This window comes from Poecile atricapillus, chromosome Z (genome assembly GCF_030490865.1).
Source record: "Poecile atricapillus isolate bPoeAtr1 chromosome Z, bPoeAtr1.hap1, whole genome shotgun sequence".
NCBI classification, from domain to species: domain Eukaryota; kingdom Metazoa; phylum Chordata; class Aves; order Passeriformes; family Paridae; genus Poecile; species Poecile atricapillus.
Window position 1 is genome coordinate 132,652,984 of NC_081289.1, and position 71,813 is coordinate 132,724,796.

Below are 71,813 nucleotides of genomic sequence, written 5' to 3' on the forward strand. Positions count from 1 at the left end.
TTGTATCAGGTGGACAGCAGAACATACTTACTGGACTTCCGTAGTATTGATGGTATGTGATGAGTACTTAAGTTATTTGAGTTTTATGGTAAATGATTCTACTTGCAAATATGTCTTTATTTATTTATTTAGAGGTGAAGTAACTGTTGCCCTTTTATATTTAAAACCAATCCAACCTGTATTAGTGTTTCCTTATTCCTTCCTGGACTAGTGTTCCTGTGATATGTGCTTAGCTGCTGCATTCCTTAAATAATTGCATTTTGCTGTATTAGCTCCTGAGGAGCTCCATTTTGTGTCTGCATCAAAACTAGTACCAGTCATGCAGAAGGGGACAGGACTGTTGGAGGTGAGATTGGGACCGACTTAAGCTGCCTTTGGAGCTTCAGCCCAAATTTAAATATTAATTTAGATCTGAAGTAAGCATGTGAACAGTGTTTTCTAGTGAAGATAAAGCATGACATCTAGGCATTTAAATTTGACTTGGACTGTACTTCGCTGTACTGGGTCTGACTGAGATGGAGTTAATTTTCTTCCTAGCAGGCTACATGGTGCTGTTTTGGATCTGTAACTAAAGCAGTATTGATAACACATGAGTGTTGCTGAGCAGCACTGGCATAGTATCTGGCCTTTCTTTTTCCACACTGCCATGTTGGGAGTAGAGCAACAGCAGAGCTGGGCCAGGTTGAACAAAGGGATGTTCAGTGCTGTATTATAGTATGCCTAGCAAAGAAGGGGGTTTTGAGGAAGGTAACCTTGAGACCAGTTGGGCATCAGTCTGCTCTGGAGAGAACTAGGTTGCCTTCTCATCACTCCATCATCACCCCCCACCTTACTTAACACTGTTAATTTCTACCCATGAGTTTTCTCACTTTTGCCCTTCCAATTTTCTTCCCCTTTGCACTCAGGTATCAGCTGCAATGTGAAGTTAACCCATTTGTTCTACTAGTAGCTAAAATTTGAGGTAGGAATTTTATGCTGACAGGAACTAAAATCTTGAAAGCATTTAGTTTAACCTGTAGGAAAATATATTTTTTGGAGTGACAGTAATACAACATACAAAGCCTGGTTAGATTAAGTGAACAGAGGAGCTAATAGAGACTGAACACAATGTTTGTTTATGGGCATAGCAGACTAAAGGAACATCACCTACAGCAAGTGGTGTAGATGACACATGTAGGAAGACATTGCATGGAAAAAAGCAATTTATTTTGCTTAAAGCTGTGCAGTTGGGGGAGGGCAGCCTGCTACAATCCTGGTTTCTACTTTTGATGAAATACAACCCAAGGACACAGATTTGTTGTGTATCTTCCAGTAGTTAAACTAATTTGACATTCCTTCTCTCCACCATGGTTAACTGTTCTCTGTTCCTCTTAACAATCCGTAAATTAAAGTAGCTTTGTATAAACAGGAGAGATTGCCTTTTCACTCATTTATACTGAAATAATTTAAGGAGCCAACTTAGAGCCAAGTTAATGTTCACTAGTTAAAATAAGAATAGAGGTGCTTCAGCAGAACAATACTATTAAGATGAAACTATTTTCTCCTCATACTGAAGGTAAACATAAGTTGTTGCAGCCCAAACATACAACATTCTATGGTGGCAAACTTTCAGAAGAGAAGAATAAATGAATGCAAATGCTAACAAGTATAATGTGCTAATGACTTATCATAAAATACAAATAATAACAAATATATAAATACCCAAAAGAGAACAAAAATAGAATAAAAACAAAGTAGATGATAGCAAAAAACCTACAAGCTACTATTGTACTTAACCTTATAATGCTGACCTGTTTTTGTTTTGAGTAACCTAAATTGAACAATTAGCTGCTGAAATCAGTTAATGAAAAATACAATTAGTATTGATCTGAACTAGATGTAAATAGTTCTGGAGCACAGATCAGAGTACAGAAAGAATTAGCATAAGAACATTTGCTGTTGTGCTACTAAGTATACAAGCTTTTATTTTGTATGAAATACAGTTTGCAAAAGCTGTTTATTTATTAATCAAGATTTAAAAGACAAGATTCAAAAGTGTGAGAATGGGAAGATTTTTGCTCTTCCTAGAACTGATTTGATACTGATACCAAATTTTCCTCTTCTCTTCCCTTGTTCCTAGATGAAATTACTGAAGCAAAGTCTGGGACTGCAACTCCACAGAGATCAGGTTCTGTGAGCAACTATAGATCTTGTCAAAAAGATTCAGATGCTGATGCTCAAGGAAAATCTGCAGATACATCCCTTACCTCATCAGTGAACTCTTCGCTTGACTCTTCCACAGCTGATGTAACTACAAGACCAGGGAGTCACACAATAGAGTTTTTTGAGATGTGTGCAAATCTTATTAAAATACTTGCACAGTAATTTTGAAGATGGGCTTATTTCTTTTACAGCAATAAGCATGCCTAAATCTTAGTCAGATGCTTCCAATTATAATCAAGTGAAATTAACTAAGGCGCTGAAAAAGCTAGCCACAGAATGCAAATTGCATGGGGATTAAAATTATTATGGACAGTTAACATATATTATTTTGAAGCTGGAGTGAATTCTGATTGCCTGCTCTCCAATAGCATAACACAGGTACAAGAAATAACATGCCCTTTGGGTAGTTTGTAACATTTTACCATGAATGCAAAATAGGCTGCCTATAACATTTAAGCTAGATGGACCTCCTTGTTTTTTTCTCTGGTTATACAAATATCTGATGCACTGTAAGTTAACATACACATACTAGTTCAGTGATCTCAGTATGACTTTTGTTGGTCACCCTCTACAGTTGTGACTCAGAACTATCAGCATCTCCTAACAGTAATGTATTAAAACTGCTGTGTTTCTTCCCCTTATTTGACAGAGAATAATAAAGAATGCTTTGATGCGTTACAATGTACTACTTTTATCAAAAAGTGTTATTAAATGCATGCAAATCCAGCCAGTTGGAAATGCGTGTAGGTGCTCTGTAATGAACTGAGGGTGAAAATTCTGTGGACAATGAATATAACGATTGAGACCATATCAATGGCAGGAGACAATGCTGAGACACGGCGTGGCATTCCATGGGCTAAACCAAAATGTTGCTTTGTGGAGAAACTGTGAGGAAGCTCCTCATCTGTGCATGTTATCTTAGTGTGGTAGCAGCACAGCAGCTCCCCACTGCTACTGCAGGCCAAGAATCCTTTTCCTTAGGAACATGTCCCTATAGATACGAGCAGAGCCTGAGGGCTGTTTCATGCTATTCCAGAATCTGAAATTTACAAGTTTTTAACATATATGTTAATACTTTGATACAGCTGGTTATCACCTTAACTTAGGATATAGAATATAGTATTCAGTATGAAGTGAAAATTACATACACAGGTTTCTAGTTTTTCCCATGTGACCCTTATAGAAAACTTTGCTATTTAGTGTAGTTGAATTAAGATATCTGACTTTTCAGTTGAGCGTTGAAAACTGATCATGACAACTTGAGTTCTAGAGGTTTTAATTGTAGGTTGCAGTTACCCATAATAAATGTCCTGCATTTATGTAGCATTTCAGGAAAAAAACCTGAACTTCATATGTTAAAATCACAGGTAGTATTTGCATGAAAACCTTTAGTCTCTTTAAATTGGATATAATTAGCCATGGTTCTGTTTTCATCTGGCACATAGTAGACATAAACAGTCATAAAATCCTTAGTTTTGCATTCAAGATTTAATGCTCGCTTCAGACTAAAACTCATGACCTGCATAGTTTCAAAGGTTGCTCTCACAGGCAGAGGCTGGAACTCCAGGCATTACTGTGAACAGTGAAACCTGGACTTTTCACATGGATGGAAATTCTTGCCAATGGCTGAGATTTTATCCGTGGGAAACTGCTAGCTATAGATACATGAACAGTTTAAATCCTGGCCAGCTGGCTGTAGCCCAGAAATTCACATGCACAGAATCTGAAGAAACATAAGGCTGCTTTTAAGCCCCTGAACTGCTGTAACTGTGTTCTGAACTGGGTGATTGCAAGGTCTGTCTAATAGGTGGGTGGGTACAAGTTACAACTTCATTTCTTTATCCTTATGTGTCACAGATGGTCCCTGCTGGGACATTGACTGTATCACTTTACCTTAAAGTGGAAGATTTTCCAAAGTGGAAGTTAGCATTGGAAGTTTAAACCCAAAACTAACATGAGGGCCCAGCTGCAAATCCTACAAAAAAGTCCTTAGTCTTGTAAGAATTGGTTCCGATGTACTGAATAAATCAATGTGTTCATTTTTGTTACCCTTTATTTTGGGATTATTAAGTATTGCACTTGTATAAACACTACAAACGCACAGGTTTTTAAATTGTAGTACTTCCTCACCTAGAATTGGTTTGGGATCACTTGCATATATTAAACTATTTATAAATGCTATCTGCTCCTTGTAATACTGACAATACATGCAAGGTGTAAAGATGCAAAATAGTTCTTAATTTTATATACCTTTTTGGCCCTCTAGTGCTTTAAGACAACCCTGGTTTGTCCTTAGTTTTGGTATCAGGAGATTAAAGCAAGTTTCTGGCAGAAGTGTGTATTATGTAGTTGTAAATAAAAGTACGTTTTTATGGCAGATCAATTTTGATGGCCAAAGGTTTTCTGATTGAATTAAGATTTTTATAGGGAAGGGGAGGGGTAGAAAGGGGCACTAAGAACCAAGTTGAACCCAGTTGCCTGTTGTGTGACTTTCCTATGCTTTGTAGATCTTGCTGTTGAAATTGCTTTCTTCACGTGTTCCTACTGATCTTGCTGACCTTTAGCCTTGCACTAGAAGCTGCCAATAGGCTGAAAAATGAAACTTACACTTAGAGAGCTGCCAGAGTTTTAAGGCAGCTTATGCAGATACACAAACTGGTAGTGTGTTACTCTGTATTCCCAAGCTTACTCCTGTTGGAGTATAATGAGTACTTACTACTTACCTTGTCTTTGTATTGTAATTTTTTCAGTAACATGGATGAACCTGGGCTGTCCATGTGCAAAACTCACTAGGTAATGGATAAAAATTCATCTTGGTAGTGCAATATGAAGAAAAAAAACTTTTCATGTTTGTCTTGATATGAGTGTTTAATACAAAGTTCGAGCTAAATTTTATTTTACCAGTTGATTACCACTGTAAGAAAAGATGTCCTGTACTTTAACAAAGATGTGCCTACTTCCTGTTAATTTCTTTTGACAAAGCTGAATGGCAAAAATGCTTGTTTCTAACTGTATAATTTTTTAAACTTTCAAAACTAAGTAAACATGAAATACTGAACTATCTTGTTTGAGACTGTGTTCTGTTTTCTAGTGTTATATAAGTGGGCAAGAACCGTTACACTCGTTCTAAAAGCAGCAGCTATTTCAGTTATAGAAAAAGCAGCAACATCACAAAAGTTACAGCACATTTCCCAGCTGGACAGGCTGGTGCACCAGCCCGCCGGATCTGACTGACCCTTTCCCCCTCGATCCTGTAAAATCTTTTGCTGCAGAAAAGGAATTTGAAACGGAACAAACTCTGACCACGTGGTGACGCGTCTCGTCTCGCATCTTCACTCAGCCTTTCCCACGCACCACGGATGGGGCTTTTCTCTCGGTATGGGTCCCGGCAAATAGGGAGCAGTTTTAAACCCTGTCTTCTCTTTTTGTTGAGGTTTTTGGTTTGGGTTGGGTTTATGTTTTGTATTTTTTGGGGGAAGTTTGTTTTTCCGTTTTTTTGTTTTTGTTTTTGTTTGTTTTGTGTGTGTGTGTTGTGTGTGTTTTAGTTACGGCAGTATTTTATTCCCGTTTGAGAAAAGAGCCGTCCTTGCAAGCTTGGGTCCCTTCTTACGGGACTTCCCGGCGGGTGTCGCCTCTCGTGGTGGGTGTCTGCTGTCCCAGGGCGCAGTCCGTACGGGCGGGGGCCACTGGGTCCCTGTGAGACACTCCCAGGGCCGTGTTTTGTGCCCTCCGCTCCCGCGCTCCACGGCTCGCTCAGGCCGCACAGGAGCAGGGGCCTGCCGGGCGCCTCACGGCATCCAAGCGGCCCTGCAGCCCCGTGCCCGGCCGAACTACGGCTCCCGGCTGTCCCTGCCGCCGGGCCCACGGGCGCTGCCGCTGCCCTTTCTCCTTCCTGCTCCTGCCCGGTTCCTGCGGTGCCGCCCCGCCTTTCCGCTTCCTGCCGCGGGCCGAGGCGCGGCGCTTCCTGCCGGGAGAGGCGACCGGCTCCAGCGCCAGGTACCGGCGCGGGCAGCCGGGTTGTGCGTACCTCAGCGACCGCTCAGCTGCAGCTGATCGGCTAAATTTAGTGTGGGAGTGCCGCTCTGTATTACTGGTTTTGCCTCGAGATGAGCGAGGCGTGATTTTTCCTGCTGTGTACTTAAAAGCTAAATTACCTAACTACCTAAAATGCATTCTTCCTAGTTCTCCAGATGGCTTCTTTTGGGTGGAAGAGAAAGATTGGTGAGAAGGTGTCAAAAGCTACTTCGCAGCAGTTCGAAGCAGAAGCTGCGGATGACAAGGATGTGGGTGACGATGATGATGGTAACTGGGTGCTTGCAGCTAAGAGAAGAAAGGAAGTTCTCTTAGAAGATTGTGTAAGGAAAAGTAAGGAGCTCAAGGATGAAGGTGCAAATTTGGCTGAAAATAGGAGGTACTAATGTTACCTTTCTCCTTTTTCACTGACTGAAAAGCTGCTGCGTAATATTTTAATCTCTGCTCTAAACACTTGTAGTTTGCCAGTACCTGCATTGATAATTTTCATAATTTAAGAAGTGATAATTTCTTTCATTCTTCCTTTACTGTCTAGTCATAAATAAGTTTTTGCCTTTGGTGGTGTTGTCATCTGTGAAACAAAATCTTTATTCCACCTTACCTTTGCATGTTCTTATGGCAACAACAACAACAAAGATTATAGAAATCGAGAGATGAAAAACTGACTAGATCTGAAAGTTGAGAGGGTAAATAGGATGCAGGGTGATAAGCTGTACTGTAAGTAATGCTTTAGCCACTCTTGAAAAGGTGTCTTTTTTCCCTTACTGAGAGTAAGCCTATTTCCCTATGCAGAGAGCCCAGGTAAATACTGCCAAGCAGCTAATGCGCTGTTGATCTGCCTTTGTTAAGTCAGGTACAGGTTCGAGAGCCTCCTCAATACTGGGAGTTTGGAAGTTCTGGAAGGATATTGCAAAAGTGGTTCCATTGTCTTGTTATACTTCAAACAGGAAGTCCTTTCAGTGTAGAGGAGTGTTAGAAGAGGGAGAGGTGGACTATAAATTGTATATTAACTACATAATTTGGCCAGGTCTTCACTGGAGAGGGAAGAAGCAGTTCTGAGAGTAGTCCCGTTAAAATCATAGACATAAAGATTTTTATCCTTTCTTTACTTTAAAAAGCATCTTTGCTTTATTGTCCCAGATCAGAGATACAATTTTCCTGGTAGGAGTTTTACCAAGATGTCAGTAGGTGCTCCTGTGCTGTTGAACTTTCTCTTAAAAAATGTCACGCTAAAAAAGGGTTCCCTGGGCAATGTGGCAAAGAGAACAACTTGGAAGTTTAAAGCAGGCAAGTTTATATATCATAATAAATATACTGTATCTATGGTTGGGTCTGATTTTAAAAAAAGTAATGAATAAATATGAAATCTCTTTGAGAAAGGCCTATTTTCAAATATTTAAATACAGTTTCTACTTTTAACTGGTCACTCAAGTAGTGACACTGTTCAGTGAGTGACTTCAGTTGATTCTTTTGTGTTCCTGAGGTGTGTAATTTCTGAATAAAACTTTGAAGCCTTTTAAAGTTGAGTTTAAATTAAAACCAAGTTAAACTTACTAGGTTTTAAGCATTCTGCCATTGTATTAATCAATAGATTTAATGGAGGAGTTGCATTAACATTACTAGTTGAAAACACAGAATGTACAAATTAATAGTCAGTTAACATATCTGTTTTTAAGAACAGAAATAAATCACAGATTGGTCTACAGAAAGTTAAATCCATTCTGTCCTTTTAGGAATATAAAGATTACTAAATAGTTTATCTAATCTTGTATCGCTAATACATCCTGCACTTACATATATTAAACAGATTGATTTTTTATTTCTGTTACACATATGCCTTTCTTGTATTTTGTTGTGTATTTTTTCTCTATGGTTTGTTTTTGTTTTGCTCTTTTTAGTGTATTTTTTAATGTGCAGTAAGTCTCTTGAACAGTGGCAAATATTTTTTTGTAGATGTGGTTTAGGGCAGGGACATACTGAACAGCAGGTAATTTTTGATGTTTTTGATATCTTCACTTGGTCTTAGGAACTGAGTTCTCCATTACCTGTCGGTTAGAAAACAATACAAAAACTTCACCCATCCATAGGTAGCAATGTAACCATTTTTTGTGAGTTTAGGGTGAGCTATCTCTCATCAGAAGTGCTTATAAGAACTACTGAGAAACTCTGAATGGCTTACAACAGGTGTGCTAAAGAAGGTAACATTCATATCTGAGGCTCAACAGAGGTTCTCACTTGAACTTAAAATTTTCATCAGTTACTTCAGCACACTCTACAGTTCAGGCAGTGATTATGATATGATGTTGTTGGGGTACATAACTTTCAGACAGATTTTCTCAAAAAAAAAAAAAATTCGCATAGGTTTTACTCTCTCAGGCAGAAAGTGGTTGCTGTGATTTTGCTCAGGCCTGTGTTGTCTATTTCTTAAATATACATTTGAACAGCATAAGCAGACTCATGTAAATAATTACATGCTTAAGGGGGATTGTTTTCTGAAATATCAAAGTGTGGTAACAATTAAAAAAAAAAGATCTGAGTTGGATTGTGTAGCATTCTAGAAGAAAAGCAAAGACCTAGCACTAGAAAGTAACAAAGACTGGTTCTTAATTGGTGTTACATGTAGAGTGAAGAGGATCCTAAAAGAAAAGCTCATGAAGAGGCAGGGGGCTAAATAAAAGAAAAAATGGAAAATAATAAATTCAACTTCATTTCTAAGGATAGAGAGACTCTGAGGTAATGTGCCTGGCAGAAATTAATATGATGGATTTTATAAGCAGGCCCACAATTATTTAGCTAAAATAGTCATTACCACATTTATGCTTTATTAGTCTACTCGGGTTATTTTTCTCATAACAGAAGGCAATGATGGTGTTATAACCCCCACTGTGGTTTTGTTAGTCTGTGTACACTGTAAGTCTGTTTTTGTCTGTTTTGGTGTTTGTATGGTGGGGGTCTCCTGCTTCTCTGGGGGAGGGAATAATGAATGAGCTTCTCAGGCACCAGGATTTATGCAACCTGCGTTATTTGCTTGTCAAAGTTGGGAGTGGCATGGGGGGATTGTTTGGGAGGTAGTGGCCCTCTGTGGGTTTTCAGCTTTCTTGGAACTGTTTGAGGAGAGTTTGTACCTGCTGTAATGTGTAATGAACCTGATAAGCTGAGACACACAGAAGAAAAAGTGATGAAAATGACAGTTTCTGATCCATATTTTGCATTTTTTTGTGGGATGGGAAGAAAGATCAGGAGTTTACCAGAATAAGACGTTAAACTAAGTTGATTGTCATATTGGGTGTGTTCCTGTGAAAAACACTGTTAAGGAGACTGACTTAGAAATTTGCTAACGAGGCAGTGTTGAAGATGGTTTGTAAGTGGGTGATCTTGTCAGAGCAGCAGGAAAAGGCTGATGTGTGGAAGAAGTATCACATTTGTATGCTCTTTTGATGTGTGAGGAGAAGCAGTGAAACAAGTATGTACAAACAGTCTTCTGGGAACAGGCACGTGATGCTATTCTTTAGGCTGTCTTGTGCAGGGCAAGAAGGTGGCCTCTGATGATCCCTATGGATCCCCTTCAACTCAGGGTATTGTGTGATTTCTGTGAACAGAATATTGTCTGTTGGTGGAAAGTATGGAGAATATTTTAGAGGAGAATTTTTTTTTTTTGCTTAGGGGAAGCTTTAAATACTTGTGGATTATCCATCTTATGGATATGATTATACTTGATTATACAACCAAGTATGGATGTGCCCACATACACTGCAGTTAAAATAAAAGACAACTGGAAGCAAAACCAAAACCCAGCAACACCAATCCAGTTTTTTTGTGTTGATAGTCCTACACTGTTTTAAATCCAGCATAAGTTCACATGTTCTGCCTTCGTATTTTGAACACGGCAATTTGCCATTACAGTGTTATTTGACTGGGAGGCAGATAAGCCTCTGGCTCTGGCCACATGGTTAAGAAATGGTGAAGGTGCAGATAAACAGTAAGTATGATGTCCTTAAATACATGGCAAGTGAGAGGTAAAAGCAGGAAGAAAAACTTCTGTCAGATTTACGTCCTCAGTGTAACTGTGCTGCCTCTCCATGCAGTAGCTCTGCAATCATCCCTGTGCTGTTTTCAAACTTCTGTAGCTGCCCAGTAAGTGGCGATAGAGCTCTTCTCAATGTGCCCTGAAGAGGTGCAGGATTTCTGTCGGAAGTAGATGTTGGGTTTAAATTCTCAGTGGTTTGCATTTATTTTTTTTTTTCAGTTTTGCCAAATACAAGTTAATACTGCTTTTGCTTCTGATGATGTTTATTGCACTAAAAAAGAGTTAAAATTTCTGTCCTGATGAGGAAGGTCATATTTTCAGCTGGAACACTCCTACATTAGAGGTTCTCCTATATTAAACAAAAAATAATTCTTTCACTTTGTCACTTGGTGTCTAGATTAGACTGATTAATAATATTTAACACTTATTATAACATGTCTTAGCTTTTGCAATAGCAAATTAAACAAGGACATGTAAAAGTGCAGTGACTAGAACAGGTAACAGGCCAATTTTCATGAAACTGTTTACTTTTGTTGCAGGATTAATTTTTTAGAATTGCTTAATTTTCTGATCTGTTGAACTGAACTTTTCTGATGGTCATTTTTTCCACATTTTAGCAGTTGAGACTTTTTTCTCTGATGTGAATGCCAGAATGACTCCCAGACGTGTAGTTTGTGATTCTTTAGCTGTATACACTGTAACTGAGTTTGTTTTTCTCACTGGACACTGTAGGTTGTCAGATGATAAGGTACACTCCTTTAAAAAGTATTTTTAGTGTAGTGGTAATTCAAGTGTTTACTGAAAAAATATGTCTACCAGGTAGAGCAGACTTTCGCAGTTGTATTTATTCCATTTACTCATATGTTTTAGATTTAGATTATAGTAAGTACTTGATTAAAAATGAGTTTTGAAAGTAATAAAATTGTTTTCAGATTATATTACAAATTAATTTTGATGCAGCTAAGGTGGCAAAGGATAGACATCATTGTGTTGAAATTGCTTTTCAAGTTTCAGTCAATAAAACTGATGTTACTTACATAATACAGAGGTTTCCCATAGGTAACAAGCAGCTGTCTTTGGCAAAAACGTTTCATCAATTTAATCATCTGAGTTACATTGTAGAGAAGCCTAGGAAAAATAGGGTGTGTTAGAGAGAAGAGGAATCCAGGGAGAACAGGTGGCACTTGAAAGTTAAGAGTAGCTCTTCCCGATGAAGAGGATATCATGAAAAGGTGAATAAGACTCCTTTGTGGAGGATATATAGGATGAGTATATAGAAGTATATACATATACACACACACACATATATACATACATACACACACGCGTATGCATATACATATACAAACATACATGTATATATATATATATAAATATATATATAAGAGTACACTGGGGCAGGGATGATGTTAGGAAAGACAAAGCCCATGTGGAGTTGAATTTGGGGGGATGTGAAGGGCAGCAAGAAAAAGGGCTTGTACAGGTGTATCAGCAGCAAAAGGAAAACCAGGAAAACACGGGTCTTTTACTGAATGGGATGGAGAATCTAGTGACAAAGGATGCAGAACTATTTTTCTGTGGTCTGTAATGGTGAGTGTTGTCTTCAGGAACCCCAGGTCCCACCCTCCAGAGGGGAAGTCTGTCTCAAGGAAGACTTATCCTTTATGAGTCAGACTGAAATGTTTAGATAAACCTGATCTATAGAAGTTCATGGTACCTGATGTCCATCCCAGAGTGCTGCAGGAGCTGGCTGATATCAGCATAGAGAATCTTCAACTGCACTTGAAAGGTTTTGACAACAGGGCATGGCTCCTAGGAGCTGACAGGCTGATGGAGAATGGTGTGGATTTCCCATCAGTTGATACTCTGGACGGACAGGAGCCTGAACAATGTCCTTTAGCTGACCCTGCTTTGAGCAGCTGATTGGACTAGATGATCTCTAAAGTTTCATTCCAATCTTGGCCTTTTTTTAAGTATATCCCATTAAAACTTCAGACACATGTAGCATACAGAAGGTAGTTCCTAGGACTTAAAATTTTGATTCACTAGTACAGGTGAAATACTTTGGGTGCAAAATCAAATTTCACAAACTGCTCTGCCTTCTTACTATCACTGCTAGCTGATCTCATTTAAAGCAAAGATGTGTTTTAAAAGTTAAAAAATTAAAAAGATTGATTCAGTAGATAGTCTGTGAGTCTATGAACTTTAACATCTGGCCTCAAGAATAGAGTCTAAAGTTCTTTTAGGCTGCTGGCATTCCTGGCAATGTTGACTTTCATAAGTGTAATCTGAAGGCAGTACACAGTTTGGATTTTTATGATTAAGTGTAGGAGAAATTTCTGGAAAATGCTTATAATGAAACCTAGAGTATGTAGTAAGTACTCTTGTCTACTGTTCCTTGTAGGCTGAAAAGAACTGTTTAGTATCAGTGTGGATGTAATTTGCATAATTATATGGTATAAGGTATAATTAGCTATTATATATAATGCTTACATCCTTCAGCGTGAATTACCAATACCAGTGTACTGCAAAGAAAATGAAAAGTTTTAGTATCAGTAATTATTTGATTAGGTTTGAGAGTTTTTTTGGGTCAGTCATGCAAAAATGCAGAGAACATAAGTAGATTTCACACTGTAAGTAAAATTATACAGTGCAAAGAGGGGCTTGGTTAAAACTGTTGTGAATTCTAGTCAAAGTACTTTTCAAAGTGTCTTTTCAAGTGATCATCTTTTAAAGTTTTTCAGTGTTTAGCATTACTGTCTATTTTGTGTCTATATAAAACTTCCTGTTAGGCTTCCTTGGGATTGCTGTACACATCGTATGCTCACTAAAGAGATAAAGGGTGTGTAAGTTGGAAGTCCCCATGACATGAGCTGAAACAGAAAAGACTGAACAAGTACAGACTTTGTACCTTTGTTTTTTTGGAGATAGCATGTTACAGCTTCTCTCTTATTAGTCAGAACGTATGGAACTTTTCTACAGAATTAAAAAAATGCAGAGAGTGTTTTGCAGTGTTTAAAACCCTCCTGTAATCTGTTGTGTGGAGTAACACTTTTTTTTGTCTAAGTTGATTTTTATTGCTAGCTTTATTTTTTTCATCACTTACTGAGAGAGTTGCTACTTCTTGGTGATGCATCTAGCTGGCCCCTTTTGAGAAGTAAGTTGTTTGCAGACTGCTTAAGTAGTTGTTCTCATTTAAATTGTAATTTATCTTTAGCTATTTTCTTTTTGTTCTGGGAAACATTATTTTCCAACAGCTGGTTATTATTTGGCAAAGCAGGAGTTCAGTTATGAAATTGTTACTAATTTAGTGCAGATTTTTCTGAGAGTGAGTGCAAGAATTGTAGATTATTTAGGATGTACCCAGAGTTTGAAAAGTTTTGAGAGTATCTTTTTGTTAAAATTGTTGTTCTTTGAACAACATGGAAATTCACCATTTCACCATTGAAATGTTACACCATACAAACCATCTGTATTTGAATGTGTGCATATTTCTATGTGCATGTATTTGTAAATAGAAGCAGAAGGAATATTCACATGCAAGCTGTGGACTGTGGAATCATATATATAGATCTTTATGGATATATTTTCCTTCAGAGAAAGCATAATTTAATTGGTGCCTATGTATCATCCTTTATAATTTAGGCAGTTATTGTTGTCAGCCTAGATAAGAATCAGTATTCATTCAAAGTCTCTTGACAGTGTGAGGAGAAAGAGATACAGCTTGTGAGGTAACTGCAGTCCTCCTGTAAATACCTCTGATTAGGTGTCTGAACCTAGGTGAGGGGGTGAGAGGAGTTAGGCCTATTAGTGCTTTTTTGGAGGTGAAGGAAGGGTAATTTGTGTTATCTGCCATTGTATTTATGTCTAGAGGGTCTGTTCCTTCTGTGCATGAAATATAATTTATAAGAATTATATATTTTACAGAATTTTATAAGTGAAAAGCTATTTTTTTCACTAGCTATGTCCTATGCAGTGGGTTTTGTTTTTTTTTTTAAATAAACTCTTTGAAAATGTCTGTTTACTTAGTATCTCCCCTTATATTTAAATATGTAGAGAATGATGCTGGAACCAAAGAAGCATAAAAAAAAACCCCATTTCTCAAGTGTTTCATGAGACTATATTAATTTTTAATGTGTATGTTAATATCCCTGCCTTCATGCCTTACAGTTCCCTTTTTTCTGTCCTTTCTCCATAGATAAAATTACTGGAAACTAATGAATACTTGTCTCAAATTTTTATAGGCAGTAATCAATAGTTTCTCAATTTTTATGTTACTTGCTGCTCCTCTTGTTTTGTCCCATTCCTAGCTTTCCAGACAACTTTTATTTATGACCCAGTAGGACAGTTGCATCTAATCCCAGAATACTTCTGCGGTATTTCTTAACTATATAACACAATGAACTGTAAATAAATAGCATAAAAATATTGATATTGATGCCTCATTACTTTTATTTTCATTACTCAATATGATAATATTTTTGATTTAATTTTTACCACTCACTATCATAGCTGTGCTTGAGAAATTAAAATACATAAAAGCATGTGGGCTGGCATATTTCTAGCCCTCTGTAGTATGGTATATACTATACATACTATATAGTGTGTATATATATATATATGTATCTAGTATAGTAAAGTATACAAAGGTGGAGTAATTAACTCTACCATTTTTTACCTAATTTTTCTGGCAGTCTGATTTTCCTTGAATCTGATGTGTATATGCCACCAGACTTTGAGATATTTTCCCACATGAACGTTGACAACGTTCTGCTGCATATCAGAGACAATGAGTGTATGTAGCAGAGTGCTACTGGTGCATTTTTTTCTCCTCCCAAGTGCTGTGTTGAGGTGAAGTTCTTTAGTGTGTGTTTCAGTTGTCTTGATTTCTGCAGCTGTCTTCATTCCTTTTCTCTCTCTGCATGTTACTGTGACAAACTGTCTGAGACAGGGCTCATCCTTTGAGATGGGTGACATGGTGGCAGTATAGCCGTCCTGCAAAACTAATTTCTGCTAGCGGGTGTGTATTGGTAGGTGACAGCTAGAGGTTCATGTGAGTTCTTGGATGCAGAAGTCTACCTATCAGGTTAAAGAATGTGCTTGAGCTTCGAGATTTGCCTACAAGTTCAATTAGGCATTCTAATGTTGTAGCTTTTAAATGTAGGCAATTCTATTATTTATATGCTTAGAATGGTACAATTTAGCAAAACCCTGTAATTTACATTCATAATCTAAGCAATTTTTATAGAGAAATACACACTAGTGCCTTTTCCACATCCTTCATAGGATCCCCTATATTAATTGTATGTATTACAACATGGATACTGTAAAATGTGATCATATCTTATTTTTTTTTTAAGTCTTGTTTTGTTGCTGACAAAGATAATATCCCTTTCCATTGCCATTGTTTTAACTGTCTCTGCACTCATGGAATGTAATTTTAAAATAGTAATTTAGTATCTCTTGCCCAGTCCTTACTGAGCATGATGTGTACCTGCTGTGCCTATCTTACAAAATTAAAATGTACTCATTTTAAGGGACTGTAATTGCCCATTTGGTGCAGTGCTTTTCTACAGAAATAGGATGTGGCAGCATACTTTGTTATGAGGTCTTGATTCCTATGTATATGTCAGCTTGTCTTCTAGCTCCAAAATGGTGTCCTCCATATCCTGTGCCATATTGTGAAAGTATCCTTAAACTGAAAAGGATGCTTGGCAGTAAAGACCTAGAATAAAAGTTCTCTATGAACATCTTGTTCAGCCAAGTCTTTTGAAGAGTTACCTCCAACAGCAAATGGGGAAAATTGAGAGTGGTGCAGTCTCAGTTTACATTGTAGATATGTTTGATAATGATTAGATGGTTGTTAATCAGTAGGCTTCATAACATTAACTACTACCACAAGAATAACTGCTTGGAAGGGTCCTGTATTTGATGTGATTGTCAAATTTATAGGAACCTAATTTATTGTGTATCTTGAATTTGTCTATTTTTTTTTTTTGTCCCATTGATTTATTTATGTGGCAATTAACAATGGAGTAATTTTGTAAACTGTTATTAAATTGTCAGTTAACCAAAAGCAAGGGCTGGTGTGTACGTTGTCCCTAGCTTTGGTTGTTTGGAAGTACCTGGTCAAAAATTGCAGTTCTATCACTGGGTAAACTGATTTGACTTGGGGGTCAATGTGACCCAGTTCTGCTGCCCTTTTATTTCCACTACTTTACCATGGTCTTATTTTTTTGTTTTTACCCTTCAGTAAGCCAACTCAAAGTACCAGTTAGTCATGGCACTGCAGAAGAAGCCTGGCTGGAAAATAGTCTTTTTCTGGTTGCTGCTTCAGATCTGATTCACAAATGCTTTTAACAAAATAGCCAGAAAAATGGGAGTGAGTGGCCAAACAATAGGGAAAGAGGAGGGAAGTTATTTCATTTATGCTGTATTGTTTTCTAGCTGTTGTCTGTGTTATGTTACTGTATTGCTCATAAAATTGAAATGGTTATCTGTGAATTTGTTTGCACTTGTAGTTGTACTTTTAAAATGCTTGTCTGTTTTCAAATGAGTCTTATTTTCTCACTTTTATCACTAGACTGTGAACAAAATACTTCTAATTACTTCATAGGGACTTTACTAGCAGTTATTTTCTCCAATTTTAGCAGTACAAACTAAAGTGCACTTTTTTATGTGGAATGGGTACAGAGAGAGTCTTAACAAAAGTGTTAAAATACATTGCCAAGTACTTTTGGTAAATCATATAAATCACTGGTAAATCATATAAAATGGGTAATAGACACTGTACACTTTTCTTAGTAGAGTCATTTGGGTAATTTGTTCTGGTCTCAAAGGGAAGACTTAGTACTGACATATATGTATGTATATATAATACATACCATATTCACATATGGTACATACTCATAGTGAAAGAGGTAATGCAATCCTCCTCTCTTTCCTTTTGTGTCTTCTGAAAAACAGTCACAGAAATCTTGTTTTTATGAAGAACTGAAGTTTGCTGTTTTGCAGTCAGTTCAAACTACTTATTAATTTTTACAGGCTGCCATTCTGAGTATGAATTTGATATATTTTCCTGCCACTCTCTGGCTCTAGCATAAATATTATAAAATATTAATAAATACGTTAACATTTTAATATTTCTAAATATCTGCCTCTATGATAAATATTAAAGCAATGTTCTGTCTTTGACTTGTCAACTGGTAATAGAAATCCAATGTAGTAGACCATGCATGGCGTAAGCTTTTTGTCTTCTGCAAAAAATTAGGAAATGACATTTAAACAAAATTAATTTCATAGTTGTGGGTTTTTTTTCAGCTACAGTCTTTGGATAAGAGATATTGGCAGTGAATAATGGATTGTATTCAGCAGGCTCCACAGCCCTATTTTTATTTATTATTTATATTATTTATATATTATTTATTTATATTATTTATTTATTATTTGCTGTAATAAAACCTAAGGAAGTTTTATACAAATTACTGATATTATTATGTTGAGCACTGCATAAGTATGAAAAATCTTTAACCTGGACTTTTTTTTCTGCATAATTTATTGCTTTTTTATTTAGTTTAACTGATTGTGAGGGTGCCCAGGTTACTTCTGGTCTTTGTATTCTGTTAATAAGTTGAGATGGAGAGAGAAAAATCATAAATATTGAGCAGAACTGGGAAAAAACCACCAAGGCGAGGTAGTATATGTCTAAATCTAAAGAGCATTCATTGGTGTAGATGGTAACTTTCCATAAATTCAGGAAAGGAATTGTAGAGATAGACTTTTGTAAGTCAGACTTAATTGTGTTCATCTTATCAATGTAATCAGCCTAATGCGTAAAGAGAGAAGGTAGTAAAGGGCGTAAGTAAAAGGGCATATTTTTATAATTGAGACACAGATCTATTCTCCAGAATGTAGGAAGCTTTGCTTCCTTTTTTTTTCCCCAGAATGGATCTTCCAGTTTATAGATGTTTTCTATGCATTTTTACAACAAACTTAGGTCTGTTGCCCTGTTTTCTTTTTTGAAAGTGTGTTGTGAATCTATTGATGCTACTGTCTTTCAAAACTCAGAATATTCTTTGTAGATGTTTCCTGCTAGGTAGAGCATAGGATTTGAGTCATAAATTAAGATGAAGAGAGAGAATTAATTTTACAAGTTAGAATCCAGAAGCATGGGATAATCAGAACAAATCACTGAAGTATTCCTGTCCAGTAGTTAGTGCAGATAAAACCATCTGATATGTTAATCTTCTGTTGAATCTTCAATGTTTTATTTTGAATTGCATGCTGTACTATGGGAAAAAACATTGAAATACATAGTTCAACAGTTCTTGCTGTTCCTCTCTTTTGACAGGCATTGCTTTATTGTGCAGAATGACAGTGCCAGCCAAAACCATCAGTCTGAATGGTTCCTGTAAGGTTGTGTTTCAGTAGAAACAGCCAGTGTAAGTGATTAACCAGCTCTGTCATGGGTCTTGAAGCACAAACGTAACTCATCTGACCCTTTACAGAATGTTTTTTGCGTGGTGACGCAGAAGGCCACTGCTCCTTGCTTCTGTAGTGCTGGTAGTGAAAAGTTGCTGCTTTTCTTGCCACTTTCATGTGGATGAGTTCTTAGTTGTCCTGAGATTTAGAGCTGTGATAGTTGTCTTAATTCTAGGTAATGACACCCAGTCTTCATATAGTCTATTTATATGTATGTTATGTCCTTGCAGATAGATAGTTCTGCTTATTGCATATCTATATTTAACTTACAACAGGAGACTTCATGGCTTTTGCTGACTAGTGTTTGCATTAGTACTCTATTGTCATTTGAAATCAATGCTTTCTAATAGTTTGAGCTGTATGGGAGGTTTATAGAGTACCTGCCTACTTAACTTACTGGAACATTAATGAAAAAATAAAATTGCCTTTCAAGTATGAAAATACAGTAGAGAAGTATACATTTCCCTTATCTTTGTCTTCCTCTCTGTTTTTGTCTAACTTTTGTCGTTATTATTCGTCAGCAAAATGTGTTATCACAGATAACAAAAGCATGTCATGAGATAGAACTGATCAAAATACAATGTGAGCAGACTGTTGTTTTTCTTGTATCATCTCTCCCAAAATGTTTTGTCATGTTAATACCCTACTGTTGAGCATCATAATTTGGCAGTAAATAATTCTGAGGAAAAATAAAGGAATCCTGGTGTTTGAAGCCCAGCATTTAATGAATTTTTTTGTTGTATTGATTTAAAGCCTTAATTTCCATGTCAGATTTCTGAGGACTGTTAGGATCGTAATGTTAAGTAAGAGAGAGCTGCCTGATATCTGTAGACAAATAGTTAAAAGGAGTAAATGTCTTCACAGCTAAGAGCAAAAGAGATGACATCTGTAATTTTTGCCTCTACTGCTGTGTGTCTGAAGGGTATCTGAACAGGTAATTCTCAAGACCAGAGTATTGCTTCAGATGCAGCATAACAGTTCTTTCCTTCCTGCTGCTTTCAGAGGAACTGCTGTGGAAAAAATTTTGAGGAACTAAAGCTTTCTATTTAAAATTTCATTTCAGCCATAAAAATGTGTTACTTCTCTGTGAATACTTAAATTACTACAGCTATTGCAGTGTCTGATATTTCATTTATATTAATTTGCAGCTTCTGTTTAGAATACTAAAATGGTGAACTGATATTACTGAAACAATAAAAATCTCGTTTGAAGTTTGCAGGGTTAGGATAGTCAGTTCTTACTGCTTAAATAATTAAAATAGCAGGTTGAGATGTAATAAAACTTGATTTCCTTCTTGTATTTCCATGCTGCCACTATTTACTGCAGTTTATTTGGGTTTCCTACAGGGCTCTCACCTGTAAAATAACAATCAATACCCGATATTAATTACTTTAAATTAAAAGTCTGGTATTTAACAAGTGACCCACGTATTTATATATGGCTGGAAAGCAACTTTTAGGCCCTGCCGAGCAATTATTAGGTGTTGTCTTTTTTACCAGTTGTGGTGTAATCTGATACTAATGTTAATTGTAAAAGCATTTGAAGCTGCATTTTAACTATATGAAATAATTTATATTTCTTCTTTTTATTGTTCATACATGAATACTAATTATACACCATACTAAATGTTGTTCTGTATGAGAGTATTTCTCAGTGGTGTGAAAGGTCTTGACAATTGCTGTTCTTCAGCAGTGTAATATGACTTTCAGTATGTGAATATAGCTATTTTTTCCTCTGTATCAACAAGTCTGTTTTTAGCACTGCCTTTTCTAAATAGAAAACAGGTATGTTACCTAACTTGCAGCTATAGATATGTTATAAATGCAAAGGCAAATTTAGGTTAAATAAAAAGAGAAATTTATTATAAAACAATTTCAATAAAGAACGAACAACGAGAAAAACCACAATAAAATGGGCAGCGCAGCGCTGGGTGGACAGGGTCTATACCAAAGGTATAGGTGTTCCCAAATCCACGCTTGAGGGTTCTCTGGCCTGGGTTTTTATAGGGATTTTGTGTCCTGAGGCCAAATTCCAAGCAGGCACCATTCACCAAAGGTCCTTGATTGTTGGATGAATGGATTTCCTGGCATTGGAGAATAGAGTTAGTAGATGTCCGGGCAGAGTCTCCTCATATGTAAAGAGGTTTTTAATGTTCCCCGATTTCAGTTTTGGTTCGGGCCATCAGGATGGAGTGGTGGGATCTGGGTTGGAGCCGATGAATATCTCGGCTGGGCTTTTCCCTTTGTCCAGTCTGATTGCTTTCCCAACAGCGGTCTGCCAGGTGGGGTGTTCAGGTCTGGTGATGAATATCTCCTCCGAGCTCGTTCCTTTGTCAGCCTGATTGCTTCCCCAACAGTGGTCTGCAGGGCGTGTTCAGGTCCGGCCTCTCCTCCGAGCTCGTTCCTTTGTTAGTCTGATGGCTCGTGTCCTGCTTATTCTTTTCGGTTGATGGGCGCAGGCTAGGATTTTTATCTGGGTGCCGGCTAGCATTTTCTCCTGAATGGGAATTCGCAACTAGATCTGGGGAAGGACTTTTTGTTACACTGTTCTATTTTATATTATTACAAATATATTTATTTTGACCTTTACGAATTTTTATTCATAAGTTTATCTATTACAGTCCCCCGCCTAATAATTCATCACATTAAAAATTCGTGTTATTCTATCCAATTTTACGGGGGAAGGATTGTATGTAATTTTTAATCACATTCATTTTCCTCCCAGTCAGTTAGCGAATTCCCACAATCTTCTTGAAACCGGTTATATTTATTTTCAAAATTTTCTAAAGCTTTAATTGCATTTTTATTTTCCTTTTCCTCTTCTAATTTCATTAATATGGAGAGAGAAGTAGGTTTTCCTTGTGCTTTTTCAGGATCTATTGGAAGGGTGGCAATTTGCATTCCTTGCACAACAGACTGAATTAGTCTGATGAAGCAAGGAATTAGGCAGGGAAGAAAAATGATTCCAGCAATCGAACAGACTATGAAGAACACTAGCTTCTTCCACCAAGCCCCTTGCCCGAATATTTGGTCCCACCAGGAGGCTTGTAGGATTGAATTCTATTTTTGGACTGGTACATGTGCTACTTTTTTTATTTCAGCCGCTAATCCTTTTATTGTTTCCCCGTAATCATCTATTTCCATACAGCACTCGGATTCATTGTATCTGCTGCACACTCCCCCTTCCTCGGCTAGCAGGTAATCGAGAGCTAATCTGTTTTGATACACAAAAGCTCTCATTTGTGAATGTTGTTTTGCTAGGAGTTCCAGGGCTTCTGAAATGTGATTTGAGACTACCTCTACCACCTCTTGCAACCTGATAAGTCTGTTGAGGAGATAAATGGGGGTTCTGTAACCCCAGCTGCCGTCATTTGCCCAAGTAGCGGGCCCATAATATTGAATAATCCTTTCGGCAGGCCATTCTTCCTCTTTCCACTTCTGGTTGCCTCCCGCCATTGGTAATTCCTGTTTTAATTCCCTCTTTTGCCTGGCTAAGGTTTCAAAGAGGGGAGCTCCCAAAGACTTACTCTCATCTTTGGGCAAGGTAAAGAAAAAGGGCTGAATTATTCTGAGTGTGCAGGATCCTTTCCACCTTCTAGGTAATTCACTGTATGCCTTCTTTCCACATATCCAATATATGCCATCCGGTGCTTCCCAACCCTTGTTCGATTTTGCTGGATCATCCCAATATTCTCTCAGGCCTATTAACGCATGGAAGGGATTGGCCCCAGAATTTTTATACCAACAAAGTTCAATTATTTCTATCCATTCACAGTTATTATCCCGAGAGTGACTCCAATAACCCTCGGGTGGTTCAGGTTGCCAGACTTTTGTTTTGCTGTTGGAATTCACCGTGAGGGTGTTTATACACGGGGTATAACCTACCAAATCGGTGAATTCCTTTCCTTCTCTGCTAATGCAGAAAGTTCCAATTATTCTCTGATCTATTACTCATCCCTCGGGTCTTCGTGTAGTTTTAGATAATTTTAGGCCTTTCCATTTTAAGAGTTGTTCTGGGGTTAGTCCTTCTCCCTTCCATGGCCATCTCTCGGCCGATTTCAAGCCACCACATATCCAACAATTTGATAGACCTAATTCGGTGGCAGTCTCTTGCATCAGGTCTATGAATAGGTTTTGGTTGGGGCTTGGTAATCCCCAGCTACTATATTGTTTTTCCAATTGCTCGTAATGTTCACTGAGAGAGTTTAGTCTCTCTTGTTACAGCCTCTTTCTTTTATTCTCTATTTCTCGTCTTTTTAATTCTAGGGTTAGTTGTTTTATTTTGCTTTCTGGATCTAACCCTTCCTCATCTCTAGAAAAACAGAATACCTGGTTGAATTGCAAACACACCCGGTCGTCATCATTTTTTAACAAATCTAGAATTATGGGTTCATTGTTGAAGGAAGCTTTTGCTTCATGTTTCAAATTTCTTCCTTCCCAATACATTTTTCCACCCATAGTACACGTTTTCAAGTTTGCTTTATTATAACATAGAGGGTTGATTTGGTAGTATGCGATGAAGGTAGATTGCCTTTTACCTCCGATCCAGACGGTTTTATTACATTGACCGCAAATTGAGATCGGAGGGACTCCCCCCACCTCCCTTTTGTTTCTGAAGTGGGTTGTTTGGGTATTTTGTTCTTCCAGAGTTTGAAACTGCCTGTCCTTAAAACTTGCCCCTGGGCGGGAACATCAAACCTCCCCCTCCAATTTACACAGATTATACTGAGTGCCATTAGCCCAGCATAACCCCGCTCGCAGTTCCAGAGGACAGTTGATCATTCGTTCGGTAACTGTGGCAGTCCGACACTGCTCACACTTCCCCAGAGGACGCTCCCCCGGAGGTGCCTCGGGACTTGTTCCCTTGGCTAAGCACATGGCTAGATTCAGGACTGTCAGGATTCCCCACCATTGCATCTCTCTGCCTCGCCCTTCGCCTGTATAAGAACATACGGCGGGGATTGCCATCTTCTCGGCAGCAAGGACTGTCTTCAGGGGCCCTTGAAGTCCTTATGGCGTACCTTCTCTTAAAGGCAGCCCACCAAGACGCTTTGATCGTATTTGTCCTACACGGTACTTTAATCGTTCTACGACACTCGATTACTAAAGGTTCTGCTTTACAATCTAGTTTGCTTCTCAACCCCTTTTGGAAAAACAGGAACCACTCGGGAGAGTCGAGTTCCAAAATCTCCGCCCGGGTGGCAAGTATTAGGAAAAGGTTAGTTTGCTTTTGTTCTATTTCTAAACACTTGATACACAACCCCTTGGGTTTGTACCCTCCCAAACAGTGAGCCACCCAAATCTGGTTACAATAAGCACACTTGAAATGGACAAATGGAAAACAATAACAATCAGGATTAATACAACTTATCTGCCCTTTACTTGTCATTTGTGGTGACGCCGGAGTTTAATTTTCAACTCTCTCGGAGGGGTGGTGACTTTCCACTCGGAACAATTGTAATCCGTTACTTTCTTCGCCCGAGATGAGTGTGTCCAGCCCCTTTCGGCAGTCCAAACCGCGGTATCTGTTGTCAGGAGGACGAGAAATGGTCCCTCCCAGTGAGGGCTGAGGGGATGCTCCTTCCACGCCTTGATCAGAACTTTATCCCCAGGCTGTATCTGGTGGATTGGAAATCCCAATGTTGCACTTTGGAGAATCAGTCCTCTTTTCCTCAGCTCCTGCAAATTTTTTGTTTATGGAAATAAGATACGGTTGAATCTGCACATCCTCCACCCGAGGATGTGCCACTGGCATTCCATGTTTATATGGCATCCCATATAACATTTCAAAGGGGGACAGACCTGTCTCAGAGTGCGGCATGGTTCTTATATTTAGTAATGCAAGGGGAAGACATTTGATCCATGACATTTTGGTTTCAATCATAAGTTTGGCTAGCTGTGATTTTAATGTTTGATTCATTCTTTCTACTTGTCCCGAACTCTGAGGATGCCAAGGGGTGTGATATTGCCATCTTATGCCTAATGCTTCTGATAGTTGTCTGATAATTTTGGATGTAAAGTGTGTGCCTTGATCCGAATTGATATAATCTGTTATCCCATATCTGGGAATAATTTCCTCCAATAAAATTTTTGACACCGTTTGAGCTGTGGCCCTTGCCCTGGGAAAAGCTTCCACCCAATGTGTCAATTTATCTACTATTACTAATAAGAATTTGTATCTACCGATTTTTGGTAGCTCAGTGAAATCCACCTGGATTCTTTCAAATGGCCTGTATGAGAGAGGGCGACCTCCCCAGGCTGATTGCTTAAATTTGGATCCATTTATTTTCTGGCATATCACACATCCTTGCACCTCTTGTTTGGCGAGTTCGAAGATTCCTTTGCACCCGAAAAATTTAAGAAATTGCTCGAGTTCCCCAATGAGTTTGTTCATGTAGTCTCCGTAGTATTCCCCTTGCCATTCCCTTTGGGACTAATTCCCTCCCGTCTGGTAACCACCATTTTCCCTTTTCGAAGTTACCTCCTACCTTTTTGAATTCTTCTATCTCCCTTTCTGAAGGGAGCATGGAAACCTCTGGTGATTCCTCTGGGATTTCTTTGGGAATACTTACCGTTAACAAAGCCGCTCTTTTCGCCTCTTTGTCTGCCAGGTTGTTTCCCCGCGTGTGGAATTGCCACCCTGTTTGGTGTCCTTTTACATGGACCACCGATATTTCTCGTGGCTCTCTGACTGCTTCTAAAATTTGTCTGATTATCTCCCCATGGATTAATCCTTTTCCTTTAGTATTTATCAAACCCCTCTCTTCCCATATTTTCCCGAAGGTATGCACCACTCCGAATGCATATCTTGAGTCTGTAAAAATGGTCCCCCTTTTTCCTTTCAATCCCCGAAGGGCTTTTAGGAGAGCATATAGCTCTCAAGCTTGGGCAGACGAACTTGCTTTTAGGGGTCCCGACTCTACAACCTCTCCTGACATGCCATTTATTATTGCATATCCTGATTTTCGTTTTCCTTCAACAACTTTCGAAGAACCATCTATAAACCATTTTTCTCCTCCTTCTAATTCTTGATCTTCCAAGTCAGGCCTAACCTTTGTTTGCAATTCCACAGTTTCAATGCAATTGTGGAGTAGTTTTTCTGTTGGTTCCCCAAACAGGAACTGCGCAGGATTCTGTGCAGTAGTTGTTTTTAATTCCAGGCCCGGTGAGCTGATTAAGATGGCATCATATTTCAGAAGCCTTGAATCAGTTAACCATTTTTCTGCTTTTTGTTGTAAGATATTTCTTACGTCATGTGGGGTATAAACTATCAAGGAAGCTCCAAAAGTTATCTTTTTTGCTTCCCCAACCAACAGAGCTACTGCCACGATTGCTTGCAAGCAAGTAGGCCAGCTCCTACTAACCGGATCTAGGATTTTTGATAGAAATCCTATGGGTTTCCTTTTTTCTGCCCATTCCTGGGTCAGAACCCCTTGTGCTGTTTGCGCACTTACGTCCACAAACAGCTGAAATTCTTTATTGGTGTCCGGCAAGGTTAGTACGGGGGCGGTTATGAGGGCATTCTTTAACTCCTGGAATTTAATTCCATCTTGCTCAGTCCATTTCAGTCTGTCAGTGTTTAGTCTTTCATACAGAAACTTTACTTTTTCACTAAAACCTTCAATCCATTGCTTGCAATATCCCAGAAGCCCTAAAAATTGTCTAATTTGTCTTTTTGTTTTTGGGGCAGGGAGTGCAAGGATCCCTGCCACTCTCTCAGGGTCCAATTTCTTTTTCCCTTGAGATATCCAATGACTAAGATATTTAACCTCGGGCTCTGTGAATTGCAGTTTGGATTTGGATACCTTTAACACCTTCTGTCCCAAAAAATTTAACAAAGCAATCGTACTCCTTTTCACCTTTTTTTCAGTTGTCCCGGCAATCAACAGGTCATCTACATATTGTAACAGTTTTGTCCCATCCTCAGGAACGAATTGGGTTAGCAATTGCTCCAAAGCCTGTCCGAACAGATTTGGAGATTCCACAAATCCTTGAGGAAGGACCGTCCACCTTAGCTGTTGTTTTCGGTTTGTGTCAGGGTCCTCCCACTGAAAGGCGAAGTAATTCCTACTCCTCTCATCCGAAGGACAAGTCCAAAAGGCATCCTTTAAGTCAATTACACTGTACCACACATCCTCAGGTGAGAGTCTGTTTAGTAAAGTATGAGGGTTTGCCACCACCGGGAACCTGGTTCGGGTTCTAGCGTTTACCGCTCTAAGATCCTGAACCAGTCAGAAACTCCCATCCATTTTCTTTACGGCCAGGATGGGGGTGTTATGTTGAGACATGCAGGGTTCGAGGGTACCCCCTTTGAGAAGATCATCAATTACCTGCTTCAATCCCCTCCTCCCTTCCATCGGGATGGGATATTGTTTGACCCTTATTGGGTCATTGGGGTCCTCTATTTCAATTTTAATAGGCTTAATATTTAGTTTTCCCACTTCCCCTTTTGAGTGCCACACTTTGGGATTAATTTCCTCTTCATCCTTTGGAGTCAATTTGAATATCTTCACCACCAATTCAGAATTTTTAACAACAATATTGATACCCAATGCAACAATCATGTCTCTTCCTAATAAATTATAATCCGCCTCTTCTACAAGTAACAAATTTCCTAGGCAAATTTTATTTTTCGATTCTATTTCCACATCTTTTATTACAGACACTTTAAAAGGATCTCCCTTGGCTCCAATTACAAAAACCTTTTCCCTGCTTGCCACACACCCCTCTGGTAGTTTTTGCAGAGTACTCCTCTCTGCCCCGGTATCTACCAGGAAGCTTACCTCCTGCCGTTGGGGACCCACTCTCAGTTTTATCAAGGGCTCTTTAGATGCTTTGGTCCCCAAATTAAAGAGCCCAAGACACCGCTAATCCTCTTGAAAGATTTTTTCATCTTTTATCCTTTTCCTACAGTCCCGCTGAATGCGTCCTACCTTTTTACAATAGTAACACTCGGGAAGCTCTCTCCGTGGGGTAGGGGCTGCCTTGTGAGAGCCTTTCTGTTTTCTGGGTGAAGTTTTAAACTTACCATGCGTTGGCTCCTGCTTTTGAACCTCTTTGATTGCGGCTACTAACACCTTAGCCTGTAGCCTTTGTTTTTCATCCTCCCTTCTCATATATATCTTTTGAGCTTCCCTCAGAAGCTCTTGGAGGCTTTTATCCTGCTATCCATCGATTTTCTCCAGTTTCCTCCTAATATCCTCCCAAGACTTTGCTACGAATTGTGTCTTGAGTAGGACCTCTCCCACGGGAGAGTTTGGGTCAGTCCCAGAGTATATCTGAAGACTCCGCCGTAGCTTCTCCACCCATTCTGTGGGCGATTCCTCCTTCCCTTGGCATTCCCCGAACACTTTACTAATGTTTTGACCTCGGGGAACCGCCTCTCTAATTCCCTGCACAATTATATTTCTTAAATCTATCATGCTCCGCCTGCCTTCTTCCGTCTGGGCGTTCCAACTCGGGCTTACACTGGGCAACTTTTGGTCGCCCGGTGTCCCCTGTGGGTTGCGTCGGTCCCAGTCCCTGATACCAGCTTGTTTAATCATCTCTCTCTCCTCCTGATTAAACAGCGATCTCAGGATTGCCATAAGATCATCATACGTATAAATACTGCTTCCTAAGAAGTCATCCAACTTTTCAGCCACACCAAACGGATCATCCAGCAACTGCCCCATCTCTTTTTTAAATGCTAGCACATCCCCTGAATTAAGGGGAACATTCACAAACCCAATTACTCCAGGGGCGGTTGGTACTTCCCTGAGAGGGAACATTCGGTGTCCATTCTCATTCTCCCCCCACTCTTCACCCACCATTTTTGCTTTCAAACGAGTTCTACTCGCAGGAGGGGAACTGGGGTTTGTGGGGTTTTTTTCCTTTATTGTTTGCGGGAACTCCGCCGCCATCCAGTTACCGGGGGGGACCTTTTCAGTTAAGTTTGAGGGTCCCGGCTGTGGCGGCCGGATGGGCAATTGTGGATAGGGTGATCCCCAGCCTTGCACTAACATGGACTCTGGAGAGGTTGTGGCGGCTGGGGTTTCCACAGGCGGGGGCAACGGGAATGTTGCCGGTACGACTGCCAATGCCGACTCCCCTGCTCGAGATGTGAATATCTCAGCAGGTTGCTCTGGGGAGCCCGCGGGTGCTGACGGCACCACCTGATCCACCGCAGAGGGTTCTGCCGGTCTGTGGTATGGAGGGGATAAATGATCAAGGGGTTCCCAGGTTTCGGCCCTTGATCTAGATTTTTGTTTCACCGGGAATAACCCTACTCTGGCAGTTAACCAGAGCTTGGCATATTCCTTCTCCTCGGGGTCCGAGGAAACCTTGCTCTCCACATAAGAGAGCAACTCATTACATGTCCAACTTTCAAATGTGCCCAACACAGGCCAAGTGAGATGGTTTCTCAGTTCTTGCCCTCCCCAGACCTCGGCGCAATACTGGATCATTTTTGCCTTAGATTTCTTTTTTCTCTCGGGACAATTTTCCCAGTATTTTAACATCCATCCCAAGGGACTTTCCGGTGGGATGTCCAGCAATCCCTTCGCTTTCTCGGAGGGACCCTTTTCATTACCCTTCTTCTGCATCTTACTTTTTCTTTGTCCCATATTAATAAAAAATATATCTTACCTTTCCTGCGTTGTGTTCGTTCCGCCTTTGCCAGAGAAATCAAAGTTTGCTAATACTCACCTCTCAGTTAGCTGCACTGGGGTCTTTTGTATTCAGCACTTCGATTCTCCTTTGGACCTTTGCCTAGGTCCGTTGACTGAAAGGGTTTACCAATTCCCGAGCTCGATAGGACGTCCCCTTCCCCTTTCAGCCCCTTGCGATCGGTCCCCCGGGACTCCCTTTCGTCCCAGGTTTTTACAAGTGTGTAGAGAGAGAACTTTCCCACACCGAATTGCTTCCTTCGCGGCCGGCCAATTCCCTCGCGGGAGGATGGAACCGTGGCCTTGAAGTCCGCACTTGCCCCGTGATCAGATCACGCCTCACGCACACTTGCCCAATCACCCGCTCAGCTTCACAGTACTTACAGCTTTTTCCTGCGAGGGCGTCTTCGTGCACTGTCGACTTTTTACGAGCTACCAAGCCGCGGCTTTCTCGAAGGCTCCGTGCCTTCCCGAGCTCTCTGGATCTGTCTCTCTTTTTATTGTGGTTTTTGCCTCAGCCTAAATTTGGTTCGGATGTCGGAACGAACTGCGGAGGCTCTCGACTCCCCAGGCCACCGAAATCAGCGGGGGTACCCGCCCTGGACAGCGAGATTCTCCCGCAGTTTCTCCGATCTGAGTCATGGCACCAATCTGTTATAAATGCAAAGGCAAATTCAGGTTAAAAAAAAGAGAAATTTATTATAAAACAATAAAGAACAAACAACGAGAAAAACCACAATGAAATGGGCAGCGCAGCGCTGGGTGGACAGGGTCTATACCAAAGGTATAGGTGTTCCCAAATCCACACTTGAGGGTTCTCTGGTCTGGGTTTTTATAGGGATTTTGTGTCCTGAGGCCAAATTCCAAGCAGGCACCATTCACCAAAGGTCCTTGATTGTTGGATGAATGGATTTCCTGGCATTGGAGAATAGAGTTAGTAGATGTCCGGGCAGAGTCTCCTCATATGTAAAGAGGTTTTTAATGTTCCCAGATTTCAATTTTGGTTCGGGCCATCAGGATGGAGTGGTGGGATCTGGGTTGGAGCCGATGAATATCTCGGCTGGGCTTTTCCCTTTGTCCAGTCTGATTGCTTTCCCAACAGCGGTTTGCCAGGTGGGGTGTTCAGGTCTGGTGATGAATATCTCCTCCGAGCTCGTTCCTCTGTTAGCCTGATGGCTCGTGTCCTGCTTATTCTTTTCGGTCGATGGACGCAGGCTAGCATTGTTTTCTCCTGAATGGGAATTCACAACTAGATCTGGGGAAGGACTTTTTGCCACACTGTTTTATTTTATATTATTACAACTATATTTATTTTGACCTTTACGAATTTTTATACATAAGTTTATCTATTACAAAATTTTTACATGGTTAAAACCTAATTACTTCTCACTGCAGTCTGTCTGTTATTGTTTCTGTAGTTAATCAAGTATGCAGTCAGTGACAGCAGTCACTTTGATTGAAAACTTGTGGTTTTCATGACAAAACTAAACCAGCAAAGCCACTACTTAACTGAAAGGAGTGTAATTTCTTGGAGTTCCTTTACTCCACCCCAAACACTCAACTGTTTAACTGTTAACAGCTTGTAGCAAGAACTTGAGATACTAGGTATTCTCACTTAAAAAATACAGTACTGAATTCTGAGGACTACTGCAAATGATTAGTAGTGTATTTTTAGCCCTTCTGACAGTCAGCATGGTACAATCTTATTGCAAGTAAGTAAATTCCTCTGTGTTATATACGTTTTCTATTAAATCCATATTTTGAGAGAAAAATACGAAGTAGCAGAGCCAAGTGCAGAGAGGATCTGCAGCAAGGCCAGAAACAAAGCTACAGAATGTCCAGTATCTAGAATTTTTCATGTGATTGGTATCTTAACTAAGATTTTGGTTAGTAATATGCAATTTACTTGTTCTGTTTCCCCTGAGTATAAAGGATTTTTAAAAAGAAAAATATGTGTTTTGAATTTGCTTGTTAACCAGCTGTATAATTCTCTTCAGTCAAAGCTTAAGAACTGATGTCATTTTTGAAGCCTAAACAAGTGTAGGCACATGCATACATGCTTCCCAAAGCCTCCCTTTTCAGGGACAAAGCCCTAAAATTGCACACACTGATGGCCCGGGAATTAAAGTGCTTGTGGAATTTAGCTTCAAGAGATTTGATTAGCACCTCGATGTTTTGCCTTTGTGTTGCAAATTTTCTTGTCTGCTTACAGGTAAGTGCAGTATCTGAGTAGGTGAACCATGAAACAGTGATTGAACAAGTTGTAAAGAATGGGGTAAAGTAAGGCAAAGGTAGCAGAGCCCTCAGCTCTCAATTCAGTGTAAAATGCATTTGTGAAAGACAGGTTTGCTCGTTCCCCATTTTCTCTGTCATTTTTTGCTTTAATTGTTCCATTCCTGTGTCTCAAAAAAGTGATTGTGAAATAGTAGTGAGTAGTTTTTTGAGACTACTTTTTCACATCATATGTGAGGAAATTAAATTTTAAACTAAATCCTGTGTGTGAGAGGGTGTGTGTCAGAGATGGTACCAGAATCCTGATTCTGTGGCTTTTGCTTTAGAGTACTTGATTTTTCATATGAACTTGTTCATCTTTCTCCAGTATTATATTTCATAGTTTTTCTTGGACAAGGGTAGTTTCAAAACTGCATTTGCCTAACAGATACAGTGATAGAAATTAGCCATATTTACATGTATGGCTGGAATAAAAATTAGGAAACCTGTGAGTGGAGCTTACATCAAACCTTTAATCTTGTAGTTCATTGTGATGATAGATGGTAATTACTTTTGGCACATGATGAAATGGTAATTCCCATTCTATTCTTCTGTGGAAGTTGTAGAGAGAGAGAAGTCTCTTTGAAATACTTGTGTAGCTATTTGATTTTATGGTATGTTCAGCTGATTTACATATAACAGAGCTTTGTGTTCACTGTATAAACTAGACTTATTTCTAGACTTTATTTCACTTTGTGCACTACAAGTGTCCAGGTGACAATGTCCTGATCTTGAATGGTCTAATATGTGCAAGAATAGTAACTTTGAATATATAGGATTTGAAATTATATACTTCAGATATGTGCATGTTGTTTTGCCCCACTGTGAATTTAGAAGAGTTTGTCTTCACAAAGGGTAGCTGCACTGAGTTTATCTCTCCTTTACTGTGAAGTAAGACCCACGTATATTGTCTTGTGCCATTGAATACTTGCCATCCACCTCTAGCCACACCTAATTGACACTGTTAAATTAAAACATTTTATTGAAAGTTATGGTGGATAGTAAAGTAGATGTTTCTTTTCATGCATAATCAAAAGTGGCCTTTGACACAAAATAGCCATGCTTTTGTGCTGCAGTGGTCATGATTCACCTATAGTTATCAGAATTGTCTGACAAAAAATTGGGAAGTTGAGAAGAACATTTTAAACACATGAAGCGTGATAGTAAGGTGCACCAATCTTGTGACTGTTATCAGACTAAGTTGATGCTGTGGACATCAGTTTTCTGTGTGTTTGAGCAAACAACTTCTTGTTGCTTATTTAAAAACTGTTCTCCAAATGTTTCTACTAAGTGCTGTTCATCTCTCTCTCCTCACCCCCAGCAGAGGATCTACTTTACTCTGAAAACCTAGCTGTGTTAGAGAAATCTGAAGTTGTTAAACACAAAAAAGACATTACGTTTATTCTCGCTTTCCTTCCTAGTTTCCTCATTCACCTGCTATTTATATCTTTTCTCCAGAATCTAGCCCTGTGTCATGTCTCAGCTTTAAAAGAGAAGTTTATTCCTGTAATCAACTTCTGCTTTAATTTTCATTTCTCTTTTTATGTAGTCTGTATAATTACTGAGTAGTGTTCTTTTCCTCAGGTTTCCACCAAACTCAGAGTTTGACCCAACACTGGGTTAAAAATTGTTGTAGATGGTGTTGCTGGTGGCCACTGACCATTCTTGTTCCTCCTCTGTGGTAGAAATCTTTGACAATGAGGTATATTCTTTTTAAAATTTGTTGTCCCTTTCTCAGCTTTGTCTGTGATTTTCCTCATTATCCTGTAACATTTGATGGTAGGAGTACCCATCCAAATCTAAAAGAAATCCCAGGACTTAGACTTCTTCATGCCTTCTCCTGACACTCTGCTCCTGTACTTCTTCATGCCTCTCTCCTGCAGATGTCTCATTTTGTCTGAATTTCATACCATCTCCTCTCTTTAGTATACTTGCAGATATTGTCACTCTGATTATGTCCTGTCTTACTCTCTTCCTGAAGCATCAGCCTCTAGCAAGCCTGCGAGTAAAAATACAGGACTCTAAATCCTGCATGAGCTGTAGTGCTCATTTTTAGCATTTTATGTATGTGATTCAGAAATCAATATCTGTGTAATAGGAGTATTAGGTTTTTTACCAAGCGTCAAACTTTCATCTTAAATTTTGTTGTAATGATTTTATTTAAGAGTTCAAGAGATCCTGTTTTCCCAGAAGTGGTGTTGAAAAAGTGAAGTGTAAGCACGAGACGTTTGTTTCAAAAGTTTGGCAAGTTGTAGAAAAATGTGCCAAGTTTCTGCAGCTCGCAGATGGTCAGGAGCACGTCTGAAGAGACCAGTTTTAGTCATTTAGGGGAGCTATGGGATTTCATGACTGTTAAATAAGAAATGTCTAAATCCATCAGGTCTTGCATTCTGAAGCCATTCAGAATGTATCCAGTTGTCAGTAATTTATTTCTTTTTACAACTTTGCAATAAAGAACAGAAAATGCAAATTAAATTCTGATTGTAATTGTGTAATTTTTTTTTTGTAGTGAAGTGAACTACTTGGGTGAAATCACTGTGGGTAGATACACTGTATCTGTATCCTCCTATATACTACTACAGATAGAATTCTATCTTTCAAAATATTAGTCTTGTCTTAAAAATGCTGTGTACTACTGTTTAGGTGCTTAGTTGCAACGTACATACACATAAGGGTTTTAATTTTTCTGGAAATAGTGTTTTCATAACCCATTAAAAACAGGATATGTCCATTATTGGTATTCTGTGACTTTACTACTGCAATAGTTAAATTTTTATAGCCATCCCAGAGATCTAAAAAGTAATGGATCTAATTTTTGTCAGCTTATATTTTGCTTAAAATTGGTTTTCATTTAGCCAAGAGATGATAATAATATCTTAAATCATTTATCACTGTTTTTGCTGATATCTTAGTATCATACAATCATAGTGAAATCGAGATTTTTCTACCCTGGGTCCTGCTTGAAGCAAGGTCAACTACAGTGAGTTGCTCAGGATGTTTTCAAGTTGAGTTTTGGTTTTCTCCAGTGATAGAGATCTGCGTAAACAGAATTTTCTGTGCTTTGGTTTGTGCCTGTCACTTCTTGTCCTGTCACTGGGCATGACTGAGAAGACTCTGATTCCATCTTCTGAATTCCCTGCTCCACTTCCAAACTGGGTAATTTTGCACCATGGTAAGATTCCTTTGAGCCTCCCCTTCTCCAGGCTGCATAGTTCTGTGTATCTTAGCCTCCCCTTATATGAGAGATGCTCCAAGCCCTAAACAGATGTCATATTTATATCAAAGCTTTCTTTTACAAACCTACTTCTCCTCACAATGGTAAAGGACAGTGGTAAAGCTGTACAGTTCAGCTAAAAAAAGCATCCTGAGAAACAATAAAATTGTCTATTTTAAAAATTATTTATTTTGCAGCACTACCCCTATGTTAACTCCCTTCTTATTTCAGCTAAGGTTTATGGTTTTCGTAAAGCATTTTTTTGAACACTGACTTTATAATCTTACCTAAGAACCTTTTTCAGTATGGTGTTTGATATTTAATATAATCTTTAATATAACCTTTTCCTGCAGAAGAATGTAATAGAGCATTCTTTGATTAATGGACTACCTTTTTATAAATAATTTTTCCTAAATTTGCATTTCTAGAGCAAGCAACATGGTTCATTTTTGCTTAGTAAGGACAGTATCCTTGTTTTCTCCTGGAGCAGCAATAGAAGCATCTTCTTGTCTGAGTACTTAAAAGAACAGCCATGTTTTATAAGACCTTCCTCTAAAGTAAATAAGCGCACTGAAAAGATGAGTGTTTCACGGGCCTGTGGGTATCTGCAGACTATAAGCTGGTAGTCAGCAGTCAGTCTCCTGACTAAGTGGAACCTTTCCTTCACCAGCTGTATAGTGTTGTGTTCTTAGTCTGGGAAGTTATTCTGGTATTCTGTTGCAGAATTCTAGCATCCTTCTCTTGGGTCATGACAGAGTATTATGTAGACATAATATTATGTAGACAGAATACTCCCGCAGATAGAGTTACATAATTTACTGTTCACACACAGAACACACATAGATAGTGTTTCTGTGAATGTACAACTTTTTCTCCTTTGTCCATCTTTATTCTCTTGGTAGACTGTTGACAAACCATCAGCAAAACCCAGTAGAATTTGGGGGACATTAGCTTGTATTTGATCCTTCCTCCAGAGATAGCTGGTTCTTGCTAGGAGTTTTATCATATTCAGATTGGTGCTTTGAGCAGTGAAGGTTCCTGAAATGCAAGTTATTTTTACTTGTTTTTACTTTTGTTTTTACTTCAACATCTTTTTACTTGCAGAGTGCCAGTGCTTTCCCTTCTTTCTGGTTACTGATGTTATTACTATTATTGCACTGTTCTCCAAAACTTTTTTTTTTACTAAATTTTTTTTGCTGTACTCACACTATTGCACCTTTCTGCATGGCCAGGACACCTAACTGAGCTGAGGATCCTTATTCATGCAAGGTCTGTGCTAGGTCTCAAACTAAACGATAATCTTCTCTAAAAGTAGACCCCACTAAGTAAATAGCAGCATAAAACTTATATTGAGGCGTGTAGCAAATATGATGTTTTCTTAGGGTGAACACCTGCCCATGGGGCGTGAGCTGAGATGAAAAATGTGCAGCTGGTCTCTGAACTTCAAGGAAGTGTAAAAATTTGTTGAAACATACATTGCTTAGCACTCAAATATCACATTCATTAGTGTAATTTGCAAACTGATACCTGAATCATAATGAGAGTCTGACTTCAGTTGCATTGCTTTTCCAGTCCAGTTTTCTGTTCTAAATTATTTTCTGAATTCTTTATGTGAAGTTTCTGATGTCTTTATGTCACTACTCTGGAAAACCTGGGTCTGTGATACAACCTAGAGAACTGAAAATTAGGGAAAGGAAAAGGAGGGAAAACTGGGGAGTAAGGGAGGATAAAAACGGTTTTGTATGAAGGGTCTGTGAAAATTGCAGTAGTTTTACTTATGCTATATTAAAATTGAAGCATGTATATCTCCCAAGAGTAACCGTTTTCATACCTTTGCAGTGTAATTAATATAAATTCAGGTGTTTCCACACAGTTCCATTACAAATGTGGATTTTGAAGTTTCAGAGAATGTGTGATAACCCTACAGACTCCTTAATGTTGATGAGAAGCCACCTTTATTGTTGAAAGACTGCACATCTGTAATTGCATCTCACTCTTCTCTTACAGTTCTTCATTGTGGTTCATTGTGGTTCAAGTTTTACCTCATTTTAAGATTTTACCTCATTGTTCAAGACAAAAAGCTATTCTTTATTTGTTTTGGTCAATTCTTCTATTTTGTTCTTTTGCCTAGGAAAGAGCAACATAGTATATGCTTTCCCAAAGAGTGATTTCATTATAGCTGTTTACTTTCAACTTCCTGCTTATATTTTTATACCGAAATTGGTATATATGTCTTACATTATCTTACATTATCTTACAGTACAAAAATGAAGGCTTTTTAGAATGAAAAGAAATTTTAAATTTTGACTGTATCATGGCATGTTGAGTTGGAATTGTATTTCTTTATGCCTGGCTGAGGATTATTTTGACAGTGAGGGAAATTGGACTCAGTTCAAGATTTCTAGTTTTAAGTCATTAAACTTTGCCTCAGGTTTCCTATGTTGCCTTGTAAATTCACTTGAGGTCAGTTCTATAGTAGTACTTAGCATCCATTTGATCAGAACAAAAAAAATACCCAGTTCCTGAAAACAGTTTCAAAATCTCTTAGGGGGAAGTAATTAGAAAAATAATTAATACTAATCATACGCCATGGCACTTTATTTAGGACAATGTCAGGATATAAAAAGAAATATCCAGTCCCTTTAAATATGTTGACACTGTAATATTGTTTTAACTCCAGGTACAGAGAGGCTCTTGTCAAGTGGGATGAAGCACTTCAGTTAACTCCAGAGGATGCTACACTTTATGAGATGAAATCACAGGTAAAGAGTGACAGTTCTTTGCCAGTTTAGAAATTAGAAAAGAAAATGTTGTGTTTGTGAACAGATACTTGAACAACATTGTTTACTTGTTGTGTGAAGGAACTACAGCACATTTAGGTATTTCATTTTTACCAACCAAAGAGTGTCTTTTAACAGAAATTGAAATAGTGCATTGGGGAGTAAAAAATGGAAATACTTAAAATTATATTGGAGGGATCAAGGAGAGCCTTAGTGTGATTAGTGAATCTGACCATTAAAAATCTGCCTGCTCTTTCTAAAGACTGGGCTTAATACAACCCACAGACAATATTAAACATGGGTACTGTATGCAAATGATTTGCTTCAATCTGTTTTTGTATTTAAGTGTTACATCAGTCAGGTAAAAACTTCATAATATTTAGTCTAAACCTGTCCTCTTTCAGTTTGAAGCTGTTCCCCCTTGTCCTATCACTACATGCCCTTGTAAAAAGTCCCACTCCAACTTTCCTGTGGCTCCCATAAGAACCATTCGGGTTCTAGGACACATCTCAACATTCCCCAAAGAACTGTGCTTATTCAGTCTCAGCAAGCTCTCTAGAAAAAATACATTGTTTGAAGAAGAGAAGAAAAGAAAAAAAAAATTGGTGAATGTATTATGTAACTTTTAGGAAGCCTGCTATACTGTTTAGTTCTAAAATCTTTTGTTGTTACTCTAATTCTTTTATTGTGTAAAAACCCCAGTCAAGACTCTAACAGCCCCACTTCCCCAAAAAAAGAAGCCAAACCAACCCAAACCTCAACAAACCCCAAGAACCAATGCTGGTTCTTTTCCAAGGTGTGGTGGCTGCTTTTTCTAATGGCTGTTAACCACATTTGCTCCTCACAGTCATCTTGTCTGGTGAAATGAAGAAAGTTTGATTCTGCAAAAGATTTACAGAACAATCATCATTTCAGTACAGTAATACTGAAGGATGCTTCTGTTTTATATGGCTGCAGAAGGTTTAGATCATATTGGGTTATGCATTTTGTTTGAGAAGTACTTTATAGCTTAAAGGTTTTTCTTTCAATGGTTTTGGGAGAAGTATGTTGTCTTTCCATAAGTGTTAGTATAAATGCAAGATCTGTCTAGCCTAGTGCAATGACTGGGAAAGAGTTGCACAAATGGCACAAGCATGTAGCATTACTACTCTCCTGATCTTTTTCCCAGGCTCTCCAGCAAGCTTTGGCTCTGGGACATCTCTGTGTTTAGAAGTGCTTGAAAGATTTTTCTTCAACAAATTTGTTTCAATGCTTTCTGCTCCTATCTACATTTCTAACATCTGCAGAGCTATGTATTAAGGAATTTCAAATCCTGATTATACGTTATTGGATGACACAGGATAATGCAATTCTGCTTTAATTAGTAGCACTCCAGATCGCTGTAAAGGGTGTTAACTTACGTAGCAGTTCCTTTATACGTTTAATTTTTGACTTCACTAGTAAAGAAAATCTGCTAAGATGGAAGATGGTATTGATAAATTTTATTACCATAATTTAAAGATTTAACTCTCTTTTGAATAAAACAGAAAGCTGTTAAAAATTTCAGGACAGTTCTGCTCAGTGGGACAAATTAACGAACAGCTCCCTTGTAACTGTTCTTTGTTATGGTCTTATGTGAATGCAAGAATTTAAGATAGGTTCCCAAAAGCATTTTATTTACTTGAAATGATACCAAAATTAAATATTTTCACACTGAAAATAGCAGAACTGTGAAGTGTGGAAGCCTACCTGTATCTGAGCTATGATGCAGTGAATTATTCAAAGAGGTGCCTGCTACAACGTGCTTCAATCTGTGCTCCAGATGCAATACCTAGTACTGAGGGGTTGTTGATTACTTGGCTCCCCAGTCCCTGAATTTCAGCAAAATAGAAAAGGTGAGCTAGAGACACACAGCTTTTCTGCTGACAGAAAGAAACTGTGAAACAGCTGTGTGACTCTCGATTCATTTTATGAATTAGCTGTCCTTGACTAATGCAACAATTCGAGAGCAATGAAAGCTGAGAAAAACAAAGTAGCCCAGGCCGCTGCTTCCACATGTCTTTGCTTTATTTCCAGAAAAAGAGAGCAGTTCATGGCAATTGCACCATTTCTTTTTGATTTCACTTTCTTATATTACATACCACTTGTTACACTGTGAATGAGAACCCAAGAAAGGCTTGTGTACAAGATATTAATTTATAAAACTATTTCTTGAATGTTTTTACTAAAACCTATAACGTTTCAATTGGTAATGTCTCTTTCATACATGCGAATAATTATTGCAGATGTTTTTTTGCAGTATGACTTATGCTTACTGGAAGCTGTTTAGTAGAATGTGTAATTTGATACCTTTGTACTTCTAACAGCACTGATGTGAGCTGTGGAAATCCACTTTTGCTGAAATAGGAATACATAATTCATTCAAAAAAATTTTGTAGCCAATATTTAAAGGATACTATCTTAGAGCTGACTGTATTATTCCAGTCACAAATACTGCAGCTATTAATGTGGAGCTCTGTGAAAATGCTTTGGAAGAGCTGTACACCAACTTCAGCGAGGTCTTGACCAGCAGTGGGTCTATAAAAAAATCCCCCTGTCTTGGTATATGTGTCACATACTAGAGGAGATTGATGTTAGAAATGACTTTGTGCAATAGGCAAAGATTCTTTATGGTATGTATTAATTTTCTATCAGTTTGAAAATGTCTTGATTTGTGAAGTAACTCTGAGAATTAACACTGGAGGATGAAGTGGGTTTTTTTGCACAGGCTTGAGTATCTGTCATATATTCTTACATTTATTAGGATAACCTTATGTTGGGTTACACATCAGCTTCTCAATTCTTTAGTATTTCCGTTCTCAACAGCAAATGTAACATTTTCAATACCGCATTGTTTAATATGCAGCTCGGATAAATATGATAATGGCATTGTATGAATCTGTAAATGTTTATGGTAAGTTCTCAAAGATCTCTATTTTAATAGATGTAGGACCAATGTCTTTCAGTACTTCTGAAGAGCAGAAATAGTGTTTAAAGTTCCTAGTTGTCAAAGATACTTGAAATAAGTGTATTTCCAGAAAATCACATGGCATGGGAGCTGAGGAATTTCTCAATTGCTTCAAAAAACCATAAAATTTGATGATATTTTTCCCATTGCTCTCAGCTACTCTTTAATCCATTTAAAAACAGATTTTTATGGTTTTTGAGAGGTTAGGGGTGCACTTCTCTTTGCATGCAAGATCTGTCAGTATGCATGCTTGATACTTCATAACCAGCCTGAGCTGCTTCCTCATTGCAAGAGCAATGACTGGTAAGTAAATGTTTCTGGAAGTTCATTTCTGCATTTTTGTTGAAAACCAAAAATCTTTTAAAAAGACCCAGCAACAGCAAACTAATGTTGATTCTGATGTTAGGTAAGTATTACTGTTAGTATGTTCAAAGGAATGTAAAAAAACTGCTTCTATTAATGCAGCCACTAAGACTGCTTGAAATTAATTGTGAGCTGAACTTCTTAAATATTGACTGGATTAGTTTGTTAAAGCTTTGAATTACAAAGATGGAGGAACAGACTTTGACATACTCTTTGATTTTTTTATCTTAACATTTGATTACTGGACCATGTGGGACATTGTTGGATGAAGAAGGGTATCAAAGGACTTGATACTTCTGATGTTATATAACAAAACTCTCATGGGAGCCAGACTTGCTGCTGTTCAGTACCACTCCTGAGAAGTCACCTGGTTTGTGTTGCTTGTCTTATGACACTTGCACCTCAGATCTCAGATAACCATGCAGCTATGATGGAATTTTTGAAGTAGACAATACGGGTTTTTTATATATATTTTTAGAAACAAATAAATTCAAATGTAAACCATCAGATCCAGTTCCTTTTAATAATTTTTTTGGATGTTTTGTCATCAGCTGTATGAGAATCTGTTTTCCTACAATGCTGCATTGTAAATTTGCATTCACTGAACAGGACCAGGATTTCAGATATGACTCTTTGTTTTTATGTATGAAACCCATCACTTCAAATCATTCCACTTCCCCTCTTCTAAAGGTTTTCTTATTGTTGAACTTGGTGAAGAAATAATATCAATTTCCACCCATCTGTCTTCCTGCTTAAGAAATTACAAGGTTTCTAAGACATGACCAGACTTAGAATCCCATGTTTAGATAATAGCAAATCACCTAATAAGTGTCAATTATTTTTAATTTGTTTTTCTTAAATTGGGATGTGTAGTGTGTAGAGTAAACTTTCAAAATATTAGTGTGAACTCCAGAAATCTAAATTGCAAAGTAACATTTCTGTGCGGTGCAATGGTAATTGCTTTAGGGCATGGATAAATGTAAACTACTTATGGGTAGGATGAATTTTATTCATCTGTATTTTGAAATTATTTACTGGATGGAAAAAGGAATTGGATTAGTTGTACTGGACATGGCATGTATCTATATATAGTGATTCAGCCTTAATCCACTGAGCTCATTTAAAACCAGCACTTACTTAGATTCATAACATTTCCAAAATACTGTGGGCAGAACAGGATGGGTCACTCTGCTGCCTGGATTTCTAATACTTGGTCAGTCTCCTGATGAGAATTGCTATGTTTAATTAGATGAGAATTGCTATGTTTAATTGTTTTTTTGCCACTGTTTTCTTTTAATTCTTCTAATCTCTCCTGTATGACTTTTTCTAAAATCTAAAGCTAGATCTGTTAAACTAAGTTATTATAGACATGGATGTTTTTTGTTTTGAAGCATGTAATAAGGATAAATCTCTTTGAATAAAGCCCTGAAATAAAATGAAGTCCTGAAAATCCACTTACTGAACATCTCTATAAGACTTTTCCCTCCAGTCACTTTTAACACACACACACACACACACATATATATATATATATATATATGTTGGGAAGGTAGAATTAGAAAGAAATTATAAATATGACTCTTTAGCCAGAAAGGCAAAGGAAGAAATACAAATGAAAGCATGGTTTGAATAATTCAAAGAAACCGGTCTGGTATGCCAGAACACATTCTTTCCCCCAATAAAACTAAGCTGAGACCCCTCTCCCCAGCCTTATAAAGAAAGGTCTGAAGGACCCTGAGATAACTAAAAATATGCAAAAGCAGCGATTTCTATAGGTCACACACAAATGTTACTGTATTAGTATACTTATGAAGATTGGTTAGTAAAGGAATAGAATATTCAAATGTATAGATTATATAAGTAATTGTAAAGGAGAGCTCGCTCTCTTTTTTCCCGGCTCTCTCACTTCTGTTCTGTTACTCTCTTTCTAAGCAATCTTAAGTCTTGAGCTCATGTATTCATATTTTACCCCCTTTTGTATTGTGCCCTCTGAGCCTGCTTTGAGCTCTATCTGCTGGCTCATAGCAGGCTCTCTCTCTCTCCTGCGCCCTGAAATAAACTACTAACATCTAACTCGACTATAGAAGTCTCTGCCATGTCTCGGACTGTCCAGCACCCTGAAAGCGTCTCTTACACATTTATATCACTATCTATACATACATCATTTTATATGTACACTATATATATGTAATGAGTGTGTGTACATGTATATATATGTATATATACTTGACGTAGCTGCACATGGAGCATGTGACAGGCACGCTGTGTGACAAGGGAGGCTACAGCACATGTGGTTCCTGTTTGGCTTTCTCTGGCCCGTGTGGCCCTACCCAAAAAAGACTGAGCACCACTTGTCAAATCTGTGCACAGGAAATCTTCGTGCTAGGAGTGTTTTTTATTCCTTGTTCAGTGTGGTTTTTCAGGTGTAGTCATTGAGAACTGTTGAACACAAAAAAGAGGGAAGATGATATACTACTGTAGATGTTTTTTCTGAAGATTATTATGTACTGCTGAATTCTAAGGTACAGTCCATTGAATGGAATTAAAGTGAAGCCATAAGACTAGACTTTTGAAAAATCTAGTCATACTAGAACAGCAGAAGTATCAATCCAAAGAGCTATTCAGAAACTATATTTGTTTCTTGATTTTTTCGGTCCAGGGTTTCTTTCTACAGTAAATCTTTGCTTTCCCCTTTCCCTCCTCCTCTTTTTTTTAATGTGCTGCTCACCTCTATGCTGTATATGTACTATTTGTTAATTAGAGTAAATACTTAAGATTATCGCATTTGACTCCTTCTCTACTCCATACTCATATTTATCTATTTAATATATCATAGAACAGTAAGGTTAAATAAATCTGTTTCAAACTTCAGCAATAGTCCTAATGTGTTCTAATATTATTCATCATAGTTGCGGTCAGTTAGGATGAAAGTGGTTTCCCACACATGAGTCTAACCCTTGTGGTTGACATTCTCATCATACTGCAGGAATGCAGTTGTCATTTGTTTCTTACACTGGTATCTATCACCATAGCATGTGGGTGTCTGAAATCATGATCTCAGAGTGATGCAGGTCTTCAGGTGATGTGCCAATCTCATGGTGGTATTGGAAACATAAGGCAAGCTTTGAGCCACATTGTGCATTGCTAACTGTGATTTATTGCCTTAGTTGTGGAGTTTCGATACAAGAGGAATAATCCTGTGGTAACTGCTGAGCAACAGAGATTTTCACATTCAGAAACCACTTTTTTCCTTACTTAATGTAGGTGATGTCATGTCTAAGTTAGGCTCTGCAGAATGCTTGTTCTCTAAATACAACAGTCATTGTTAAGGTCTGTTTCCATGCTGTGTTACCGGGATTGTTTCTATAATTGTATCATGTGTACTGCACTGTTTATGGTAGATTCCAGTTCTCTATTAAAAAAAAAAATAAATACAGTCCAGGAGTTTTTCAACACTACTTGTACGTTTACTATGTTCAGTTCTCCTTGTGTTTGTCCTCCTGAGTATTCTGTTATGTTTCTATAGCTGTAGGGTTTGTTGACAAGGAGAGACACCTTCAGAAGCAGTTAATCTACTTCTAATAGGGTTGCTTGAATAGTTTGGGTGAATCATCCTCTAGCATGCCTGTTTCCCTCTGTGGGGATTGGAATGAGTCTGGGTGATTATCTGAGGTCAGACAACTAACTTTTAACTAAATAAAGCTAGGTAAGATGAATCCAGTCCTTAGTTGTTGAAACAGTGGTTGTTGCCTGGGTAATCCCAGAAAACTTGAATTTATTTTCAGTTTTGCTTATTTTTCTTCCTCTTCTTTTTCTATTTCTGATACAGGTCCTGATGTCTTTACATGAAATGTTCCCAGCAGTGCATGCAGCAGAAATGGCTGTCCAGAGAAACCCACGTTCCTGGGATGCCTGGCAGACTTTGGGACGTGCCCAGCTTGGATTAGGAGAGATAGCACTGGTAGGATAACAGAATTAATTGTGTGTAAGAAGGAAAATACAGAAATACCAAGATTGCTGTATATCCTTATGGTAACTTGTACACAGACAAGGAAAAGGATTGTTATTATTTATCTCTGGTGTTCCTTCTGCTTTATTGTGTTTCACAAACACTTCCTGTGTGGTTTTGTTGCTGGACTTGTGGAAGACCTATCTAGCTCCGAGACTTTTGTGTCATATACTATATTTATGTGGTGGCTTTATGTAATAGAACAATTATACTGCCATAATTGCACATACTACATTCTATGTGTTGTACTGCTACAGTACAGCTCACCATAGTTTAAAGATGAAGGTAGCGTGAAGTCCTGATTATAAAACTGATTATTCAGTTTTTATTCATGCCTATTGATAAAATTCTAATGTCTTCTTTTCCTTGCGTCCTGCTTATGCAACAAATAACATATACTCATTCCTGCTTTCCTCTGGCTCCCTGACCTCAAATGGTGGCTGAAGTTGCTTCTTCATTTAATGAGAGAGCGAAGAGCTACTCTGCAGTAGCTGAAGTGCATTTTTTTTCCTGGAGTATAATAGTTTTCTGCTACTTTCTGTGGAAACACAGCAGGTGAACTCTCAAATTCAGAGACATTCACAGAGGTCCATTAGAAAAACAATGCATCATGACCTCTTAGATGAAAAAAAGATATTGGTTGTATTTTGAATAGAAGTGTCTGTGTGCTGTTTTGATACAAATAATTTTATTGGGAGTTCAGAGTGTTTTTGCAAAGTTACAATGTTTGGTATCACATTTTTCAAGAATTAAAAAAAGATAAGGTTTTTTTTATGGAGGTTAACAATTCATGCAAAAGTAATTTTTAACATGTAGTAAGGAGCAATGTTAAAAACCCCAAACCAACCAAAAAAAAACCCACTAACAATGTGAATCACCTAAAGTCATAGAATGGTTTGGATTGGAGGGAACCTTAAAGATATCTAATTCCAGCCCCATTGTGCAATGGGCAGGGACATCTTCTGCTACACCAGGTTGCTCAAAGCCCCATCCTGGTCTTGAACATTCCCAGAGATGGGGTATCCTTCTCTGGGTAACCAATTCTAGAGTCTCAGCACTTTCACAGTAAAGAATATCTTCCTAATACCTAATTTTCCCCCATTTTAGTTTGTACTCATTACTCCTTGTCCTGTCACTACAGTCCCTGACAAAGAGTCCCTCTCCAGCTTCCCTGTAGTTCCCCTTCAGATACTGATAGGTTGCCATGAGGTCTCCACACAACCTTCTCTTCTCCAGGCTGAACAGACCCAATCTTCTCAGCCAATTTTTACAGGGCAGGTGCTCCAGTCCTGTTAGATAAAACCTAAGACAGAAGCTGTGTGTTGCAGATGTGCAGTGTGCTCCCTTTGTTGGTGCAGTACCATATTATGAAATATCTCATATAAATCTATGCATATCTGCATTTCAGCAGTGGTGACATTCCATGGCTTTTGTGGTGTAGAAGGTAAGGGTAGATGGTCTGGTCTGTCTGGATCTTTTCCTTTTAAGTGTATGAAACTGTCACTCTAAATTATGGCTGAGAATTTTAAATGCACTAGTCTCAGGAAAATTAGAGTTTTATTTCCTTCAAGGATCCTAAGTAACTGATGCTGTTTATTCTGTAAAAAATGCTGCAGTTGCTGTAATATCTGTTATAAATAGTAATATACTTGTACTAGTTATACCCAGCAGGTTGATACAACAGATCCTATAAGGTTTTTCTACATAAACAAATGATGAAACACCATAGACAAATCATGGGACTGGGTACCTTGAGTACTGGAGTGTTCATATTATATTATTTATTTATTTTTTATTTTAGAGTAGCACTTCAGGTGCTCTCTTAGAGTGCACCGTGTTGAGCTTAATCAGAAAGGGATCTAATTTATGTATCTGAGACTAGTCGGTGATGCAAAGCATTTTAATTGGGAACAATCAGAGATTTGCATCAAAGCACTTCATTCATCTGAAACACTGCTCTAGGTACTCCTGTAATTGTTAAATTGACCTTACTGCGGTGGAGAGGGAGGGAGGAGGGTTTATCACAGGTAGTTTACCCTGTTAGTGTTTTTGACTGTCTTTGAACAAGGAGCTTGAGGTGTGTAAGCTCCTCATGGTGTCTCCAGTGCTTTGGTATTGTGTGCTCATACTTCACTGCCTTTCAGACTGTAGGTTTAGTGATAAAAACGTTCTCACATACAGAGAACTTGGGGAGTTGTTCTAAAATGCAAATAAACTTCATTGTTTGTTTTTGAACCAAGCGATTTCTAAGGAATCTTAAGAGGTTAAGATTGAAGGAGTTTTAAAATAAGAAATGAGTTCATAGCTATTGAACTTACTGAGTCTTCTTGACCAAGTGGTTTATCCTTTTCCACTAGTCTTTCATTGGCATGATTTTCTGTATTTTTCCCTGTATCATATTTTGTGCAAAGAAAAGTTAATAAAGCATAAATAGCAAGGCTTTTTAGTAATTTTTTTTTTGAGATTTGGTAATTACTACTCTTCTCAAAAACTGCTTCTTCTGTTTCTGTTTCATTTCTCCCCCCATCAACATCTGTCTTCATTACCCACATCCTGCCAAATGGTCTGAGTACTTTTATTACTTCACAATGAACGATACATTTTTTCTTAGGAATGTATTTTAATTTGAAGTTTCCCAAGTCTAAAATGCTGCTTCCAAACAAATCTACTGTATATTATGAGCTGTGTAATAGTAAAAAAGGAAAGATTTGCTTGGATTTAGTTTTTGTCAAGCTTTAGATTTTGTCAATTTTTAGATTTTGTCAAGCTTGGGACAAAAAGAATGAGGTAAATTAGTCTCTTCTAATTTACGTTTTATGAAAGTTGGTTTTTTTCAATTCAACAGTAATACTTAAATGTGAGCAAGGAGGACTTTATCTCTGTCAAAGCAGAAATTCCTTAAATTCTATATATCAATGTGCAGAACACACCTGAATAAACCTGGAATGTGAATGTAGTAACTGTAGAAATATAGTCAGGCTTGCAATATTTCTCTCATTCCATTTCAAATACTTGTTTTTACAAATTACATTTCCTTTACTGCTGATGACATCTTAACTAGTTAACAATTTCACACTAGTAGCTTCATTAGAACAGTTCCTCCCATGAGTCAGGTGAGCCCCATGCTTTGATTAATCAAGGAAAAAAAACCCCAAAACAAACAAAAGCAATATTAAAACAAAAACCCAAAATGAATCACGAGAAGATCAAGGGCTGAATGAAAGCACTGAGTCTCCCACCGTGGAGAAGTTCATCAGCCCTGTGACATGGACATGGTCATGGGCAGTCAGCTCAGGTGGCCCTGCTTGAGCAGGGGCTTGGCCCAGGTGACTTCAGAAGGTCCTGGCCTTCTGAACCGTGGCCATTCTGTGGTTCTGTGACTTCAGCTTTACCCCATTCTGGGTCCCTGTCAAATCTGGAATACTGAGGATCACCAGGTTGAGAGGGTAGATATGTAAGTATGCACCAGTTGTACATGGGTTTTGCTTGATGTTTTGAACTATTTCCACTATTCCTGCTAAGTAGTTAGAGCTTTAGCAGTCCTTAAGTATGACACAACATTTTGTCAAAAGAATCATGCCTTGACAATATGAATCTTCAGATCAGCCCTCTCCTTTCATCTCTCTTGAAAGAAATAGTTTTAGGTCTTTTAGATAATGATGGGAGTTTTTTACTCCCAAAGAGAGAAATGTCTGTGTTTATTGGAAGGCAGCTAATTAACATAACTAATCTGAATTTGAGATAATTTTTAACATTTTAAAAATGTTAGCATTTAGAAGCATATTTTGGTAATAAAAAGGAAATTGGTGGTTGACTGAAAAGTCAAAGTATTTAGGAAATGCTAAGTTAAGAGAGAAAGTATCATGCTTTTTCATTTAAATCAGAGTTCTGTTAAATTATTTTCAGCAGTTTTAATCAGTCCAATGAGTTATTGAGGTAATAGCCAGTAGTATAAGCTTTCCCAGGACGATTCTGTGTTAGTCCTGCCCTGTCCATGTACTACAGAGTTACCCTTTTTTGTTTTTTTGCCCACTGCTGGAAATCATAAATATATTTTTGTGACTTTTAATGCACAAGAAGACAGAGGAGATTTTTATTTTCCATCAAGAAAGCTAAAGGGCAATAAAATCTCCAAAAGTTCAAATACGCTTTTCATATACATTTCTGCCAGGGGTACTCAGGTTTTGCAAGTGCTGGTGGCTGATTTAGCTGACGCCTCCTGTTAGTTACCTTTGTCAGGTGCTTAGGACTTTTGAGAAGTGCTTTTCTCAAAATCGAGACCTTGTAGTTGAAAGCTTTAGCTGAATCAGATGCACAGGATAAGACAAACAGGGATGTTGGAGAAAGTTTATTTGACCATTGTTTTAAAACTCCTGTAATAATTTTAGCAGTATAAGTCGGTAATAAAGAAGTAAATGTTTTGGATTTTCCTGATTCGCAAGGTGAAAGTACTGATAACACTTAAGCTTTATTTTCTTAGGCTAAATATGTCAATTTCTAGGATGGAATTGATTTTTGTGGTTATTGTTTTTTGGTTATCCTGGCTCATATCCTTGCATCTGGTAGAGCAGAGTGTAAGAGGTCTGATAGGCAGCAGCCTTGCAGGGCTGTGCACTGAGGTGTGAGGGCAGAAGATGTGAGGAAGGAGGGCTGTGAAGAAAGGAATTGGTGCAAAATGACATCTGTGAAATCTGTCACTGAAGCAAAAGAAAGTACAAGAGGAGGATAAGGAGGATATGAACTTCTTCAAAAGAGAAGAAGGAAAGTGTGGAAGTGGGGATACCTCACACACATCTACCAGATGTAAACAAAGACCTTTATGCATTTGTAACTTAACCAAATCCCAATAAACATAAGGCAGAAATAGTCTTTCAGATCTGGAAAATTACTATATTTCAAGTACTTTCTCCAGAACATAAGAGCGACAGAACCTTTGAATAGTTTTGTAAATGTAAGAAGTGCAAAATATTGTGTTCACCTCATTTTGTAAGACATCAGAATTACTTTTGATGAAATTTCCAGAGATATTTTTTTTCTTGAAAAGTAGGAAGAATCTGAACAGAAAATTACACAGAAAAGTTCAAGATGACAGCTTAAAGTAAAAAGAAAAAAAAATAAAAATTGCCATTCAGGTTATACCATAGAAACGATTAAACTACAGTGAAAATACTTGAAAGGATGGGATTTTTTTTCCTTGTTTGAAGGAGAGAAATGTCATGAGGAGTCTTTAAACATACTAAAATGTCTTATTTTCCTATTTCATACATTAATGTGATAAATGCTTCTGTAAAAATTACTTATGTTCATGGTGAGTAGTACAAAAATAAGACTCAAATTCCAGTAATATATTGTCATAGAACCATAGAAAGCTTTGGTTTGGAAGGGACCTGTAAAGGTACTCTTTGAACCCTCTGCAGTCAGCCAGGACATCTTCAGTTGGACATTGCTCAGAGCCCTGTCCAACCTGGCCTTAAATGTTTCCAGGGATGGGCATTATCCATCTCTCTGGGCAACCTGTTACAGTGTCTCAGTAATCTCATTGTAGACAATATCTTCCTTACATCAAGCCTGACTCTACCCTTTTTCAGTTTAAAGTCACTACCCCTTGTTCTGTCACTTCATGTCCTTGTAAAAGTCCTTCTCCAGCTCTTATGTGGGTCCCTTACTGGTACTGGGAGGCTGCTGGAAGGGGTTACTGAACCTTTCTCTCTGTGGGCTGGACAGCCCCACTGCTCCCAGACTGTCCTCACAGGAGTTGTACTCCAGCCCCCTGATCCTCTTTGTTGCCTCCTCTGGACTGGCTCCAACGGTTCCATGCCCTTTTTATGCAGAGACCCCAGCTCTGGATGCTCCGGGTGGGTCTCAGCAGAGCAGAGGGGCAGAATCCCCTCCCTCCCCTGCTGCCCACGGGGCTCTGATGCAGCCCAGGACACGTCTGGCTCTCTGGGCTGAGTGCCATGGCTTGTCTGGCTTTTCGTGTATCAGTTCCCCCAAGGGCTGTGCTGAGTGCTGTAAAAAAACACAAGAAAATTTCTGCATTTAACAAAGAAAATTATTAGTTACTTCACTGATGAACATCCTTTGAAAGAGGTCAGAAAGTGTCTGCCAAATGTAACAATATGGCCTAATACGAACTTTGGTAGCAGATACCTCTTAAAACTCTCACCTGGCTTTTTGGGGGGGGGGGTTCTCGTATTTGGTTTTTATGGTTTTATGGTTTTAATTATAGTTTTTGGGGGTATAGTGGCAGTTACTAAGTGCATGTGTCACAGAAATTTGTATAGAAAGTGCAGTCTGATCAGAATTGCCCTTGAAGGCTATGCAAACCAGCAGAGGAGACTCTGCTCATGGGACAAATGGAAGATTGTTTGCTACTTTTTAGCAATAGCTATACTATTTAGTGAGACAAAATGTAAGATGCTTCAAAAATACAGACTTTTCAAATACTGTAATTCCACAAGGAAGAATGTCCTGCAGAAGGTTTTTCATTGCACTTCCCTGCAGAAGCAAAAGCAGATACATAACTGCATGATTTTAAGTCCTGTAGTCTTTACATGCAGGATCTCTAAAATCACAGCTCCTCTTTAAAATGAGGCAAGAAATACTGCTTTTATGTAGTGTCATTGTGTTTTCATATAATGTGACAGGCAATTGGAGAAGGAGATTTACATCTCCATTAGGGGAAGCATTAAAAGTATCACTGTTCTTTTCTTCTGTCTTAGTAGAAATAAGTGGCTTTGGGTGCTGTTCCTCTGGCAACATAAAGTTTTAAATGGATGACAAGTGTGTATTTTTCAGTTTTACATTACTGCTTTCAAATTAATCCCTCCGATCTTTTGCAGCACTTAAAAAATTAATATTTTGTTATTTATTTATAAAAATGTCAAGCACAAAAACTCTTTTCTAATAGATTTACTAAGATGATCTTTTTATGCTGTTTTGTGTGAATCATCAAAGCAGCTTTCATGCTTACCAAATGTTATTTATTGTGTATGAACATAACTATATAGACAGGTTTTAATTAGGGGACTTCTTTCATGAGAAGCTTGAGAGCAGATGGTGGTTGTTTATATTTTGTTTTCAGCTGAAATACAAAAAAGAGCATTTGGTGTTTACTTGTTGTTCACATGCCCCTGAAAATTAAAAGCTAGCAAAGTTGAATAAAGTGACACTGTTTTACAACAACTAAACTTCAGTTCTTCTGTTTAAAGCTGAATGTGCTCCTACACTTCAGAACTGGTTGTGGACCAATAATCAAGCTTTTTTTTTTCCCCATCTGCAATTGAAAGGCTGCCTCCTAAAATGGCAGTAATACTGATAGCATAGGAAGCATTTCTTAAGTCTGATTTTGTATCTCTTTCTTCTGAGTTCCCATCATATGGTGTCCATATGGGTGGACATGCCATCAGAAGGATGTACTATCAGTTTCTGTCAGTGCAGAAGAAAAGTTGTGATTTTCCAAATTATTTGACGTGCTTCAAGTATTTATAAATTACAACAGAATATGTAAACTGTGATTTCCAGTGATGTCTTTTAAGTTTTAATATTCAAGTTGCCAGAACTCTTCCCAAATATCATCCCAATCCATATCATCACAGTTTTCCCATCTTACAGGAGGGCTTCCGTACATGTCATAAAAGAGTTCGGTCACTGAGGTGACCCATTTTCATAACTGCATATAAATGTGAAATACACTTATGCTTCTGTGTACATGTACCTAAATTTGAGGAGGTAGGTTCAGCTGTGACCACTGTTAATATAACTAAAAGACAATACAGTTGTAATTCTTGGTGTAGCTTTTTATCTAGTATTGTGGCGACCTCTTCTTACTTTAGATGGTCACATTTCTTTGTTTTTAACTGCACAACTTCTCTGTTGAGGATTTGTGTTTGTGAGTACTTTCCCAGTTAAACTGAAAGAAAGAAGCATTACTAACTACACTTACTTCTACTAATATTACATTGTTTATAAGATTATGGAAGTTCTTTCTTAGAGCAACACTTGAAGCTTGGAGTTTATTTGGCTTATTCTGAGCATTTACTTATGTGTTTTTGTAAACACATACCTGTTACAGAAACTGTTTGCTATGTGGCTAGTATTAATAGTGTAGTGTTAGGTCTGAATATGAAACCACTGCATTCTAATTTAAAGGCAGCAAAATCAGTTATACTTCAAACTCCAGTCATCCCTTTTCTGTATTTTTTTAAACCATATCTGTCTGCTTTTGCCTTTACCTACATCTGATGATGAGAGAAAAGTAGAATAGGGAACAATCAAAAAAATTGTTTTTCCTTTTACTTTTTTAATTACAATATTGTTTTTCATGGATGAACTCGTTATTTATGCCTTTGTTGCCAGGTACCAAGTTTATTGATGTATTTTTGTCCTTTCAGACACAATTGTTTGGGGGTGAGGCTGCTATTGAACCAAGACAAGGGAGGATTGCTCCAATAAAGACGGGAATTAAATGGCTTTGAGCTTTGCTTAAATGATATATGTAATTTTTTTGTTGTTGTGAATTTTTATGAGAAAGGTGGGCTTTAAAGTCTCCCATCTTTGTTTCTTCCCTGTTCTGCTTATAGGCAATCCGAAGCTTCCAGGTATCCTTACACATCTTTCCAATGAACCCTGAAGTATGGAATGAAGACCTTTCCTGGGCAAGAAAACTACAGGAACAGCAGAAGGCCACAAAGACTGAGTCAGTGCAAGCACTGGCAAAAGGAAAAGAGCTTGTACAAGAGTCGATCCCAGACTATGACTTTGAAAGTGATGAAATTGTGGCAGTCTGTGCTGCCATTGCAGAGAAGGAGAAAGCTCTTTCAGCAGCTAAAACAATGGTAATTGTGTCTGCTTCAGGCACAGTAGAGACTGTTACTGAGCAGGACAATTGTCCTGCAACTCCTGATGAAACCCTTTTCATCAAGGCCCGGTAGGGCAGCCTGACAGGTTGTCATACCCATAGTTAAAAGAACTGCTATTATTTATTGTATTTTTCTTGCTTTGTGTTTGCTCTTTTTTTATTAAATGGTAGGATAGCCTACAAAAGTTGAAGAATTGAGGTTATTTTTCTTTCATTAACTAAAAAAGCAATGACCTGAGTTGTTCTTCCATCCATATTTTTAGAAAAGGAAGCCAAGAGTTGATTCTAGAAATTTTAAATTCTTAAGAACAAATGTAATATTGAAATGCTTGACTTGATTCTAGATAAAGGTGAAATACACAAAGATAAAGGTGAATTCTTGATTCACCTTTATCTTTGTGTATTTCATAACTTTACAAGTTAATTTGTACATTTTCCCAGTAATTAGGAAGGTTTTATTTAAACTGTAAAAGTGCTGTGGTTTATCCCCACCTGTCAGTTCAGCCCAGTGCAGTTGACTGCCTCCTGGTGGAATGGGGGAGAGTATTGAAAAAATGAAAGAACTCCTGGGCTGAGATTGAGACAGCCAGTAGGGAAACCAGAAGCTGCACATGCAAGCAAAGCAAAACAAGGGGTTCACCCATCAGTTCCCATGGGCAGTCAGGTGTTCAACCATCCCCAGGAAAGCAGGGATGGCTTGTGACTTGGGAAGAAACTCTGAATGTCCTCCCTTCCCCTGCCTCCTTCTTTCCCCAGTTCTTTGTGTTGTGCTGTGGGATGGAATATCCCTGTGGTCAGCTGTGCTCAGCTGTTCTGGCTTGTTTCCTCCCAGCTTCTTGTGCACCCCCAGTCTTCTCACTGGTGGGATGGGATGAGGAACAGGAAAAGGTCTTGACCCAGTGCAAGCACTGCTCAGCAATAATGAAAACAATGGTGTGTTACAACTCTTGCCAGCACAGAATTAAAACCTGTCCCCCTCCTTGCAACTCTGAAGAAAATTATCTCCATCCCAGCCAAAACCAGAACAAAAAGAAAACAGGATATTAAAAATTATTTCAATCACTATTAATTAACATTATTTTTCCAGTAAAAGTGTGAACTGTGTTCTGTCATTGACAGTCTTTGTTTTCATGAAGTTTGCTTGTTCTATGGGAAAGTTTCCTGTGCAGTGGGGATGGATTATTATATTGTATGTCTATGTGTGACAGATGTGATTTGTAGCCAAATTGAGTAGAGACCTTTATGTTGCTTTCCTTGGTGAATGGGTTCAACACTTTCTGATGAGATGAAAGGAAGTGCTTTACCAAACAAGGCCCTGAATGCTTAGTTACAACTAAATGTTTCACCAGAAGAAAGATCACTGTTAGTGACTGAAACTGGCCTTTTCTTATCTTTTGTGCTGTGCTATGGACATCACCAAAAGTAGAATGGTGGGAGTAGGAAATAGATATGGCTGAATTGTATTATATTTTGGCCTTTTCTTTCCTCATAAGGCTAATCTGATAAAGGGAGTCAATTTGCTTTTCCAAATTCTTAATGACCTGCCATTAAAAGTATACTCTTAGGGAAAAAAACAGTTTTCCAGGACAGCACTGCTGGAGTCTCCCTTTTTATCCTTTTTGGATTTTGGATGCAGTGGTGGGTAATGAGGCATAACCTAGGAAATTTTTTTAATGTTGATTTTTTTTCAGGGGAGGGTGGCAATTGGTTCCTCACATAGGCAGTTCAGAGAAATGAAATCAGGCTGTTTCTTTGACGTGCTCTGTGCTGAAACTGTTCTCTTTTCATTGTCTTGGAGACATGGTAGAGATGATCACATCCTACTATAGTAACAGTACTGGAAAAAATGGTCAGCTGAGGAATTCCTGAAGAATTCAGTTTGAGAACAATTTTTACTTGATTTTGATAAAATTTTGTATGATAATAGATAGTTTTGTAAACAAGTGGAACTTCTGAAATCAATCACCTTTGCACTTTTTGAGTCTGATTTCTAATTTCAAAATAACACATTTTAAAAGAAAATAATGTTGCTTGAGAAGTATAGTGTTTTTGCAGTGGAAAATGCATTGCAGAAAAATTATCTCAAATCATACTTTCTGTTTATCTGATATCAGAATATCTTCATTTAAGAGGATACATATAGTTTTAAAAAAATACTTAATTGCCCTGTTGTACTAAATTTTTATTAAGTTTTACAAGATTCTCCCTGAATGCTTTTTTGTATGTATGAATTTTTACATCTGTGCTTGCATGAGCACACATTCACACAAAATCACACCTATCTTCTGAGCATTCAAAATAATCAGAACTACAGTAGCCTAAATATATTAAGATATGTAAAACACCATCATGCTACATTTTTATTTCTTCATTAAGTTCAGAAAGATTTTAAGTGCTTACTGGATAGGCACTTAATTAAGATATGATTTGATAGTTTGAATTATTAGAGTTGAAGGATTTCTTAATCTTTCTCCTGTCATCTTAATTTTAGTCAGCCGTAGGAAGCCTTAGTGTGAGAGTGGTTTGGACATATTTCTTCAAAGAAGAAATCTTCTCTGGCTGGAAAAGGACATCTGTGAGATGCTCTAGGATATGTTTTCATTTTGAAGGAGCTCGACTGTATCCACCTCATGTATTCTTCCTTTGCGCTTTGTACTTGCGTCAGTGTTCTGTCTTTACTCATACAGGAAGGACTGCTGCCCTTCTCTCAGAGGTCTGTGTTATCACAAAATCTTTTTCCACTGAAATGATTCACAAAACTCCTATTGACTTCAGTACTGCAGGGCCAGATTGCTGGAGGGGTGTACATCTGCACCATCAGGCTGTGCTGGGCTCGAGGGGTGGTGGCTTCCATCCCATGTACTAAATGTGTTTTCCTTCTGATTAGATTAGGTTATGAATCCTAGATATTGTCAGAACTGTAGTTTTTTGTCAAGCAGTTAAGTTCCTGGGACAGTCTTTTCAAACTGGGGAGAAGTTGAAATATTGATGATTTCAACATTTTTTTTTGTACAGCATGCCATGTTTTGCATGTATGTAATTTTCTGGATTGGTTTGAGGTTTGAATAAAACACTGACTTCTACTTAGTGATGCCTGTTTATTCTTTGGGTTATAACAAGAATAAGTATTATTTCCCATTCCAGAATGTTCCTCATTTTATAATTGGCTTTTGGCTCTGTTAATGAACATGTGAACATGTTAATTTGTTTTAGTAAGAAAGAAAACATCTCTGGGAAAAATATTTAATAAAAGGTGATGCTCAGAGCTTTTAAACCTTTCATATGAGATGGAGCAAAAGGAGATGTTATCCAAAACAGGATGTTAGTGAAATACTCTCCCCCTTTGACATTAGAAAATTATTTTTATTGTTCATCAGTATCATTAGTGACAGTGACTGCAACAGCTTTCATGTGTTTGCGTTCCATATGTATCACATATTAAAATGCTCAGCTGTTGGCATTCAAGAGGAAAGCTCAAGAACAACATTGGGTTAGACATTAGTTTTGCTTGATTTAAAAGCCTACAGTTAAACATTCAAATATATTTTTCCCTTTGAGTCCCTTTGTATCCAGTGGAAAGAAATACACAGTGCCATTCATCTGCTTTGTGTTTGGTAAGTATCAGAATGAGTTGAATCAGCCTCCCAAGGTGCCTAATGATTTCCCTTGACTACAAAGGAAGCTCAAGGTGACTGGCTGGCAGTTAACCTCAAATGCTGAAACTGGGCACGTGACTTCAGCTCTCGTGGATGTGAGATAAGTATCTTTAAAAACCTTAAATGTACTGAGAGAGAGAAATAAGTCCTTTCTGACAATATTAGAAGGTAAAACAGGAATAAGGTTTAGATAACACAACAGTGACGCTTCCTAGATAATACCATGGGATACTGGATTTTAAAACTAGTCATGGAGAGGGATGAAAAGCAAATGGAGCAGTTTACTCTGGATTTAGAGATCAACATCAGAGAGATAGCATTGGAAACTTGCTTACCCACACAACTTAAGTTCCTTCCCAATCCTAACCAAGGGAACAGAGGTAAAATACTAGTGTTTTTTATTTTGAGTTCATAGAATTGCTATAAAACCATAGTGATTGTAGTTAGGACTTGGGCACAGAAGGCAGTAGCATGTGGGCTTGGTTTGTTGGCAGGTTGCAGGAACTATGTGTAGGTCACTGTCATGTTAAAATGATGTTCCCAGATGCGCTGGAGTCCTTATGCTGGTATCTCCAGAGGGGCTGACTCTGGAGCAGGAAGGGCTGATGGGCATGTATGACTGCTGAATCCTGCCAGGTGTGCTGCCTGGCTTTGAGGTCTGATTTCGTAAGAGCCATAAGGAGCTGTAAGGATTGTAAAGGATAAATGATTGAAGGGAAAGAAAGATTAGATATGGGGATCACACTGCCTCTGGTTTCCCAAAGCAGGAGATTGACTGGGTTTCTAGGTCTGTGAAGCTGGTAGGTCTAGAGGAGGGTCTGGAGTGCAAAGGCCTTGGTGGTATTTGGTAGGTCTAATAATAAATCTGCCTTAAGTGGAATGGGTTTGCTGTTGTGTCTGGCAGCAGAAGTAAAACCTCAAAAGCTTTCTGACTTAGGATGTTGGCTATGCCATTTGAAGATAGCAGATTACACTGATCCTGTTAGAGCATTGGCACGGGGCCTGTTGCGCCAGTTCAGGTCAGGCAGCACGGGTGTTCCAACAGGAATGTGTGAGCCTCGTTTCAAACAGCCCATCCTCTGACAGTACATCCTACACCCTAAGCTGTTCATAAGGCTAATTTACCATGGATCAGGGATTCCAGCTAATCTACTGATCTTCACAGGAACCACTGTCTGGTACAGATACTGGCTCTCATCCTGTCTGTGGTGGGTGGATCCTCCAAGCCCTGCTACAAGACAGGGGCTTAAATTGAGTTATGGCTGAGACTTGGGGTGTGGTTGTGGGGTTGGAGGTGTAGCAGTGTCTCTGATGGAAAGGGTTGAGTAAAGCAGTGGTCTGGGATGTGTGGGCAGGACAGACTGCTGGAAGTGAGGGACAGGAACTGCCTGTCACAGGACAACAGGGTGGACAAGGTTTGAGAGATGTAAGTTTGGCATGAGAAATTTTTGAATCAGTTAATTTTCTGTGAACATGGAAGACTGGGGAATGTGCATGACGATGTGAAAGGCTGTTCAGAAGGGATATGGATCTCTGTGGTCATTATATTAATGTGTGAGAAAGGAAACCCTTTTCTATAAATGGAAACTACTCATAATTCCTAGCAAGAAAATAACTTTTTAACCTCCACATGGCAAATTAGACTCTTCAAACTTGTAGCCTTATTTTAGAAGACTTGTTAAGCTCAGGGAGGCTGAGGAATGTAGTTCAGCAATGTGTCTGTGGCCGGCATTGCAGAAGGTGCTAAACCTAAGCAGCACAATGGGGCAGATGAGTGAGATGGGCTACTACTGTCACCCTAAAAAAAGGCACACTTGCCCACTCCTGCCCAACTGCTCCTGAGCACTCATCTGTGTTTGCAACTAGACAACAGAACTGCTCCGATTTTGCCTTTGTGTACTGCCATGGAGCTGTGGCAGGCAATTCCAGTATTGCTCAGAAGACTTTGTGGGATGTTTGGGAATCATGGCTTTGACTTCAAAGGGAGTTCATGTTGATGGTGAGTCTAGTCCACTACTGACATGTTGTGAATGCTGGGGGCAGGAGGACCTCAGGCCTCTTGTGTTTGCTAAGGGAAGCTGTTTAAGATTGTCTATTCTTATTTAAAGCTCTTTCAGACCATATGTATTTCTCATCAGTAATGATGATAAAGAGCAATAAAAGCATATTAATGAAACAATTTAAAAAATAGTGAGCCCTTTTTAAATACTTTTTTTAAATACTTACACTCTGCAGATATTTAATTCTATCACTGCATAAAGTACCAGTACTATTGGTGTGCTGCTTGGGGCCAGCTGCAAAAGTGTGGTTCCATATTTGTACGTGTGGTGTTATCTGCCAGTGGCAGTCCCACCTTCCTGCTCTGCCAGCTGCAATTTCCTGTCTTGGGAAGTATTGTGAGTCTATTTGTTCGTCACTAGTAAGCAACAGACCATAGTGAGGTGGTTTAACTGCAGGGAATTCAGGCAGATCTTTATCTGCAGCTGCAGTAGGAGCTTGGGTAACACTAATTCACCAGCTTACCTGGCAAAAAGTGGTAGCTACTGCTGCAAATATTTGTGTAGAAATTTAACCACACTTTCTATATGCATTGAAGACAAACAAGCTTAACTTCTCCCCTGTTTAAGGAAAATGTGTTTGTTCAAATAAAGAATTTTTGTGGCTCTGTGTCAATGCTCTTGGGGACAGTTTTGAAGGCAGCTGCTTCTTCCTGATGGTGATCATGCTGTGGTGTTTTGGAAACTTGCAGGACGAAGTATGTTTTGGCAGTAGCTGAGTGCAGAGCATTCCAAGATGGGAGGCTTGTTAAGGCAAGGAGTTGGCACTGAATGGCAGACTGATGCAAACATCTGAGATCAAGCAGAACATTTCCATTTAATTGTGATCCCCAAAGTTGCTTTGGTCGGTACAACTGCTTAAACATATCAACATAAGGCTCAAGATTTTCATTACAATGTAGCATTCACATGAAAACACTTTAAGCAGCATAACATGCTTTGTATTTGACAAAACATCCCCCAATATCTGCACAGAATAATTTTCATACACAGTATTTCTGGAACAAGATATTACCCTTACAACATAAAACACAAAACTCCTTTGTCAGTGGTTAACAGCTGGTTTTGGTGATGTGTTTGTCATCAAAACTCTAGCAACAAATGCTTTTAGAGGTGTTTGAGATATAGTTCTATATAATCTATACTTTATATGAAGATTCTGCTTCCATGGTTTCATACATTTATTTGATGGAGTATCAGATTACACAGTCATAAAATTCTATTTACTATTTAAAGTAAAATGATAAATGTTATGAAAAAATACCTTTATTACATCAGTGACGCTTTAACTAAAGTGAATATTAAGACTTTTAACCAGGAGTTGAAGGTTTCAGGCCCTGATATTGAAAGCACTTCTATATGTCCTTAACTTTACATGTAAGGAGTCTCCCTGGCAGCAGAAGGACCACTCTGATGGGCAATGTTAAGTGTGTGCCTAAGGTGTGCAGACTGTGGGCCAAAGTACTCAGAGAGGCATGCGTGTGTTACACAGAAAAACATTCTCAGAACATAAATAAAATCTGACTTTTTTTTAGTATATACATATGCTGAAAACTAATAGTCTTAACTGGAAGGATGTGTTTTCTTTTTCTCTCTTAAAAAGGCATATATTCCCATTTCACTCAGAAAGTGCTTATGTATTCTCAGCTTGAGAATTACCTCATCAGCTGTGAATCTAGCATGGACAACGAATCTAAGCCAAGAATGCCTCATCAGCAGGAAATACTGAGGGAAGAGAAGGCTGGCAATCATTTCTATACACCTTGTATTAATAACAAACCTTCTCATAGAGAAGAATAGACTTTTAAATATTTTCAATCCTGATATATATACAATGATAAAAATTCACATTTTCATGCTTTAGTGAGACACTTTAAAATCCTACTGCAGGCAGCTCTCAGAGTAGCTGTGTCCAGTTCCTAGCAGCTGCCTCATATTCAGCTCTAGTACCAGAAGCTTAAACTCTTAATAGCTGAGCAGCCGTGGGGAAGGAGCAAAAACAATTCTACCAGACTTGGAAACAGAAAGAAAAACAGAAAAAAAGCAAGTGATGGGGTCTTTCTATTTCTAGAGGCACAGTAGCTCTCCTGTGTCCCACAACAAGACAAGGCAGTTCATGTTTCCAGTCCCATCAAACCTGCTTTGTACCATTTCTGATGGCAGGGCCCAAGTGCAATGTCTGTTCCACACAGTCCTCAGTAGTCTAAAGGAAATGTACCCATCACACAGCGAGAGAAAAATAGCCCTTTGAAGCACAGCTGAACCCCTCTTCCCACGAACAGGCAGAACACCTATCTATTGCACCAGTTTTTCCAATGTACCAGGAAGTATCCCCAGGGTTGATGCCTTTCATGGCTACCTAAATGCACTTTTCTGACAAATTCAATATCTCTGTGGGGAAGGTGACCTGGAGAGGGCCGCTCTTGGATGCAGAGCTGGCCCCACCACCAGAGCTGATTTCGCTCATCAGGAAGACGCTCTCGGTGTCGTGTCCCTGTGAGGAGTCCGAGGTGTCGGAGCTCCGCAGAGTCCTTACGGACGTGGTGTCGGACTGAGCCGAGCTGGCGCTGGGCCCCGGGAGCAGCACGCGGCCCCCAACGCTGCTCTCACTCGGCTCTGGAGAGTACAGCAGCGTCTGGGAGGTGCTGCTGATCTCCCGCAGCTCGCGTGAGATGAAGGAGGGCGACTGGCTGGACATGGCAGAGGAGGTCCTGCGCCCGTCCACGCAGTTGAAGTTTCCTCCCGAGTGCTGCCTCCGAGCCCCTCCAATGCGGCAGAAGAGGCATTTGATCTTCTCGATGGCTTTGCTGAGCACAGTTTTGCGGAGGAGGATGTAGATCCACGGGTCCAGAATGGGGTTCACCGAGGCAATGCGGATGGCTTGCAGGTCAGGATTTTGTCTGACATCTTCCACCGATGCCGGCTGGTACAGCTGGTTCACGAACACACGGACCTAGCCAAGGAGAAGGGGGAAAAGGAAGACACAATTACGTAATTGCATCAGGACAGAAAAGGTTACAGTTCAAAGCAGAGATCTAGATTTGCAGATGTAAACTACGGCGGAAGAGTAGGTCGGCAAAGTTAGGCACCTCAGATTGAGATTGGCAGCCATGAACTCATTCTTGGAAATAGCAAAAATAAAAAAAAAAAAGAGAGAGAGAAAATTGTAACATGTAATTGTAATTTGTTACATGTAGAACAAGACTGAATTTTTCTCTCTTGCCTAGTAATTAATTCCTGAACCTCCAAATTTTGACTGGGGTCTTTAAAATTTCCCAGGAGCAAAGATGTAAACCTGAATCCTGCTTCCCTGGTATTCCTCAAGTCTCATACAACCTGCAAAGAGGTAACTGACTGGGGAGATCTGACCAGTTCCGTTAGCAAAGGTCTAATAATCACTTAGAAATGAACTGAAGCACACATGATAATCCAAGTACACAAGACTCCATAAGCAAGTCCTGAGTTGTCGATTCCCAAGTTTAGAAATGTATTTTCCTGACACCTGTCCTAACTGGAACTGTTTATATAACCACAAGGGTTTGCTTGCTGCAGCATGTTTCAGAAAAACAGAAATGTAAAAAAAAGAAAAGGAGGAAAAATCCCCAAAAAGATAGGTGGCCCAGCTAGGACATTTTTAACAGGCCAAGATAATGAGATTATTTCAGCACTGAACTAGAGTACTCTGTTCTCCTATCCAGCATTTTGGTTTTACTTGCAAAAATACTAGTGAATTTAGTCAAGAGTTTATGGTATTGAAGTTGATGTGTGAAGTGACTATTTAATTAGTGATTCTAGTTTATCATGCACAAATTTTAAAATTGAAGGGCCCTTTCTTCTACATAGAAATGTATTCTTTAGCTTATTCTTGTAGTTTCTTCTTTTTCTTTCTCTCCTTGTTTGGAAGCCACTTTTGTACATGCTGCTGTAAGGCACAGTCCACAATGGCATCAGAGGAGTTTGTTGTTTAGTCTCAAATAGCTCTTCACCATTTTAGCAAGACCTAAGCAGTGTCCAGTTAGAGGAAACCCACTGAAAAGTGGATAATGGAAGATTCTGTTTTCTTCAGGTTCCTTAAGGTAAGTCAAAATAGATACCTTAGTTGCATTTTTATCTGATGCAGTAAAAATCTGGAAGCAAACTTAGAAGGTTTTTAGAATCTCATCCTTGGCTTCTGAAATGAATCAAGGCCTGCCTAGCTATGAGGTTACAGACATAGAGGCAAGCAAGCATTTAAATAAACGAGCCAAATTAAGACCATTCTCATAAGTAATTTTTTTACAAGTCGTGCATGTGAAGCTATCCAAGTCTGGTGGAAAATTTCACAATGCTTGAGAAATTTTCTTGCAGGAGGGCAGTGTGGTGGCATTCAGCCTTATCAGTTCTCAGAGATGGAGTGTTCTCCAAAGCTATCAATGGTATGTTTAGAATAATAGAGTCCCTCTGTGGGAGCCTTGTGCCTACAGTCTCTCTCAAATGGTCTGTCAAATTGATGATTGACTGTATTTCCTTCCTCAGTACTTTCCCCTAAGTTTATGAGAAACTTAGTGAACTCAAGATATGGGAAAATATTGAATTTATAAAGCAATATAGTGATGCCAGTTTTATCTGTAGTTACTTTCCTGATGATTTATAACACTGCAGATGTCTTTCTGACTGCTAATTTCTTGGCCTCACTTATCTGTTAGGCCAAACATGCCATTCAGATGCTTCAAAGAGTATGGATTTTTATGGATTTTTTAAAAATTTTTGTTAAGAATTTTTTTTTTTTTTTTTTTTTTTTTTAACACTTGGCTTTATTTTAAACTGTTTAAGACGTAATTTTATTAAATAAAGGATTGATAAATAAGTTGTTGCTCCGGGGTGCGCCGCTAGGTGGCGAGGCTGCCCCGCGGCAGGTGCGGCCCTGTGAGTAACGCTTGAGTATCTGTGTAGTACGTGTCTACCTATCTTAATAAGAGGTTATGTACTCGTATGTGTAAGATGTATGAGCTTATGTCTACAAAGTGCGCACATGTACAACAGGTTTGTGTATATGTGTAATATGTACATGTGCATGTGTATAATGTGAATAATAGGTGTATGTTTGCAAGTGTATAAAGTGTAGGCATGTATAATACGCATGTGTTCATAGGTATAACATGTGTGTGCAGATGTATATGTATAATATAGATATGTATAATGTGTATGTATGTATATGTGCAATGTCTATAACAAATCTCACCCAGACCACACAACCAGAAGGCACACTTTGAACACAGCTGAAGAAATACCCAGTTCAACTCAGAGCTTGCTTTTTTTTTTAAATAAAAACAACCTCAGAGCTATAGTTACACGTCAGTGATTTAATAGTTGGATTGTTCTTTTGATAAGCAGCACGTGAAATTGAGGTACTTATTCCACCTCCTTCTGCTACCTGGCAGACTTTATGGAAAGATGAAAAATGTCTCCCAGTGTTCATTCTGTGGCTGAAAAGGACTATTGCTAATGGTACAGAACAGCTCATTTTATGCTATCTCTGCATGCTATATTTCCTTTTCACAGCTATGCAGCATGTGGAGGTTAACAATTCACAGAATGGACGTAGTCAGTGAAAACTCTGATTGTACAAAACTGTTTCTGCTTCCCAGAAGAGACCCAGAAAGCTCCCCAGAATATCATATGCATTTATCAGTTCAGACCTATTGTTACCTTACATTAATCACAAAAGGGTAAAAATTTATCTGTGCAGGAACATAAGTTCTATCCTTTTTTACTTACCGGTGAAACAACACTTAGTAAAGGATCACTTAAAATAACAGCTAGAGAAGTTCCCTGTTTTGGCTACAAGTCCTCTGCTGCAGGAGGTAACACAATAAAAGATATTGCCTGTCATCTTCTAAGCAAGTGCCAAGTAAGTGGAATCCACTACTAAATAAATTATCTAATCTGTTGCTTGGATTTGTGCAATTTGAAATCCTAATTAAAGAAGGAAGCAAACTGGAACAATTCAGATCTCTTAAAAAAGGGTTTGTATATTAGCTGTGCAGCTGTAGAATTCAGACAACTTATCTTAAAAGTACTACCAGTTTATTTGCAATTAAGTACACATCTATAAAGTATGTCAAGTTTATGCTCAAGACGGGGATATCTTGTGTGTAGGATCAGAGTCCTTGTGCTGTTTGCTCTTTTCCTTTTTACTAAGTACAGATGCATGATTTCTAATCCTTTGAAGCATTATAAAGTGACTTTTATAGTTACAGTCACACTTGTAATTGTTTCTAAAGCTTCCACCTGCCCTCAAAATCTCCCCACATGCTGATATGATAAATTTAAATTACATATGGTAGTAAGCAGGAACAAGTTTTGCAGCTCCACTAGCCAGTAACCTTTGCCCTTCAAGGTCTTATTGTCTGCTTGGTGACTACTCTACTGCCAAAAAATCATGCCTGACACCTTGCAGTTGGCTATGGACAGTCCCTGATAGTAATAAGGTGAAATCAGCCAAGCCAAAAGAAAATCCAATTTTAGATCAGTTAAACACCAAATTAGAAAATCCTGATCATTTCATGCAATCAACAAGATGTACACCCTGAAACATTACATTTTATTTTTCATATCCCCATAATTTAGCAACAATGTTAAGTGGTCAGAATGAGATAAAGGTCACACACTTAAAATTTTTAAGAGTATCTGACAGACTGCTGGAGTAAATTACAGATTTTGAGTACTGTGTGCCTATTTATTCTTGAAACATCTTGGTGTTTTAAGAAAGGCCAGATAAAAATTTCTACTCTCTCCTTGACAAAATCTCTGCTAATACAACTTATTCTCTACATTTAGCATTATGCAATTCTAATTTCTAAAAAGCTCAAAATATTTTAAGAGATTAAATAACCTGTGTAGAGTCAAGACAAGAGTTAGCACATAAGTTATGTGCTTTTCTTACTTAATTTTTAAACTATTCAGATTCATATCTTTCACACCCCTTTCTGCACATTGAAAACAAACCATAAAGTGTCCTTTCAAAAATCTTTTTTCCATTCATCTTTTCTTTCCTTGATATATTTGATCAGCTTCAGTTCTGTCAAGTTAATTCACTTTGCATAACCTCCCATAATTTTGTTACAGCTACTTGTTACTTTAAAATTTTGCTGATTTTATGAATAACCACTAAACTCCAAACTACCCTACTTGTAAATCATGTGCTGAAGCATTTCATTATTAAAAACTGCTGTTATCTGTGACTCAGTTATTTCAGGACCGTTTAATATTTCAAGTCTTAAATTTTTTTCTATCAAATCATAGTAAGTGGATGCTGTTGGATTGACACCATCTGCTATCTTACTATCTCGTGAAAGTGACTGTTCTAAAATATTAGAGGTTTATGTGTCTCTTTCAAAAGCTGCTTTTCTTTGACTTACTTGATGGTTTATTGAGCTGAAATCATCCATGGGAAGTCGGCTCATCAAAGGAAAAGTTAAGTCACAAAGCACCCTCTGAGCCTGCTTTGTGTATCTGAATCATGCTGGCACCACTACCACACCACTTTTATGGTTCTTGATGACTGCCAGGCTGACCTGTTATAGGTGAGCCTCTCAGTGGTGAGGACTCCCTAAAACTCCTTCGAGCCATGAAAAAGCAAGTCTATATATTAGTAATCTACCTACTTTGCCTAATGGCTCTTTCTAGGGATTTATAGCATAAAGGTGTCACTTTGGTTTCCCCATTCTTAACCCCAGTGTCTGTGCATCCAGAGGGCTTAACACAGCAGCATACATGGCAGCTCATCATGGCACAAAGCAGCAAAAGTGGCTGTGGCTTATTCCCGCACAAGGAGGCAAAAGACTTAAAAAAGCTACTTAACAATAAAGAAATTTAACCACACTGGACACTGTGATGATGTGTATATATGTGGTTATTTGGGTTTGTTTTGTTAGAAAACGCTTCCTTTTATTTTTAGTCATCCATCTAAATGAAAAGAGAGTATATTACGTCAGTTTAGATAGAAAAAATACATACTGCTTTAGCAGGTAAAAGCTAACTTACATGAACATTCCCAAGGTAACGTTCTGCCTTTGTACAAAGTGAAATCAAGTTCTGTGAGAGCTCTACAATTCTATCACCTGCACCTTCACATAGCTCTTGCTATATGCAAGTTTTTCACTAGCTACTGTTTAAATAATAAAACTTTTGCCTCACCCAAGTTCATTAATTTTAACTCTCAACAATCCAGTTCACTTTCTGGTAAACCCTCCTTGATTTCCGGTCCATCCCCCACCTTTTTTTTTAAGTATTATGTAAAAGACTGCCTAGGTTCAAATAGATATAAACTATTTCATTTTGCATTTCACATTCAGACTTCTCAACACTCCTCTAGCTGCTTTGCTACAGGATCAAGCTTGGCTTGTTTTCTGAAGCTGTTTAAGTCCATCACATCATGACACTGTATTTAATTCACACAACTCGTTCTCTGCACTTACCAGCATCTCTTTTGGAAATGCAATATTGTTCTTTTGTGAAGTAGCTGTTCTGATACAAGATTAATCAAATTAAGTACCGTCACCCGTCAGTACTGTCGGCGTTTTGGCCACCCGATGCATCCCAGAGCAGGGAGTCAGCTAGCCCCCGCCGTTCCTGGAGCTGGACTGCAGGGCAGGCTGGCACGGTTCCTCTGTCTAAGGCAGATGCTCCTCCCGGGAACACCCTGTGTGCAGCTCAGGCAGCACCCCTCAACCTCCTTCGGATGTCAGGCAATGCACACACGGCGCCGTGCTCCGCCGTGCCTTGGCACCGCACCAAGTGACAATGCCGAAGGATGGCAGGTGGCCCTTGCTGCTGCAGCACAGCCACACTCCACTAGCTCCTGTTTGTCAGTAATGTGTCAGCCCAGGCCGACCCTTGTCATTACAGCTCCTCTGACCAGGGGCACAGACTCGCTCACAGCTGAGTCCTCCTCACATGCACCTCTCTCAACTTCCTTACAGTGATATTCACTGTTTTGCAAATCCAGTTGGTCAGCTCTATTTGACATACACTGCACCCCCTCTCTATGACAGAGGGATCCCCCTACTGACAAGAAACCTCTTCAAAAAAGTCCTTCTAAAAACACATTCTGTCTGACAGCCACTACTTGAGTCCCTACGCTGTGTTTTGTAAGATGGCAAATAAGGCAAGCCAACTATTTGTTTAATGTCTCTGAGCCAGAGTAGGACAGGATTTTTGACAAGCTTTATTATGGTGGTTGGCAAGCAAGAACTGAGCCTCTAGCTGGTGTATTTGGGCCTTTTTTGTCTTTCTTGAAGATAAGGTGGAGGAATAGAAAAAAGTGGATACTGTATGTTCAGTTTAATAACACTTCGTCAACCTTTTCAGAAAATGACCAAACAGTTAGTTGTAATGTTGTTTGACATTTCAGCATGATCTCAACCTTGAGGCCATGATTCCTCCAACACTCATTTCACTGAGCAGGTGGTTCCACTGAGTTCACTCCTCCCACTGCGTGGGGACCTCCTGAAAGGATGCCTATGTGTGATCTACCCCAGAGATGTGCATGAATCCCTGAGGAGTGGAAGCTTAGCTTAGGTTTTGCTTGTGAAGAACTCTGTATGTTGCTAGTGCCAAGTGAACATAACCCTGTCCTCCTTTTGCACATCAGGGACTGTTGCACCCTTCACTGACACCATACACATTTTAAAAACACACTAAACAGCCAGAAATGCGAGCCTCACTTATCACAAATTAATTTTGCAGGTGAACTTTGAAGTGCCTTTAGCACTCAGGACTTTACTATGTGGATTCCAGTGCAACAGTGAAACAATTACTGAGATTTTTTGCCCCCTATGTTAATCAAGTAAAGGACTCCAGGACTTGGAATAAGCAGGCTCCTTTTTGTGTAAATGTAAATATATGCAACTTTCTCTTACCACGCATGTATGCTAATAGCCACTGAGTTATTGTAACAGTTTGTGACACCAACTGTAGGTGCCACAAATAAGCACCTATTCCAACAGAAATCTGACAAACACAGACTAGGAAAAGAAAAGACTGCAGTATGGGTGATGGAACAGAAGGGTTGCATGATGTTACTCACCACCAGAGGAATGGAGCAGATGACCACGACCAGGGAAGTGGCAATGAGCAGAATAACCATCTGGATTTCTGCTCCAGCCATCCGACGGAAGCTCCGGCGTCTGCGAAAGTCAGATAAACGGCTGGAGGTGGTGTCTGTCCCCAAGGACGTGCGCCGCATGAACTGGCGGTGCATGCGAATGAGGGCCACGCACACCAGGATGTTGCAGATCACAGTCACCAGGATCAGGAAGGAGCTGAAGCCCGCGTACATGTAGGAATATGCTGCATGGGTGGACACGTTTGTTCGCCAGTCTATGAAACACCAAGTGTAAGGGTACTGCAAAGTAGATTTGCCGAGCCCCATGCTGGGGAGGGCGCAGAACAGCACGTTGGAAGCGTAGATGGCAAAGAGCGTGAGCCCTGCCAGCTTCTTGTCTACGTAATGGCTGTAGAAATAGGCATGGTTGATGGCCAGGTACCTCTCTATAGACATGGCACAGATAATGCTGAGGCCAGACAGCCCAAAGAAGAGGAGGATGAAGGAGCTGTACTCACACAGTGCAGCTCCTCCTGGCCATTGGTTCTGCAGGTAAGTGGCAATTGTGACCGGACTCACCAGGCAGGTGCCCAAGAGATCTGTGACTGCCAGTCCACAGACCAGCGTGTAGAAAGTGGTCTCCTTCTGTTCCTTCCTGGACTTGCAGAGCACCACGATGGCTATGAGGTTGCCCACCACGCCGAAGATGAACATGACAGTGGGGATGGTGGGGGGCTTCCCGCCTTCGGCCCCGCTGGCGGTCCCATTGGCGGAGCCGTTCGCAGGTGACATGGTGGTGGGGTCGAATGACATGATACCCACGCTGCAGCCGGCGAGCTGAGAGACGGCAAGATCGGGTCCGAAAAAGAAAAGCCGAGTAAGGGAGGGGAGAGGGTTGTATAGTGCGAAAGTAAAAATTCAAATGCGCAAAAAGTTATTAAAAAAAAAAAAAAAAGGTAAAAAAAAAAAAGTGGTGTGTTTCAGTTAAAGAAAGAAAGAAAAAAAAAGTCCTAAAATGGGGCCGAACTGGGGTGCCGTCCGTCAACCACCGACCGCAGGCGGGGGAGCCGGGGCTGCCTCTTCCTGCCGCAGCGCTCCGCGCCCAGCCCGGAGGGGGATCGGGGCGGCCCGAGCCGAGCGGAGCCGAGCGGAGCCGCCTCACCGCCTCTCGCACCGACGCCAAGGAGGGCTCAGCGAGGCGCTGGGGCGGCGGCTCCAGGTGCCCTCGGGGCGGCGTGAGAAGGTGCCGGAGCGCGGTGGCCGCGGCTCATCCCCCGCCGCCGGCCGGCGGTGCGCTGCGCTGCTCGCGGTGTGGAGCGGAGCCGAGCGGAGCCGAGCGGGCCGTGCGGGGCGCGGGCGCCGTCTCAGCCCCCGCGGCGCTCCCGCCGAGTTTCGCCGCGGAGGGCGGGGGCGGCCCGGGCCGCTCCGCCGCTGCTCCCCGCCCTCTCGCCCCATTGGCCGCTCCGAGCAGGGCAGGTTGCGCGGGGAGGGCGCGGGCGGGGGCCGGGGCTGGCGGGGGCACCTGTGCGTGAGGCGCGGCCCGCGGAGCCGGGCCGCTCGCACCCAGGGGGCCGCGGAGCTGGACCGTGCTTGCCACGGAGCTGGACCGTGCTTGCCGCGGAGCTGGGCTCTCGCCGCCCGGCCCGCCGTGCTCCAGCGTAGGACCCGGGCAGGGGTCTCGCTGCCCGTGTGCCGGGCAGAGCCCGTGTCACCCCGCGCACCACAGAGAGGGGTGAGGCCGCGCAGGAGGGCCGGCAGGCGATGCTTTGGCATCAGGGCGACGTGTCCCGCTGCCTAAAGGAAGATTTGCTACAATACCTGTTTCTGGCCTCTCTTAGCGTGGGTACCGAGCACGACAGGAGTGTGTGTACGTTCAAGGGGTGCATTTGTATGTTTGTACATACTTGTTCGGTCTTGACTGTGAGACAATCACGTGTAAATTTGAAATAGGGTTACACTTGCTGGCAAAGCCCTACGATTATAGTCAGTCTTATCTGGGCTGACGGAAGGACAGCAGTTGCTTCATGCAGTGCCTGTGTGCAGCTTTCACCCAAGCGGTGATGGTGGTGATGCAGTCCCTAGTCGAGAAGTGTCCATACAAGACCTACAACCACAAGTATGTCCATGGCAGTTTCTGTGCTGT

At 39.3% G+C, this 71,813-nt stretch overlaps 3 protein-coding genes across 5 annotated transcripts in view; 2 read left to right on the forward strand and 1 right to left on the reverse strand.

Annotated features, from left to right (window-relative positions):
* Positions 1-2,926, forward strand: part of PRKAA1 (protein kinase AMP-activated catalytic subunit alpha 1) — a 19,875-nt gene extending 16,949 nt beyond the window's left edge. The window contains exons 8-9 of the mRNA XM_058826625.1: positions 1-52; positions 2,120-2,926. The exon at positions 1-52 is cut by the window's left edge and continues 75 nt beyond it. Coding sequence (XP_058682608.1) covers positions 1-52; positions 2,120-2,364 — 297 coding nt within the window. The 3' untranslated portion in view covers positions 2,365-2,926. The remainder of the gene's footprint in view (positions 53-2,119) is intronic.
* Positions 2,927-5,488: 2,562 nt separating this feature from the next.
* Positions 5,489-56,953, forward strand: TTC33 (tetratricopeptide repeat domain 33). 3 transcript variants are annotated; one of them, XM_058826803.1, is made up of 5 exons: positions 5,489-5,578; positions 6,385-6,613; positions 37,553-37,634; positions 44,831-44,962; positions 53,593-56,953. In XM_058826803.1, the coding sequence occupies exons 2-5, from the start codon at positions 6,393-6,395 to the stop codon at positions 53,941-53,943; spliced, it is 786 nt and encodes a 261-aa protein (XP_058682786.1). In that variant the 5' UTR covers positions 5,489-5,578; positions 6,385-6,392; the 3' UTR covers positions 53,944-56,953. The 3 variants fall into 3 exon arrangements, with proteins under 3 accessions (XP_058682786.1, XP_058682785.1, XP_058682787.1); XM_058826802.1 differs by lacking the exon at positions 5,489-5,578 and adding an exon at positions 6,141-6,198; XM_058826804.1 differs by lacking the exon at positions 5,489-5,578 and adding an exon at positions 6,151-6,270.
* Positions 56,954-60,381: 3,428 nt separating this feature from the next.
* On the reverse strand, positions 60,382-70,607 carry PTGER4 (prostaglandin E receptor 4). Its single transcript, XM_058827901.1, has 2 exons — positions 69,653-70,607; positions 60,382-62,536 (listed from the first exon to the last, which is right to left on the reverse strand). Exons 1-2 carry the CDS (start codon positions 70,481-70,483, stop codon positions 61,943-61,945), a joined length of 1,425 nt encoding a protein of 474 aa, XP_058683884.1. The 5' UTR covers positions 70,484-70,607; the 3' UTR covers positions 60,382-61,942.
* Between the last annotated feature and the right edge of the window lie 1,206 nt (positions 70,608-71,813).

Excerpts from the sequence above, each read along its gene's own strand:
- TTC33 (XM_058826803.1), top strand. The coding sequence starts at position 6,393 with ATGGCTTCTTTTGGGTGGAAGAGAAAGATTGGTGAGAAGGTGTCAAAA. Across the intron at positions 6,614-37,552 it reads AATTTGGCTGAAAATAGGAG|GTACAGAGAGGCTCTTGTCA; the intron begins GTACTAATGTTA and ends TTTTAACTCCAG. Across the intron at positions 37,635-44,830 it reads TTTATGAGATGAAATCACAG|GTCCTGATGTCTTTACATGA; the intron begins GTAAAGAGTGAC and ends TTTCTGATACAG.
- PTGER4 (XM_058827901.1), bottom strand. The coding sequence starts at position 70,483 with ATGTCATTCGACCCCACCACCATGTCACCTGCGAACGGCTCCGCCAAT. Across the intron at positions 62,537-69,652 it reads TCTGCTCCATTCCTCTGGTG|GTCCGTGTGTTCGTGAACCA; the intron begins GTGAGTAACATC and ends CTCCTTGGCTAG.